Raw genomic sequence first — 71,876 nt, forward strand, 5'->3', positions numbered from 1 at the left:
TTGTAACTTCTTATCTTATACTAAATTGCATTATGCAAAAAAAGAATGTTCTCTGACCTATGTTTGGGAATGAATCTATATTTTGACTGATATTTTAGCATAATTCTAACACATTTGATAAGAAAAATATATAAAGAAAGCAGAAAAACTCAGAAAAAGAGAAGGAATTGAAATTTTGTTTAAATTTGTAGTTATTTTAGCAATTGTGAAATTTTTGCTTAGGAATTAAGTTTTTAATCTTATTTTTGAAGGAATAATTTGAGCAATGATCATATCCATGGAGGTTTGATGACAAGGAAGAGGAAAGAAGCAAATCTGGACTCCAAAAACACAAGAATAAGAAAATACAGACTGGGGGTGATCACTATTGTCAGTGAAAGTGATCACTTCAGAGTTCAAAGAAGAAGTGAAGCCTGGGCGTTACCACTTTTATCATTAAAAGTGATAGTTCCAGAGAGGCAAAATATCAGGAAAACTCTGCGTAACCACTATTGTCATCAAAAGTGATCGTTCCAGAGAGTCTTCAACTTGACGAGTTGCGCGTAGTCACTTTTATCTGTAAGAGTGATAACGCACAACTACTTTGGCTCTGTGTTGTCACTTTTATCAGCAAGAGTGATAGTTCTAGAGAGTTCTCAATATCAGGACGTTGCGCGTGGCCACTATTACTGGGAAAAGTGTTAACGCACAACTATAAACCCTCTGCGTAACTACTATTTCTCATAAAAGTGATGACGTGAAAATCTGGAAAATTCTATAAATACCAGAAACGATCCGGAAAGAGGGGATTCTGTTCATTTTCAGTTTTTTTAGTTAGATTCTTGTTAGAGGAAGTGAGAGAGAGGAGTGGGGATTCGAATCTCATAACTTCACGAAGAGGAATTGGAGTGGAGCAAGCTTCCATGGCGATTCTGATTTTTTTCTTCTCTTCTTCTCTTTCTTTTCTTTTCTCTGCTGCCATGGCTGTGTAATTTGTTCATAGCTAGGGATTGTAGATCTGAAATGAATATGTTGAACTGATTTTGGATCTAAATTTCAAGTTTTGGAATAGATTGAGTGATTGATTCTGCACTTTACGTAGGAATTGAATGGAAATTTGATTAACTAATTTCAGAGGAACTCTTGTCAATGGAAATTGAATTTGTTCTTCAGATCTGAACCAATCACCAAGATTATAGTTTTCTTAGGGATAAGGAACTTTGATCTTGCAATCTTTTGGTTTCTTATACTTAAAGCAATGTTGAATTAAATCAGATCTAAGGAATTAGAATGTTTTAATTGAATGTTAGGTTCACTGAGTTAAGGAATTAACCTCTGAACAATAGAATGTGGAACTGATTGTCTTTCTTTCCAAATGCTTGTTAATTCAGAACTTTATTGATTAAACATTAGAGTTTTGGTGAAGCAATTCCCTAACTATGGTTTCCTTCTCTATTATCACATAATTGTTTGTTCATTGTTCTGTTTTCTGCAAGTTTATTTTACTTTTAATTGTTCTGGTTTGCTGTTATTACATGTTACTACTCTCCTTTCAATTTCGAAAAAGCTTAAATGGTTATAATTCTATGAAGTGATATTTGAAACCTAAATTCCCTGTGGAGACGATATTTGGATCTTAAATTTACTCATTACTTGTTGCAATCCTAGTGCACTTGCTAGTATTAGATTGCGAACAACATTTGCTTCAAAAGAATGGATTGAAAGTTCTTATACTAGCAAAAGTAAGGCTAAGCAAGTCACAAACTTAGTTTTGAGTGATTCTAGGTTTTTGAAATCTATTCAATATTGTTTAAAGTATGTAATTCCTCTTATAAAAGTATTAAGGCTTGTAGATGGTGATTCAAAACCAGTCATGCTATATATTTATGAAGCAATGGATAAAGCTAAAAAGCAAATTGCTAAAAACTTTCAAAATCAAGAGTCAAGGTACAAAAAGGTGTGGAAGATTATTAATATTAGGTGGAATTTACAGCTACATAGGTCTCTCCATGTAGTTGCCTATTATCTCAATTCTAGGTAAATAAAGTCATCATCAATCTCTTAAGATTTTTACACTTTTTAAAAGATTGGGTAACTTAAGTTGGACAAGATTTTCTATTGATCAACTTGAAAAATTTAAGACTGCTAAGGAACTTTTTGGATCGAACATGCCAAAAGATACTAGAGACAAGAAGCAAAATGATAGTTTTAAATTAGTTTTTTCATAACTTAAAGTTTTCAAATTTAAATTTTAAGGCAAATTAACCAATATATTTCTATGACATACATCTTTTTTTTGTTTTAATTGGAATTTGATGGGAAAGTTATGGTGGAGAGTGCAAAGAGCTAACCAAAAATAGCTATGAGAATTTTAAGTATCACATGTAATATTACGAGTTGTAAAACAAACTGAAGTACATTTGACCAAATGCATACCGAGAGAAGAAATTGCTTAGAAAAACAAAGATTAAATGCACTTGTTTTTGTCAAGTACAATCTTCAACTTGATATGAGATAAAAGGCTAGAGAAGAGAAGGGAGAAACTTATGATCCTGTATGTTTGTTTGATATTGAATCAGATGATAAGTGGATTACTGAAAAAGAAAACTTTTGCTTAACAATTGATGCTTCTTGGATAGATATACATAAGTGTCTCACTTTTGATGAAGGAGCTCTAAGCAAGAAGAGGAAGAGAGGTATTTGTTTAATGAAAAAATAATATAATTATAAATTAAAATTTATATATATATATATATATATATATATATATATATATATGTCCAAGAAACTTAAATGCTAGGACCAATAAGAAAGAAAAATCTATAGTTGGAGATGAGAGTCAAATTGAAGAGAATCAAGAGATATTTAGAGATGAAGAATAAGAAGAACAATAAGAGCCTTTGCCATTGAAAAATGAAGATGAACTAAATGATATTGATCTTGGAGACGATGACTAGATTATGTATTTAGAACTTAGACCTTTTAAATATTTTTAGGGTCGAGAACTAGAAATAGTGACTTGCTATTGGTTGCTATTATTTTTTAAAATTTTTTGAAAGTATATATGACTTGATTTATGTAGTCATAGTTTTTTTTTTTTTGTCATTGTAACTATTTTGAAAGTGTATATGAATAATTTATGCAATTACAACTTTTTTTGTGTCATTATAACTAATGTGTCTTGAATCTTTATACTATGTTTCATTTTATTAGTTATACAATGAAGTATTTGATTATAAAATGTCAATATATAGATATATTTAATTTTTTTTTATATTAAAATATTTTTTATTATAATTTTAGTAATGGTTATGATTCAATTCTCGATTTAACTATCATGCTATTAAATATTCAAACACAAAAAAGATTTAATTCTCCTTTTCTTTCCTTTCTCTCTTTTCTTTCCTTCTTCAAACCCTTTTCTTCTCTCCTTCTTCAAACTCTCAGACAAAGCCTTAATCATTTGGTAGAGCGTGGGCAAGTATCCAACTGGCCTGGGTGAGTATAAATGAGATTGCCAAGTTGAAGTCGACCCCAAAACTAATGTCAACCAATGATTCAACGGCATAACGATATCATCATGATCTGCGAAGAATATCGACAACTAAAATTTCAGTGTTGAAGCGCACGTCAAAAGTTCGGTGAGTGAGGAATACCAGAAACATATACTTTATAAATATCACTAAACTTCATTTAATTTAATTTTAGTTGCAAGACTATGAAACAACATACAGAATAAACTCAAGAATCAACAACCAATTCATTGTGGAGAATACTCATGGCTGCACAGCTAAGATTTTCAAACTCCCCCATGCATTTTTTGTACATGGAACAAATCAGCAGTTGATGATCACAACGTGGTAACTATTCTCATTCATAGGCAGGTTTAGTGTCAAAGCTGCTCAAGCAGATGGCAAAGGCTTGGAAGGCAGATAGTGGATAACAGTAATCCACCGTAAATATGTCTTTTCCAATCTTTCCAAACTGCAAGATTACCTTCTCTTGCTCCTCAGAAGAAACATTATGAGATGGATCAACAGAAGCTACAAGTTGAAAGTTCTTAACAGAAGCCACTGAAACACGACCCTTGAAGTTTAGGCACCAGCACTGTAGCTGCTCATGCCATCTGGGAGCCTTGTTTTTCAGTACTAAACTCTCAACTGAGCCTTGGCTCAATACTGGTAGCTCTGAACAGCTATCTGTTATTGGACCTTTTCCTTTAAGAGCCGGAGGGTGAGAAAAAGGTTCATCAAATATTTGAGGGAAAGATGTTGGAGTTGGGGCATTTCCCCCTTCCTGAATAGCTGAGACAGGTATGGAATTCATGATGCAATGCATTCTTCTTGGCCCTCTAGTGCAGGGAACATTCAGCTCATAGGAAACCGTCCCGACAAGATAGTTACATGCTGGAACTCTTGGTGACACCTGCTTAGAATTAAATCTCCTACTAGAATGACAATTAGGTTCAATTGTACCATCATCTGGAGGTTGACTATCGTATATGGTGAACTTGGTACCCAAAAAATTAGACCTGCCAAAAGTGCAACATCAAGTTGCAGGGAAGATGATGAGAGGCAAGGTAAAAATTGATAAGACAAGTAAAGCTTCTATGGCAACATATTTGTTGCTGGCTCGGGAGAAATCATCCGCAGCCAAGGATATGACAATGTTGGTGCCTGTTGCCCTTCTTATCTTCTTGGCAGCTAATAACAGCTTATTACTATCATTCTCCGCTGTACAATTAAAAAAAAAAACAACACGAGCTTCTCAAATATCATATCATGAACTAATTCTATCAAACTTCAGTAAGGTGAATCATCAAACAGATTACAAAGAAAGGAAAACAAAGCAAAATTTGGCTTTGACTGTATCCAAAGGTTTTTAATTAATTTCTATCTCATTTAAACACCTCTTAAATTATAAATATAAATAAGATTTTATGAAAAGCAAAGTGAATTCTGCTCCCCAATATATGAACGTTAAAAATAAAACACAGAGTAGTAGAGTAGTGTAGTACATTTGAGAATGGAGTTATGAAGATGAAGAAATCCAAAGAAATAAATGATGATGCAGACAACTACAATGTAAATGACATTAAAAAGTAACAAAATATTTCAGCATTAAACTTACATGTAACCAGACCAAAGTACAAAAGATATGTAGAAGTGTTTTTGTTCCTCCTGATAAAGCACTGCATTGAAGAATCACGAGGACCTGGCTATTCATACACATAAAAGAAAAAAGAACATAAGAAACATAAAAACCAACAGGGGAAATAAGTGAATGTTCCGACTCATGCATAAATGGTCGTGAATCACGTGTTTCTAAACATATACCAAACTGCATGTTTGGTTCAGCATCTAATATACTACGGACACATGTTTAAGTTCCAGAAACAACTATAAGTTGTGTTGAATACGTGCCTTCAAGGCATAGCAACGTGTAACCAAACACTCGCTAAGAAGATTATGGCTATTGAAAATTTTACTACCTGCTTCAACGAAATAGGAAATGTGATCCTTCCACATTGTTCAGGAGTCTTGACAATCTCTTTTGTAATAGACCTCCATGATTTACACACTGAAGCACAAAAAACAACAACAGCCCTGGCAGGCCAAGATGTCTCACTCCCTTCAACCCTCTGGATTATGTCCAAAAGCAATTCTGCTGGTAGATTTGCCCATTGTCCCTGTTGAATGGGTTCAAATGGAGTTGCATCAATATCTGGAGCCACATGTGACTTTGTCCGACTGAGCCGTTGCTTGCTTTCTGCACTCCTCTTTGACAGACTGCCTATTCCATTTGTGATCTCCTTCAATTCACGCACTATGCTTCTCAACGACATGTTCCGACAGCTTACCAATCTTCCTCGCAACACAAAACTGCACCAATCCAACTGAAAATAAAATACTTCGACATTCCATTTTGGTTGTGGGGAAACATACTTCAATGTGTTTTACATAGCTTTCTGATACTAACAAGAATACTAAGACAATACTAACAAAGAAGATAAGGCATTTGAAAGAACTTACAAAGAACGTATTTAGAACTGTGAAAATAATGTACAACCTTTGTATAAGCTCCTTTTAGCTTAGGGTCTCGCTAAGAGCACTATTAAAAGTAAAAAGAAAAAAAAATTGTCACAAATCACATTGAGATGCATATAAATTTACAAGAAAAAAATGCATTAATAATAATTTTTAATAACTTTTTTATTTTAAATTCTTTAACACGTGTCCTTAACATTTTTCGTTAACTTATTTTAATAAATTTTACAACAAAAAACAGTGAAAATAAGCCTTTTTACTTAATTCCAGCAAACTTCAAAGTCAATCTTATTATATATGAATAAATTCTCATGTGATTAGCTGATTTAATAATCGCTAGATTAAGCTGTTAATCCGATTGCACCTCAAATATACAATAATTTAATTCCTCGTAACAAATATACATGGCTCTATATTCAATTTTCAAAGCGTCAACAAGACAACAACTAGAAACAAACGAACCTCAAAATTAACAAAAATTTATGAATATCATCAAGGTTTTGTGCTTACCATTGACAAGGTAACACATACAAAAATATTGCACTAAATCATAATAATAATTCGAAAATTTACGGGGAGAAGCTATTTTTATGCACCCACAAAAAAAAAAAGAATAAAATTAAACAAAGCAGAACCATGGACCTAACAAGAAAAACAAGAAATTGAGGTGAAGAACGAGGAGATCAATCGAACCGAAAATTGCTAATTATGGGAGAAAGAGTGTGAGTGGGAATAGAAGGAAGCTTCTAGAACACGGATCCAAGATCAGAGAAAGACTCTGACTTTGTGGACACAGTAAAAGGGATAGAGTAATAGTAGTAAGAGTATCGGTAGTACCCATCGCTTACTCCTCCGCCTCAACCATCACCCAATACCGCCACCAACGGCTCCAAAGTAAGGCAACGGAATCGTGTCGTTCGAATCGGATCCACCCTATTTTTTTCACCCCGGTTTCCTATTTTTTTAATTTCTTTTTTAATTAATTTGTGCAAAAAGTGAACTATGATTATTGAATGGACTCTAGTGGAATAATGCTGTTCGCAAACTAAAATATATGAAAAAAAGAGAGAGAGAGAGACAAAGAAAACATTATGAAAAAAAGAGTAAATTATGTAATTAAAAAAGTTAAATTTAAAAAATATTAAAAAGTTAAGTTAAGTTATAAATTTATTTCATGCTTTCTTTACTTTATTTTTTACATGTAAAAATGTTACAATTTAATTCTAGATGAGTAAATATTATCCTATTAATCTTTGTCTTTTCACAAGTGTATTGATAATTTTAGATGAAAGAAACTAAAATATAAAAAAAATACTCACATATAAAATAAAGTATAAATTTTTAATTTATAAATAAATATCAAGTATAAAAATGAAATATGTACTCTAATCAGAAAATAAATAAGAAAAAAAATTTAGTGCACTAAAATTTTAAAAAGTTAAAAGTTATATCTTAAAATATATTTATCTAAAAACTCTTATACTAATATTTATTCATTTATTTAAAGGTATATATTTTTTTAATAATCAACAAGGCTAAAAGCCTAAAACAAACCTGAAAAAGGAAAACAAACCTAACATATAATATCTTAAAAAAATAAATTCTCATATCATTCTCTTTAAGAAAAAATTGAAGTTGTTGAAGGGATTCTCCAACAGAATTTCACCTGTAGACATATGAAAAGCCTAATTAGTAAGGAAATTCATAGCAATTAGCTTCATTAAAAACATGATATAAACTAACAATTCTATTGAATTGAATTAAATTTTTAATCTCTCTAATGATAAGATAAAAGTCTAAGAAGGACTTTAGACTTAGTCAAATTAACAGCTAATTTAGAATAAGCTTAATAATAGTACCTTCTAATTTCAGATATTTAACTAATCTTAATATTATAAAAAAAAACTCAAAGGTAAAAATAAAAATAAAAAATAAACAGTGACCAAGTCTTTAAACAAATCCAACACAAAACAATCAACGTTAATTTTTAATCAATCCACCGCATGTACTCCATCTAGTTTGTGAACATATACATCAATATTCATTTTGAACCTTTGAGAAGGGGAATAATGGAAAGAGAAATTGCATAATTAGTAGTAATGTAACTTACATGAATATTCAATTTATATATATATAAAAAAAAAGCTTTTAGATTAAAGAATTTATTATTCATGTTTAACCAAAGAGATCATATGACAACTCGAAATCAAATGTTTCTAATTATTAAAATAGTTTATCATCTAGTTTTTCACATCATAAAATGGTCATTTCGATAAATTCAAATAAAAGAAAGAAGACTAATTATTTTCATAAATTAAAAAATTTTAAATATCAGTTGCAAAAACACAGTCTTTAAGAACATGCATTATTGTTTCAACACCTGTCTCACAAACACTACAATGGTCAGACCATAATAAATCCCTAATATTTTTTTTTTCATTAATTAAGAGTTTACCATGAGTTATTTTTCAAAAAAGTTTTATTTTAAAGAAACCTAATCACTTCGAGACCAAATTAAATAGAGCATAATCTATAGTGTTAGATAAAATTGAATCAATCAAAAACAACATAAGTTAGTTTTAAAGTAAAATTGTCATCAAAAAATAGAAACTTGCAAGCAACGTTAGGACCCTTAAATAGATTAGGGGTAATTAAATTTCCTATTAATATTTTAGATTTAATTGATATAAAAAAGTTAATTTTGTCTCAATCTCAATCATATTTTCTAAAAAGAAAGTCACGTGAAGGTCAATAATAGATTTTAGAATTCTAAAAGTAAGAATATCAAACAGATTGTGAATCCTAAGAATCTAAAAGCCTTTCAAGAAATTTAGTGCTTAGCTCATCCCTAATAGCCTAAAAAAGACCTATTTAAAAAAAATTATACAATATATTAACGTAAGGAAGAACAAACATGATTCTTATATATATATTTGGTTGTCAAAACCTGAATCCAAAGATTATAGGAATTATTTATCAAAGACTATCCCAATTTAACCATATAAGTTAGATTAGTTTGATTAATGTCTCTAAAATCAAGTCCTTCCTATTCTTTTGAAAGACACAACTTGTTTCACGATAATAAGTGACATTTCTTATTAAAGAGGGTGAATCTTAAATAAAATTTCTACAAATTATATTAATCCTCATAGAGTTCCAAGGGAATAATCTAAATTTACATAATATAATTTAAAAATACTCATTACACTAACCTGAGATAGAGTGACTCTACCAACAAAATAAATAGAATTTATTTTTTAATTATAAAGTTTTTTTCCTTCTATTTTTGTCAATTAAGTTTGAAAATAGATTTTTCTTAGATTTTTTGCTAACAATAGGAGTACCTAAATAACAATTCAAATGTTCATACCATTTTATACATAAATGTTGGTTTAGAATATTCTTCTTCTCAAGATATATGTTAGTTGACAAATAGACTAAATATTTTTTCTTTAGAAATCTCTTCTCTTAAAGCATTACAAAATAAATTCATTACTGATTGGATTATTTGAACTTGGTCTATAGAAGCCTCGACCACAAGAATCAAATCATAAGCATAAAATAGATATAAAAAAAAATGTTAGGCTCATCTTTCTCAAACTTAAAAGGTCACCAAACACAATAATTAACTTTAAATTGGATGTGATAAGCTAATATTTTTTAGGAAAAGACAAAAATATATGGAGATTAATGATCTCTTGGACGAATATATCTGACGAACATAAATCTATCTAGCAATTCACCGTTAAAATTTATTTGGAAAGTAGGGAAATAAGCACCCAAAAGCTAAATCAGACTAAGATTTACCAAATTCAACTTTTTATAAAGTTTTTCTAATAAAATTTCATCTAATATCATAAGCTTAGTGAAGATCAAGTTTTAAAATCTCACACTATTTTTTATTTTAAAAGAGTAAACTAATTTCTGCAAAACAACTTAAATTATGTATTCCTTGCATCCTTGGTATAATGCTACACTGATTTCTAGAAATTAGATAGGTAAGATGATTTTTAATCATATTAGCTAATATTTTAATAACAATCTTATGGATAATATTACATAACAAAATAGGTCTAAACTCATATATATTTTTAAGATGTAAACATTTTAGGATTGAAGTTAAAATAGTTTGATTTATTGCTACAATTTTATAAGGATTAAAAATTTATTATTAATAAATTTAAAAATATGAAAATAGAGTAAATCACATTTAGATCTGAGGATATGTAATTTCTCAGACTAAACAAGCAGCTTTAATGTTATTTATAGAAATTATCCTATTAATATTATCAGCTAAAGATTTGTTAAGAATTTTAAAAGAAATTAGGTAGTTGTGAATACCAATTTTTTGTTGCTCTCAAATATTTTTAAAAAATATATTAAAAATAATAAAATTATTTTAACAGAAAAGTAGAAAACATTGAAAAATTAATTTGACTATAGAAAGGGAGATTCTGCATTGTGCATGTTTATACTAACTACTTAGAGTAAGATTTAAGCTTAAGAAGGAAAAAAAACTCAAGAGTATTATTCTTATATGAAATCCTAAAAGTAAAAATGAAGACCAGTATTAATACACAATTAAAAGATTTGAGAAAGGAAAGTAAAATTTTTAGACCAAAATTTTTTGAGAGAATAACAAAAAAAAAATTTAAAAAAAGAAGAAAATAGAAAATAGAGACACACAAAAAGATCAAAACAAGCAAAAAGTAAAAAATAACTTGAGCAACTTGAAGGAAGAATGACACAAAAATTGGAAAGTAAACTCAAAACTAAGTGGTTCATTTTATCTCAATTTCTTAATATTCAAATACAATGAAAAAGGAAAAAGAAATAACAGAAAAAAATAACGACATAGAGGTATGGGATGAAATGGGGAGAAGAATAAACAAGAAAAGAAGAACAGAAGGAAAAAAAGATTAAAAAATAATAAATGAAAAATGAAAGAAAGAAACTTATTGCATAATGACAACCTTTGCCATGGCCACGAACTCCATCTTCGCTGGTGTAAACCTCTTTTTTTTCTTTTAATTTCCTCTCTCTTTCACGTTATCTCTAACGAGTTGTGCACCAAAATTTATCCTTTAAACGCGTTATATTTTGAATGGGAAAAAAAGACACAACTGAATCCCTTTTCAGCTCTAGTATTTTGATGTCCGTGAAGTATTGATTTTACAAGTCGATTTTCGTAGATTCAAATATGCAACCGTGTTTCTGAACTGATTTGACATGCTTCTTCTTTTTAATATTTATTCTAATATGAATATTGGTTCAACACACCGAACCACACACTCCTAGTTCACCTTATGTCTTATATATTTTAATTTAACTGTAGCAAAGAAAAATATTCATTATAGGAATGTAATATTAAAACCTTTTCATTTCCTGTTGAGCTTGCATTTTATATTTTCAATCTGGAGAACTTTCATTTTCTTCAAACAATAATAATAATAATAATAATCATAATAATATAATAATAACAGAAGTAGTATTAAAGACAAAAAATTATCACTATATTTTCATTGTATTTTATTCATTTAATTATGCTGTTGTCTTTATAATTTTTTTTAGTGACACAATTTGGTTTAAATTTATTGTTTCTTTATTTTATATCTAATAAGTTATATTCCCTTTTAAATTTCTATAAAATAATTAAAACATGAAATAATTTATAATGCTAATAAATAATTTTTTTTATTGACATACATTATAAATAATTGAGACATTTGTATCCACGTTACTTTAAGTCTTTTGCAATATTAGTATACTCAAAAAGTTAATTCTTATTTTTAAAATTAATTGATTAAATTTTATTTTAATTAATTACATTTTATTCTTTAAAATTAAATCATGTTTTATTTTTAATTAATTAAATATTTATTTTATTAAAGTATATATTTTTCTTTTAAATATTAATCTTATAATTTATAAAAATTAATTTATTTATTAATTTAATTAAAAACCTTCTCATCAAAATTATCATATTAATGCAAGCATTATTGTATAGTATCTCTACTTTAACATGCTTTAAATTGTTAAAACCTTTGTGTATTACGTTTTTTATTGAAGATTTTGTTCGAAAGACTAAAATTCCATTAAATATTACAAAGTATAAATCTTTTGAAAAAAAAAATGAGTGAAGTTAGAGTGCTAACCTCCGATAAACTTACTTAAGATCTGAATGGAATAGACGTTTAAACTTGAATTTGGAAGAAGTTTAGGATTCGAGAGAGTTTTTTCTAGAAAGAGAATGTGAGAGAACTGAGAAAAATGAGAGGGAATGTTGTTTGATTCTAAATAAAGGTTTCTAGAATGAAAGTTTCTTAAATATCACTCAAAACTTATGTGTTCTCACTTGAGTGAGGTCGATTCTCGCCTGAGCGAGAAAAATCAGATAATAGTTTTACCCACTTTTTTAATATTATTGCCTAAGTGAGAGATATTCTCACTTGAGCAATAGATATTCTTGCCTAAATGAGAATGAGTCCATATAATTCTCTATTTTTTCTACAAGTTTGCCTAAACAAGCTCCATTTCGCCTGAGCGAGAAGACAATTGGAACGATATTATCATTTTTCACTTGAGCAAGACTCAACTCACTTGAATAAGAACGCTCCAGAATGTCTGGTTCAAAAAAATAAATCTTACTTGAGTAAGATATATTTCACTTGAAGGAAAAATTCTACACTAAATTTCATCTTTTTTTAAAAAAATAAAGGTAATAAAAATTTAGAACGTCACAAAAGATCTTTTAAGGCACTATTGAAAAAAAAAAATTGCATATCACTTGTAATATAGGAAAAAAAGTCAAGACAAATTCAAACGAATTTTAAATAATGTCATTAAAAATACATTATGATTAATCAAAATTTTAAAATATTAATTTTTAATAACGTGATGTGATCTATGCAATTGACTTCATTTAATAGGATAATATTAATTGTTATTATACATAATTTAAATTTTTACAAAAATAAAAGAAAACAAATAATCAAAATTATGTAAACAACAATCAATATATATATATATATATATATATATATATATCGGTAAGTTAATTTGATTTGAAATTAATAACAAAAGTAAAAACAACAATCAAAGTTGTTTTTTTAAAAAAAACTTTAAAAATAAAAATAAACATGTTCTTAATTTTTACTTTTCATTTTTATTATTTTATAATTTATATTCTTTATTAATTCATACCATGTTATTGACCGAAACTTTATATTAAATTTATTTTATGATTCATAATTTATATAGTTTAATATAAATTATTTTTTAATTTACAAGTCAGTTTTAATCATATCTTAATATTATTATTTTTTTAAAAATAATATTTTTTAAACATATGTTATTTTTATTAAATAAACTGATACGATACTATATTTTTATGTGTAATTAAAACGAGAATGACTAAGATTATTCAAAATTTTGAATTTTTAAAAAAATAAAATCATATTTTTGGCAAATAAAATTCCTATATATATATGTAATCTTACGTGTAAAATAATAATCAAAAGCATGAAATAAAATATATATTTTAAATATATAAATTGATTATTATTATTGTTATTATTATATATATATATATATATATATATAATTTTATAATAATAAGATATTTTACAAAAAAATTAACTCCAGCGCAGGTAAATAAGAGGGAAAAAAAACGATAAAAATTATAAATAATTAAATAAAAGTAAAAATAAACTAAAATCACAATCTCTGTTTAAAATTTGTCGTAAAAATGAAAAAGAACCAAGAAAATCCTTCCGATAGACTGGGAAACGACAATGCAGGGTCTGTAGAAAGAAAGAGAGGAATAAGCTGATCTGGGCGGCGCGCGTTTCTGGTTCGGAGTCTGCCACAACACTCAAACTTCACCCACCCCACAAAACACAAAACTCAAAACTCAAAACTCCCAATTACAACCTTCAACTTAAACACAACATTGTTTAGTTTGAATAAATCAATGGCTTCTTCTGTTTCTGCTCTCTTGCCTTCTGTTCGATTCCAACTCACTAAAACCACCCTCCTTCCTCCACTCTCTTTCTGTCAACGTCAGTCTCTGTAACACTGCATCTTTTATTATTGTTATTATTTTGTTGCTGAGTTTTGGTGTTGTTTGAAGGAAGCAAATGCGAAATGAACAGAAGGACTTTTGCGGTTAAAGGAATCGTTGCTTCAGGAGTTTCGGTCGTTGCTTCTACTATGACCGCAGAAGCAGAACCATCTTCGCAAGGTTAGTCAATGCTTCCTCACATTCGAGTCTGTGGTTTATGTTGAATTTTGGTTTATGCTTACGTGCACAGAGAAGGAGTTTCAAAGATTACCGTACAAACCAGAAGGGTACAATTATTGGACGTGGAGGGGTCATAAAATTCACTACGTAGTGCAAGGAGAAGGCTCTCCCATTGTGCTTATTCATGGTTTTGGGGCCTCTGCATTCCACTGGAGGTTTCTTTTCTTTTCTTTTCTTTTTTGGTTCCTTGATTTTATTTAGTTTTGGTCCTTATGCTTTAAAACTTTGGTTTGGTCGTGGTTGGCATATTGCTACTGGTCAGGACCAAAACCTAAATGGGATCAAAGTATATGCACAAAAAACCAAACATTTAAAGTACATGGACCGAAATAAAAATTGAGGTAAACTATGGGGAGCAAAATTGTACCCTCTCTTTTTTTGGTGTATTTCTAGTTTCATTGTTTTATTGCTTAAATTTGCCAAATAAAAAACGAGTAAATCCCAAATTAGTCCCTAAAATTGTTAGGGTCAAGTGTTTTTGTCATTGAGAATTTAAAATGTCTTAGATAGTTCCTGAGATTGTCTTTTGTCTATCAATTTAATCTTTGATGCCATTTGCCTTTAGGAAACAGTAATAGAATGTTGATTATGTGTATGATTGATCAAGTGGCAAAAACAGTGGTATATGGTTTTATTTTATTATGTTTTTCCTTTATTTTAGTCTCGGAGATTCTTAAAATCTTTCATCTCTTCGTCCATCTTTTTCTTTATTCTTCTTTAACACTATTATCATCAGAAACTATCGTTGCAAGAAATCAACCTCGCCACCCCATGGGTTCAACCTCCACTCAACTACACCTTCATAGACTTTCATTACCGTGCTCATCTTGCAATCTCAATAGAAATACTTTCCCCTTTATCAACTATATCACCATCATTGTGCATTATCACCAGTCTGTCAAACTTCTATAGTCTAATAACTTCAACACAAATCATCACTTCTAGTCATTGAGGCCATCTCTTCAATGCTAATTCGATTTTGGTTATTCTAAACTAATTTTCTATTGCATTGTGTTTTGGTGTCCATATAAAATTATTCATATGTTGGTACCCTTATTTTAAAGAACGTGGGTTTTTTACATTTTTTAGTTCAAAATTGAATCTTTCTCATCACTAATGATAGAGAGACTCCCTATTTGGTTGTGTGAATGTTGATTAGATCTTGTTTGAAGAGAAGAGAAAGAAAAAGAATAACGATGTAGTTTTGTTCTCACCAAGACATAATCAAAGATGTTGGAGAGGAAAAAGGATGAAAGTTAGTGGTGCATGGATGACTGGAGGCAATGGGTAGTGCTAAGGAGGATTGAAGAAGAAGAGAAATAAGTAAATGAAAGATTTTAAGAATATGTGAGACCAAAATGAAGAAAAGAAATATACTGAATAAAATATTAGTATTTTTATACCTCTAAATTAGTCTTTGAAATTGTTATGGTCAGACGTTTTTGTTTCTGAGAATTTAAAATGTTTTCAATGGTCTCTAAGATTGCTCTCTGTCCATCAAAATAGTTCTTGAAGCCATCATACACAATGTCATTTTTGCAGCATAAGCATTTATATATGTCACATAACGTGACATTTTAACATTCTATTGCAGTCTTCTAATAGTGGATAGCCTTAAGGACTAAATTGATGGGCAAAAGGTAATTTTAGGACTATCGAAAGTATTTTAAATTCTTAGAGACTAAAATGCTTAACCTTAACCTTCTTAGGGAACAATTTAGGAGTTTACTCAATATAAAAATCTGAAGAGCTGAAAAATTAAATAAGTGTGCCCATTTTTATGAGCTGTTTAGATTAGCTGTTTTTATTTTATCCTCATAAAAACTGTGCCGATATAACATGTAATGTGTTAACAAATATTGTGTAATACTGCCACAAAATGTTAATGGTACTATAGCTCCTTCTTGTAAGATAAGAAAGCTTGAGTGGTTCTGTTATGTCTTTTCGTTGTATGCAATTTTGATTTGAATTCAATGCTTCTTAGTGGCTTCAATTGTCAGTCTGATAAGTTCTTTTTTATTGGTGGAGTTAATCTTATATCTATATTTACATGTGTCCAGGTACAACATCCCAGAACTGGCTAAGAAACACAAGGTCTATGCCCTAGACTTGCTTGGATTTGGGTGGAGTGACAAAGCACTTATCGAGTATGATGCCATGGTGTGGAGGGATCAAGTAGTGGACTTCTTGAAGGAAATAGTAAAAGAACCAGCAGTTTTGGTTGGAAATAGGTAAGAACTAAATTACCTGGATTCACATCAAGGTATTAGGCTGAAATGTCAGACTCTTCTTCATTCCAAAAGTTTTAGTGATTGTTTTTCATGTGTGATTTTCCCCTAATTCTAAGAATGTACTCTCTTGTGTCTCTCATATTCTAGTTTAGTGCCTCTCTTTCAAGGCATGTACTAGTAATTATGTTATTTTCCCTTAGGAACACATATTTCATTAACTGAAAAAATGTCTACAAAATTATCATAACTCCTAAAAGTTATGATTAAAATTATTAAATAAGTACTATACATAATTTAGATAATATGTTTCAAGCTGTTTTGTTGTCTCTCTGAATTTTATGATTTGATATGATTCATGATTCACAATTCAAAAATTTGCTTGATGATTCAATATTTGAATTATGATTCGACAACCTTGGAATTGTCATTTTTAGAGTTTAGGGTTGTGCAATATAAAATAAAAATATGATATCTCAATCATGAAAATTTTTCAGCCTTGGAGGATTTACTGCTTTGGTTGCAGCAACTGGGTTGCCTGAGCTTGTCAATGGTGTTGCACTACTAAATTCAGCTGGACAATTTGGTGATGCGAAAAAGGAAAGTAAAACTTCTGAAGAAACACCTCTACAAAAGTTTCTCCTAAAACCTTTGAGGGAAGTTTTCCAGCGCGTAGTTCTTGGATTTTTATTTTGGCAGGCAAAGCAACCCGCTCGGATTGTATCAGTCCTAAAAAGTGTATGTAACTTGCTATCTTCAACTCATAAAAGCATATTTTTATTACCGTAGGAGTAGGATATTTTATATTAAGAATCATATTCTTGGAGGCTTGTCTTTGGTGGGGCTGCTTATTCCCTTTCTGCAAATTGGTTCTACTTTTTATTTTCGTACTAGTTGGTTTGCCCATCAAATACTGTTCTATGGCAATATGTTTGAATTAGTTTGGCAATACAGGTGTATATAAACTCTTCCAATGTGGATGACTATCTTGTAGAATCTATAACAAGACCAGCTCAAGACCCCAACGCCGGAGAAGTTTATTACAGGTACATGAATTGCCCTTCCTAATCAAACTTTTATGTGCTATGAATTTCTATTTTGGCTTCCATCCTGGTATATATGGGTTAGAAGCATGCTTTCCCATGCTAACCTATAGAAAATATGTTGGTAAACAAAGGGGATGCCGTGCTCTAATCCAACAAATCAGTCTTCATTGTGGTTTTACCCAATGTTGTCTACAGGTTAATGACACGCTTCATGATGAATCAGAGCAAGTACACTCTAGATTCTGTCTTGAGTGAACTTTCTTGCCCATTGCTGTTGCTCTGGGGTGACCTTGACCCTTGGGTTGGTCCAGCCAAAGCCAATCGAATCAAAGAGTTCTATCCAAAAACAACTCTTGTAAATTTGCAGGCTGGGCATTGTCCACATGACGAGATACCAGAGCTTGTGAACAAGGCTTTATTGGATTGGTTGACCATGATCACTCCTGAAGTGTCTCTCCAAACTGTTGAACATATATGATTTTGTAAAGCCAATCGAAAACAAATTCTTCATTAAGTTTTGAGTTTCAAGAAGTTGGTAGTAGTTATCACTTATCAGCACACATTGTGTTCAAAAAACCAGGTAAAGGATACTCAAGATAGAGGAAAATGACAAGAAGAATAGACTGATCACTGTTCTGTTCTGCATACTTGTACATCTTTTATACACAAATCTTTCTTTTCGTTAATCAACCAAGTTATATTGTTCGCACTCTGAATTTTCTCCTTCAGACAATTGGCACTTGTAAGTGTATCTGGCTGTTTTCCAATCACCTCACTTCGTGCTATTACTATCTTTCATATTTCTCTAATTTTTTCCATGCATATTTACATTCTAGTGTGATTTTCCCTTTAGGTGTAACCAAATGTTGAGCTTGTGAACTGAAAAAAAACTTCTCAAGTGCAAGAACTTTCTTTGTCATAGCTTAAATACTATGATGCTTCTGGTAAACATGGATTTTACAGAATTCAACTCAACTTTGGAAAGTGTGATGATCTGTCGATGTATCGGGGTTAACCATTGCAGGATCTAAGAAGCATTGTGCAAAATATGACCAAGAAAATAAAGCAAAAAAAAAAAAAAAAACCTTAAACATTAGTCAATTGAGTAACGAGGAATTATACTCTCATCAGCATAGCTAATGTGTGTAACAAGGACGTTGATATCCAACAATGTAGTTTGTTCTATCATGAAGCCAAACAGCGGGAAAGATTAACATAGGAATTGGTGGGGCTAGTTAAGAACACCATGGATGGGGAGGGAACATTGGAGATAAGAGCAGCAATGATGATGTAAAATTGATTAGATTAGTTCTTAATTTAATGTACAACATCATTTTAACGTTCACATGTCATTTAATAATAAAAATTAATATTATTTAACCATTAGTTAACATAAAAGAGCTAATTTGATTAATAATTATGTGAGAGACTAATGAGATAATTTAAATAAATAAAAGACAAATATGCAAGATTGTGCCCATGTGAAGTATTAATTTATAGATTTACTCTTATTTTAAATAGTCCAATTAGCTGCTAGTTTAGTTAGTTGAGTTATATATCCAAATAGAATGCTAAACATTTATATTATCTTCTTTTATAACTATCTTCTCTTAGTCAACATAAAATACAAGTTTTCATTAATTGCCTCTTTCTTCTCAATCAATTCTTCCCTAAACCATACACTATTAGTATCATCTCTTAGAGTTTTATATATATTTTTTCTCAATTGTTATTACTTAATGTTTTTAATAAAATGGTGACAATGCATTTTGAAAATATATTCTCATTCGAACTACTTAAACTCCTTATCTTATTTGATTGTTAATACAAAACAGTTCTCATGTTTTTACATTTGATTTTCATAAATATAAATGTTAACGTATTGTATTAAAATAATAATTAATTTATAGTTAATTTTCTCCTCTCGACTATCTTAAAAACCTAAATAAATAATTTTTCAGGTAGATTAAAAATTCATATTTATTTAAAAGTAATAAGCTTTACATTTTAAAATATAAAAAAATTATACTCAATTTCAAACATTTGAATCTTCCTGTAATGTAATTTTATAAAAAATAGATAATTAATTAATCAAAATTGATAAAAAAAATAATTATATTATAAATTTATATTATATTCTAAAATTACCTATAACGTTAAATAATTAAATGAATGACTCATATATTAAATAAATGAATATATCCATTTATATAAGTAATAATTAAATATCACAAATTTTATAATAAATAATTGTATAAAAATAATTTAACAATTAATATATTTACAAATAAATCTTTGTTATTTATAATTTCTTAAAAGTAAGTATTTTCTATGGTAGTCCAAAATTTGAAAAGGTTTTTAAACCTTCTTTGTTAGTCCAATAATGCAATGACACGTGTCTTTTAATAATACATGCTATTATTGAATTATTAGACTAATAATATTAAACTTATTTACATATAAAGACTTCTTGAATCAACCCATGTGTTGAATGTGAACCAATCACATGACTATAGCTACCTTTCCAGTAAAATCCTATTAATATAAAGCTGACATGAAAGAGGAATTAGCTTTAGTTCTTCTTAAGCACTATACATAAGAGACTACTTCGATTAAACAAAAGGAAGTAGGCTTCAATCTTCCGTAATGTCCATGCTAACAAAAAGTTTCTACAACGGGATTAAGGATTAAGTTTTACCCTAAATTGAAAAGATAACAAGGATAATTATCTATCATAATTAATTTAATTTAATTATTATATATACTATAATTATTTTAAAAACAAAAAAAAATATTTTTTTAATAACGCAGTGTTAGTAAACAGTTAGCTTATAAATTCGAAAAACTGGAAGTAATATCACAAAAACAATAAATAATTAAAAATTTTCCATTGCCGGGAATCGAACCCGGGTCTCCTGGGTGAAAGCCAGACATCCTAACCGCTGGACGACAATGGAGTTAATGGTCATAAATTAAATAACTATTTATTATAGGATGCCACTTGCACGTTTTTATTTTATATTTTTATATATAAATAAAGTTATTTTTGAGAATCCATGAAAGTGGTATTCCACTCACGAACGGTCATGGTTGACCAAGAGATTTCATTATTCACAGTAGATTTTAATGTTAAATGGCCCCAATATTCAATCATTTTATATCTACATGCTATAATATTATGTAAAATGCTAGTCAAGTCATCATAGTCTCTCTCCGTCAATAATGTCCTTCAAATGTTCCCCGACACAGTTTAAGATGTTTTTGCTTTGCCATGAACAAGTAAAGTGAAACCCAACTTCAACTCACAATTCACAAAGTCAAGATGCATTAAAACGGAAGCCAATATCTTCAGTAAAGTTAAAGCTGCCAATTAAACTTGTATTATTTATATACCATTTTTTTATGGACAATGTCACAGTTCCATGGAGACAGTTTATTTCCTTTTTAAAAAGACCAAAGAGATTGCTCATTAACATAAAAATTTTATAGACATTGCGTTTCATAAATTTATATATCATTTTAGATTTTACCTTTTCGAAATTTTACTAAAAAATTTCGTTATTAATAATATAAAATGTCAATGCTAATAAATCACTAATATTAACTCTAAAGATTTGTACTATATATTATACTAATAAATTACTAGTTCTATTAATAAAAATATTTATATTATTAATACATCAAATATTGGTATAATGTATTATTTACTATTATAAATCTTGAAACTCTATTGATTTTTTTTTTTTAACATTTCAACACACCTGCACGCATGGGCATGTATATGTATGCTGTAATCATGATATTGTCCAATAAAAAGCAGTGTAATTTATTCTAGGATATAATTTTATATTTTATCTCTTTTTCTGGGAATACAATTCATCCTTAAAACAGGTGAAAGATCTCATAATTTGATTAGGAGGGGTACAAAAATAGATTAGACCTAACGTGGCATAATCGATTAGTAGAACACTTCCATAAAAATAGTGGAAGATTATTTTATACGTATAGGATTATAACTATAAGTACAATAGATAGGGCAACGATTAATATATGCACTATTAAACCAATTAAGTGGGAGCGTGATGCCTCTACAAATACGAGCTTTGGTAGACGTGACTCAAAATAAAGTAGAAGACATATGGGCCCCCCTAAACTCCTTCCTTTCTTTGAATTTGATAATTGGCGTCACCCTTCAAGTGGACCTTTCTATTCTCTACCATTTCTTCATTTCAAATCATCTTAAACAGTAACACTGCTTTAAAGAATAATCCTTAGAGCTAAATGACAGAATCACCCTTGGCACAAAAAGCTCCCTCCAATGTGATTGGTCACCAATAAAAAAGCAATGCTTCCGTTTTATTAGATTTGAATCTTACCTTTTTCTTTATTTTCCTTTTCTTTTCTTCTTAATTTGAATTGTTTTCTAGTTAGCAGATAGAAGAATTCTGTGGATCTTAGGACCTGAAATCACTATAAAATTCAGTTTAAGGTAAAAACCATTTTATACTTATTATTTGCATATATGCAGTTAAAATATTTTCAAATAGAATATATGTTCATTTTATTTTTTTAAATTATAAGTATTGATAACATGAAGTTTTTTACTTTACAAAATATTTATTTTAATTTTTTAATATTGGACCGTTTTATTTTTTTATTTTTATATAAAAACTAAAATAAATATTATTTTTGTGAAGTCAAGATTAAAATAATATTTTTAAAGTACGAGAATAATGTAATTGAACTTATAATTAAGAGATTAAAGTAAAAAAAAATTATTTTAAATGTATTTGATAAAATAAAAAAATGACGAAAGAGGGTTAGGTAAACAACGTCGTCTTCCCATATGGGTGTTAAATGTTGATGCCCTGATGAGCTAAACGGAGGCAAACACGAAAGTGACGAAAAGATTAAAAGAAAACACCTCAATGTTCTTTGTCTGGTCATTCCACGGAAAGAGAATGTTGAATAACTAAATTATATTCATAATTTAAGATTCCCAAGACTACTTTCGTTTCTTAGTGTCATGTGGACTGTCGTTGTCCCTTTCAAACATACGCTCAAACACAGATTGTTACAGTGTACTGATAAATATCACCATTATTTAGTTAATTTTATTTTTACATTTTCTTATTTTATATGAAATATGAATTTGAGTAATGACTTTTTAAATTGATGAAAAATAAGTTAATGTAGACATAGATAATAATAAAAACCTTACATGAATATTATTAAGTTTAATGTTGAAAAAAGTAACTTCATGAAACCAAAGAAACAAGTCCTTTTCTGTTCAATTCTTGCATTCAATTCATGATTGATGTTTTTTAACCAAAATTAAAATCTGTATAAGCATGGTGCCACAAATAAAATGAGAACATTTCTTTTTTCAAAAAAGAAAAAAACTAAAAGATGTGTCAACAACTAACAGCTGTCACCAAAAGATGTTGGATGGATTATTATTATTCATTCAATAACAAATAATAATCTAATTTAAGCTATTTATTCAACAGTTCTAGCTGTTGATGAATTCAATTGATTTGAATTTTAGCAAGTAAAGTTAAACTTAATCTCTAACACCCCCCAAGGTCCCTTCAAGCCAACATTAAGCCGAAAGCAACAATTTCAGCGAGTGGCCCCTCTAATTCTTGTCCACTCAGCCATGGCTACAGCTTTTGACATCTATTTAAGACCGTCGTTGGCCATAAGTTTGATTATGAAATTTCCTATCACAATCAGAACCTTCTCAAGGTGATACTTTAGTATGGATATGCCTATTAATTTCGTGAGAACTGTGCGAACCAATTGTTTTCAATATACTCTTTGGAATCATTGAATGAAATTTATTAAAAAAATATAGATAAAAATGTTTAAATTCAAAATAATATTTATATACTTTTTGATAAATTCTAAAAGAATATTTTTAGCTGTTCCCAGCACACTCTACCCTTTCAATTCTCTCTCCCACTGAAAATAAAAGGTTCGTAACGAGATTGTTTCATTTCTAGAGTACTATGGTAATGATCATAATAATTTTATTTTTCATATGATGTAATAAACATAATCTTCGTTCACAGATCATGGCGCGTGTGCATATTAGATGTACATAGAACATTTTATATAATTATTTAAACTTGTTACTCAAGTGTTATTGAATATAAGGATACTTGTTCTCAGACACATTTTCTTGTATTATATTGGCTGGGCGTGACTTCCGGGATTTTAAAGTGGCATTTCGGATAATGATTGGCAGAAAGTGTGGGTTTATCATGATATCTATACGTACTGGCTCAATTATATGGGTCACAACTGTTTTGACAAGATTGTGAATTAAAGCTTCAACATGATCATGCTGTTATTTCTACTACTTGCTGCTGAAGCATTCCATGTATTGCCAAAAGCTTGATGAAAACAAGATGAATCAAATATTGGATTATTAATTCATTTGTTGTATATGATCATATTCATCTTTTTGCTGTAATAATGTAAATTTCATTTATGAAAAGAATTTTAAATATTGATATCATCAGTCATGTTTTTTAATCAATTATTCAATAAAAGATGTTTTAAATTTCTTTAATTAATATTTAATTTGTTTACTCAACGGTGAACATGATGAGATATTTGTAAAACAATAGTAAAAAAATATTGTATTTAATTAAATAATATTTTATTAATCACAATTTATATTTTTATTATAAAAATAATCTTCAACAATTAAATTAATAATCTTAAAAAATATTGCATTTTATCCTTTTTTATTCTCATTTCCTAAATCGCTTCTCCCTCCTCCATTCCATATCATAGGGTTTACTGTCAGTCTTTCATTAGAGTTAAAAAAAAAAAAAAAAAACTTTACATCCCATCTAAATTCTATAATACATGTGAGTATTACTGATCTTTTAAATTAAATATGTTTACACATAAAATATTATCTTTATATACTATAGCTGAGGTAAGAGGGTTAATCCACTATAAGTAAAAAAAAATTATTAAAAAATTACATTAATTATATTAAAGTTATGAAAGTAATAATTATATTTATTATTATGATTTCACTTATTTAAATATTTTAAAATTATGTGTAACATGAGAAATTATATTTTTTATTGCTCATTTTTTTATATGTAATTGATTATTTTTTTTTTGCCAAATTTTTTATTCATCTTAATGAAATTCTTTTCTGCTTATTTTTCCTATTCATTGGGATGGTATATATATATAGCATATTAAAAATAAATTTAAACATATTAAAACTTAATATATTAATTCATCTAACAATTTATTTTAAAAAATATTCTTCAATTAATCCAATAAATCTTAGCAAATATTTAAAATAGTCTTTAATTGGAGCAACTTAAACCTGCATGGATCAGCTGACGTCGAACTTGCATGAGTAATGAGCTTTATAGATAGGGATGGCAATGGGTAAAGTACCCGATGGGCACCCGCAAAATTTACCCACAATGGGTAGGGTATTTACCCGCTATACGGGTACGGGTATGGGTGTGGGTAAAAACTCGCAAATTTTAATGGGGATGGGTGTGGGTATGGGTATCTAAGTACCCACCCCGCCCCATACCCGCATATATATATATGCTTAAACTTTATTCTATAATTATGAATTGAATTTTTGTATTATTATATTACTTATGTGAAGTTATATAAGATTAATATAAAAATATATTTAATAATAAAGTAAACCAAAAAATTTATTTTGGTTTATATTTTTAATAAAAAAATTTATTTACTATTTTATATCATTTAATTAGGCTAACACAATTTAATTATTACATAGTTAATATGAGATTGACTTTTTTTAAAATATTATTTATATATGACACACATAAAATATTTTTTACACAAATATTTTTATTAATAAAATTATATTGATGATTAAATCATAAAGTGAATGATAAATAATAAATATATTATAAATTTTACAATCACCTACTATTACCGTAAACTTATTATTTATTAATAATATTTAAATTTTATTTTTATATTTTAATTTAAAATAATATTTTTTTATGCAACATATGTATTACAAGCACAACTATAATCTATTGAATCTAAATAATATTATTCTTACTATTTATTCACATTCAAAGAAGTTTTTGAAAAGATATAAATATAAAAAAATTATTGTTAATTTTTATTTGTTAATTTTTTTAAGATAAAAAAGTATAATTTTTTTTAATATACACGTATATTTCTTTATTATAAAATTTTATTGTAACTATTTATCTTTTATTCAAATTTTTTTAAAAATTAAATATATTATAAATATTTAATTCACTAAAATAATTTTTTAAAAATTTATATTTTTGATAAAATACTTTCGTATAGTATATGAGTTAAAAAATACTAGTATTAATATATATATATATATATATATTATATTTATTATTTTAATTAAATCTATTATTTTTCTTACACTTTCAAATTCAAAAGTTAAAAAAAATATTTTATGTATCAACTTTCTATCGTTAGTATTGAACTTCTCTACTCTAACTCTATTCACATTCTCAATGTCTGTCTCACTAAAACTTAATAACTATAAAATGTTATTCATTAGAGTTAGTTTTTAATGCCGTCACAAGAGGTTACTAAGTGATCCCACACGAAGGGACAACCATTGTACGGATCTATTTCGTTGTCGTTCTGACATTACCAATCAATCAAATCTCACACAAGATAGGATTATCACTGAAAAATAACTTGTGTGTTTAGTTTTGCTTATTGTTTCTAAGAATTTTAGTCTAGAAAATTATTATATTAAGATACATTTAACATTTATGATCTTTGAATATTTATTTTTTATCTATATTTGTACCTTGTTCGACAACTACATATTGAATTTTTGTATTATTATGCTACTTATGTGAAATTATATAAACATATTTTTCTTTATAAACATTTTTTTCTCAAACAAGCGCGGGTAATGGGTACAAGACGGGTATGCAGGTACCCAGAGGGTACGGGTACGGGGATTAATGTTCATACCCACGCAGGTATGGGTCCGGGTACGGGTATTTTTTTAAAACGCGGGTATGGAGATGGGTACTGTAGTACCCTACCCATTGCCATCCCTATTTATAGAGCCATATTAAGAAATTTAAATTTATTCGAACCTTTAAATTTAATATTTGATCCGTTTTCTTTTGCTATATTTGATTATTTCGTTAGACTGAACTATGTATTTTGCAGTGTATATATAATAATGATAATGATGAGGGTGTAGTTAGTATTTTTTTTCCTACGTAACACATATATTTTTGCTTTGATGGATTTATTGGTATTTTATTTTAAAACATATAATTTTTTAAATAAATTTATAATTTTAATAAATAATACTTCAAATAAAAATAACAATAACATAAAAATAATAATAAACACTCTCCGTCTTTAATTGAGGGGGGGGGGGGGGTAATAGGTAAATTGAATCCGAAATTGAAATGGGTATGTAAGTTATTTTTATGTTAGCCTTTTATTGATTGTTCCATTGCAATGTGATTTTGTGTATCCATACTAACAGGCTTTTAAAGAAATTTATGACATCGGCTGATTTATGTCATTGACTCTATTTGTAAGAAAAAAATTAATTATTATTACAGAAAATATTAATAAATGCTAACATATTTTTATCTTGATTTCTAATTAAATTTACTGTAATTTCCAATATAAGTAATTAATTAATTAATTTATTAACTAATATTTTCAGAACATCAGTTAGTAATATCTAGTTGTATACTTGTATGTAATTACAGCTTTATAGAGGTAGTTGTAGAAATAATACCCCGAGAATTAGGGGGCGGGGGAGGGGGAGGGGCATAGGTCCAGTTTATAATTTTGCATAAGTTTAATTTATGATTTTGGTTTACTGTGGGACTGCACTTTGGCATATTAGTGTTGTATATTAATGTATATACAACATTTTGGTGTATATTAATTTGCATTAAGTGTATATTGGTGCTGCATGTGTGCTGCATTTGGGTGCAACGTGGGAGCACTACATATTGGTGCTACATACTTTTTATTTGATTTGATTTTTATTTTTGTGTGTGTATTGATGTTGCATTTGTCATATTTTGGGACAAGAGTTTTATGTATATTGGTGTTGCATATAGACTGCAATTTTTTTGTGCATTTTGATGTACTTTGGAGTTGCATTTTGATGCATATTGTTTTAGCTTTCCATTTGGGTGCAATTTGGGACTTCATTAGGTGCGTATTGGTGCTACATATGTGCTGCGTATTAATGTTGCCTATACATAGCATTTTTGGGCTCATTGGTGCTCCTATGGGATGCATTTTGGGTGCATTTTTGAACTGCATATTAGTGCTTTTAAATATGTATTACAATTTCGGAATTCACAAACCTTGGTGTTGTATATGTACTACATATATAGTAACATAGAGGCATTTTTGGTGCTACATTTGGGTACATTTTAAGACTGCTTAGAGGTTGTTCGCATTGGTGCTGCGGGTTTGATACTGTTGAAGGAGCCGATTTTGCTTGGTAGCTTCATTGCAAATACAAGACTCGTGAATGAAAAGGCTCAAAATCCCATTTTTAGCTATTTACCGTTTGTTTTAACGGAAAAGATAATTTTTCTAACATTAACCAAACATCGAGAGTTTAGTATTAGTGAAAGTTCTTTGAAAGAGTTATATTTTGGAATGTATATCTCATACGAAAGTAAGTTGGAATCTTCATTCATTTTTCTCTTCTTAGCTGTGAACATCACACTCCTAATTTTACCCTTGGCTTTTACTTTACCTCTGAGGTTATCAAATTCTAATGAAATTAAATTTACAATATACCTAAAGGGTCACTTATATACTAATTAATTCTTAAGCAGCACCAACGATCGATGATCAAAGAAAGACTAATCAAATAATGAATCCTCTTGCTTAAATCGCCATGCAGTACCATATTAATAGATAAATTAAACCCAATGGGGCCTAGAACATAGCGAATTAGCGATTCAGTAGGTAAGGATAAAAAAAGAAATCAGGAAAAACGTTTCCCCTTTATCGCTTTTTTTTTAAATACTACCTCGGGAGAGCCATCTTCGTTCTCGGATATGTTCAGGAAATGCAGATAATTTGTGTCGTGTAAAAGCACCCTTCACAAAAAATTTACCAATGAATTGTGGATATATAACAGTTTATTTTATTATGAAGTTTGAAAAATATTAAAAATGGCGAAAGTACTTTCAGCAAAATTGGTGGTCAATGTGTTTATTTCAAAATAGATGATTTTTTTTTTTAATTTAAAAATCAAATTCATCACCTTATTGTACATTCTATAAATTTTAGGAAATTCAATATATTTTTAAAATATAAATAATTTGTGCTATATATCATTGCACTGACAAACTTTCAACTCAAGTTAGATATAACAAATCTCACTCCTACGTTGTATCAGTGCGTCACCTTTGTCTCGTCATTAACAATAAAATGACACGGTCTCTGTTCTGTTTTGTAGCAAAGACAAAAGGTCCCTCAGATTCCCACCAAAATATGCCTTGTTTACTTATTTGGATCTAATTTTCAATCTTCGACAATCATTTTTGTTAATAAATTAAAATGTATTTAAGAACTTCATAATAACAAGGCAATTTCTATGAAATAAAAATTTAAAATTAATTTAATATATTTAAAAAAAATGTGGATAGTTGATATCCAGTTGTTCAAATTATTTTATTAACCGAGTGAAATGACACCCGAATGTCATAATGGAATTGGATGGTTAAGATTTCAAAATCATTTCTGTTATAAACTGATGTACATCGCTTTAAACAAAAGTGACTGAAATAACATTTGATATAAAAGAAAAAAAAACATTATTCTTCTATTGAATTAATTAAAAAATAATACATTTCTTTAGGACGTTGGAAGGAGTTGCACGCGTTAAAGTAGTAAGCATGTCTCCATCTAGTGAACATTACTCGTAACAACTCTACTTCTTTCCCGCGTTATTACCGGCAACACCTTTCATTTCCTGATTTAATTATTCAATTGGATTAATCAATCACTTTATTTATATTTTTGTAGCTAAAGAAAAGGGGAAAAAAAATCCCTGCGGATGCAACACCGCATTACTTTTTCATTTTAAAAATAAAAGTCGATTGGGAAAAACAAAAACTGCAAGCCCTGTTTGGTCATTTCACGTCAACACCTTTTCTCAATTTCAATTTCATCACTCCATTTTTCTTCTTTTGTCGTCCTCCTCTGACGCCGAACAGCGCTGCACTCACTCAGAGCCAAAACGAGCAAGAGAGAGAAAATTAATGAGAACGGAGGTAAACAGAGTGAGAGTGTAGAGAGAGAGAGGAACCCTAGGAGCTAACATTTTCATGGAAAGCGTGGCGCATTCTCGGCAACCAAACAAGGTTCCCGTTACGGTTTCCAAGAAAATCACCACCGGCAGCGGGAATGGCGGTTTCTCGGGGAAAACTCTATACGACGACGTTTACGGTGGTGCGCCGAAGTTTGCCTCCGGCAACTCCCTCTCGCCACGTTTCGAAGACTACGGCGAGATTTTCGCGAGCTTCCACGCGCCGCGTGCCTCCTCCATTCCGGTGTTGGATCTTCCGGCGGTAGACGGCGGCGAGGTCTTCTTCAACTTTCAAAACGCTGGTTTCGACTACGCAGAGGTTTTCGGAGGCTTGGACAGCCTTGATTTTTGGCTTTCGTACGAGGACTTGTTTCGCCACGGTGTCTCTGAAGAAGAAGAAGAAGAAGAAGAAGAAGCATGGTATGAATGTGATCGTGGTCTTAATGTTTACCGTTTGCTTTTGAGTGTTTGATGAAATGCATGATCCAGTTTGTGTATCGGATTTGGTTTTGTTTAAGGCGTTGTGGAAACTCAAGTGTTGTTTAACGTAGCTATGGATAATGAGTTGATGCTATTCAGTATTTGCCTATGATTTTAGTTTTCGTCGATGAGGTTGAGGATTTTCGGCCAATGGTAATCAAGTGAGGCTTTTATAAGAAGAAAAAGGAACTATGGTTCTGTTTCTTCTTTTGTCATAGGAGCCAGAGTTATGGCTTCAATTCAATGACTTGTTTCCCTTAGAAAAGTTCTTTTACAGAAAATGGAAGATGGTAAATTTTGTTTTTTTTTTAAGGTTTTGATCTTACTCCGTTCACCCCACCCCTCTCTAAAACAGGGATGGTAATTATGGTTTTATCGATTAACTACTGAATTCTTTGTATTTTTAGATATATGTTTGATGGACTCACGGTATCTGCCAAATGCATTTTGTCCGCTTTACAGTATTTCTATGTGTATTAGTTGAAGTTTTTTTATGCATCTTTTTAATACTTTTATTGAGCTTTGTCTTCAGTTTATCTTGGACACTTTAATTCTATGTAGATTGTCCCTGTCTTCTATCTTTTTTCACATTCAGGATTTACTTTAGTTACTGAGAATGGAATATGATAATATTACAATGTGTTCTTTCATCATTGGTAGGACTCCAGTGGAAACTGATTCATTGTCCGGTGACGTGGACCATTTTGGAGATAATCAAGACCTGTTAAATGGAGATCATTTCCGGTCTGTTGATGAAAGTACAGAGTTCAACATTTCTTATCATAAGGTCAATGGTACCAGCAATGAAAATGTGTCAAAGGGAAAGAATCATATAAGTCAGCTGCATGTTGTTCCGGGTTTCACACATGTATTTGATGAAAGCGCACACTTTCATAGGACTGATCCTTCCTTACAGGTTGTTGATGACGTTGACCTTGATATGGAATTTAATGCAAGCCAGGCAAAGAGAAACCATCTGAGAAAAACTATGTCACATCTGAGTAATTTTACTTCAGGTGAACAGGTTCTTGATAGTGATCTTGATCTGCATGATGTATGCAGCAGAAATGGTTCTCGTTCCAGTGAGATGTTTGTAACTGTGTCTGACATTAGTCTCAGAACTCTACCCTCTCAGGTGCCACCCCCTTCTCGGCTACCACCTGTGTTAGATGCAAAAAAGGGGCACACTAGTGGATTTTATTCAAACAATGAGTGGGTTGATCCTGAAGAGACTCTAGCTGACAGTTCACTACCTTTCTTTGATGTGAAGGTTGATATGAATTCTTCCTCTGCTGTTATGAAAGAAGTTATGCATAGACCTGAAGCAAAACTTAGGAGTGCCAAAGAATTGAATGAGAGAAAGAAGAGGGTTTCAGAAAACAATGTAAAATTTAATGAAGCAACGATGAGTGTGAATTTAAATAGATTTAATAGTTTGAATGATGGGGAAATGCTGACAACTTCTGATCAGAGAACTGGCAAAATGAAAATTTCTGTCACAGATGAAAGGCACAAAGCTAGGAAGGCTGCTCCAGAAACTCAGGAATTGTTAGAGAGGGAAAAACTTCTTAACATGTCTGAGGAGAAGCATATCAAGGAATCCAGGTCATCTGAAGAATCAGATAGAAGTACTGAAGTTGGTACGTGGAAAGGAGCGAATGAATTTTTTGAATTGGTGGGAACAGAAGAATCTGGAAAGGTAATTCAGCCCATAAACCGTAGTCATTCTAAGAGTTTGGTACATGATACCAGAATACACGAGTGTGACAAGAAAGAAAGAGAAGCAGCTAGTATGCAAGAAGAATACAAAAAGGTTAAAGCAAATGTAGAAGGTTATCAGCTGGAGGAACGCAAGAAGAAATCTAAACCAGGAAATGGGGCTTACGAACAGGGAAAAAACATTAGGAGGTCTAAATCATCTAATGAGGAATGCAGGCAGAGGGAGCATGTGAAGAATAATGAAATGACTGAAACCTTTGAGCTACAAAAGAGAGAGAAGACTAGGATGGTCCAGCCACATGGAAAAACTGAAATGAAAGAAACTAAAGCTGATCAATCAAGAAGCTTAAAAGAGATATCTGATACCCAACACAAGGAACTTAAACGAATGGAAGGTGAAAAATCAAAAGAGGTGGATAGACAAAAGCTAAGTGAAGTTCAATGGAGCATGAAGCATATGGAAAATGAGAAGAAACTAAGAGAGCTTGAAGAGCAACAACTGAGTACGAAAATGCTCAAGCAGTCTCAGAAAATGAAAGAAAATGGAAATTTTCAAAGAGAAGCTTTTGTTCCTGGAGCCGCAGAGGGTGAGCAAAGGGTGAAAGATTCTGTGAAGCTGGAAACATTTGAAAAATCAAATGAAATCACCTTTGAACAAGGTAAAGAAAAGACATTTGAAAATGAAGAAATTGAGGAAAGCGTCAAAGCTTATTTTAAAATGGAAGAAAGTGATGAAGGCTCAAAGCATACTCTTGAGCAGGTAGAGAATGAAAAGGGACACGAAGAAGTCTTTAAACTGGAAATGAATGAGGAAAAAACTCAAGTGGCTTTTGAACTGGGGGAAAATGAGGCATGTGAAAGGGATCAGTATAAAGAGATATTTAGAGAGTTTTGTGATGGTTATAGAAAACAAAATAGATTAGAAGGCGTGGGTGATACCATAGGGGTTCAGAAAGTTCTGGAACAAGCTCTTGAGCTAGAAATGAATAGTGGAAATAAGGCTCAGAGGAAGAAAGGAATTGAGAGCCCATCAGAGCAAGCATTTGACAGGGAAGGAAGTGTGAATATATCAAATGAGGATAGTCACTCCAAGCAACCTGAGAGGATACTCAAAGATACTGATAAGAATGAAAAAGATAAGGGATTGGACAAAGCTTTGGAACAAATTGAAAGTAGTGGAGAAGGGATAAACGTGAATTTTGCTAAAGAAACCAATGAGACATGGAAAACAGAGAATGGTGAAAATCTTCTGGCAGCTCATTCATCCTCCATTTATGAAGAAAATATTGGAAAACCTCAGGTATGTAAAGAAACCATTGCTGATCTAGAAATTGAAAAGACAGGAACTGAGTGCAAAGTTGGTGAAAAGAAATTGGAAGATATATGGGTGGAAAATCTAATGGATAATGGGGATAAAAGAGCTTCTGAAATGGCCCAAGGAGAAGTAAAGCATTCAGGAACACATTCAAGAAAGGTGGTTTACACTGCATCAAATGCTAGTGAGCTTAGTTTTAGTAGTGAGCAGACATGCACTGAGAAAACTAAGACAGTCCCTCGAATGGGCTGTGATCATCAAACTCAAGAGAGGAAAATTTCTCAGGAATTGGGTGAGAAAGGAAACACAAAACATGTGAATGTTGCACTAAACCCCGAAGAAATCAGGGACCAAATGTCATCAAGCCAAGCAAACCTCTGTGGTGATTACAGAAAGAACACAGTAGTCAACGAACCTGCTACAGTACAAGAAGCGGTAAATATCCAGAAAACTTTTCAAAGGGCTCATGTAGCACATTCCACCAAAAGCAAAGAGAAAATTCTCAATGAAACTTATGCCTCAGTAGAGAAAGATGCTGAAAGGATAAGAAGAGAAAAAGAGTTGGAAAAAGATCGTCTAAGAAAGATAGAAGAGGAGATGGAGAGAGAAAAGGAAAGATTGAAAGACAGAATGGCTGTTGACAGAGCATTGCTGGAGGCTGAGAGGGAAAGAGAAAAAGATAGGATGGGTGTTGATAAAGCATCTTTTGAGACTCGTGATAGAGCGTATGCTGAAGCTCGTGAAAGAGCAGAAAGGGCTGCATTTGAGAGAGCAACTGCAGAAGCTCGACAAAGAGCAATGGCTGAAGCTAGAGAAAGACTTGAAAAGGCATGTGCTGAGGCCAAGGACAAAACATATGGTGATAAGGCAGCTGCAGAAGCCAGATTGAAAGCAGAGCGTATTGCTGTAGAAAGAGCAACTGCAGAGGCTCGAGAGCGCGCAATGGAAAAAGTAAAGATTGAGAGGGCTGCATTTGAGTCCAGAGATCGATTAGAGAGATCTGTATCTGACAAATTTAGCGTTTCTTTTAGAAATGATGGAAGACAGGGCTCTTCATCCTCAGTAAGTATCCCTCTTAAATCTGCAAGTGAGAAATTCTGTAAATGCATACTGAATTTCTAATTTCTAATAACTATATGACAGGATATGCTGGATTCACATTTTCAGAGCTCCTCTACTCATTCCAAATATCCATATTCCTCCATTTATGGTGGTATGTGACGTGTGACACCCATGCAGTATTTTAGTATAAACTAACAATCAACATTTTACTGCAACCACTTGATATAATGCTAAACAGTTATTGTCCTTTGCTTGAAGCTTCCTCTTTTTCTGAAAGATCAGAACAAGAAGGTGAATCAGCTCAAAGGTGTAGAGCTAGACTGGAGAGATATCGCCGAACAGCTGAGCGTGTGGTAACATCTTCAACCTTGTTTTGTTAATCATACATAAATTTGTACAATTATACTTATAAAGTAATAATCTTGACCGTACATGAAAATGTCAGGCAAAAGCTTTGGAAGAAAAGAATGTGCGTGACCTTGTTGCTCAGAAGGAGCAAGCTGAGAGAAACGTAAGCTTATATTCTAACAGTTGTTCTCTATAGGTTCTGAAGTGTTGTTTTCACATTTTATTGATTACTCCAGTCTTATGCTCTTTCCAGAGATTAGCGGAGACCCTGGATACTGAAGTCAAGAGGTGGTCAAGTGGAAAAGAAGGAAATTTGCGGGCATTACTTTCAACCTTGCAATATGTAGGTTTTTATATTCTAAAATAAGTCATATGTTTCTCTTGTCTCCTTTTAATCCAAACTTATTTTTATTAACACTATCAGGGGATGACATTTCAAGAACTGGTAAACAAGTCTCAAATAAATGAATTAAATTGGTGGCTTAATCTTGATTCTTGATGTTCTTAAATCTTAACGGGATCCTCTTCCCTTTTCCTCCCGAGTACATTGTACATTGCTGATCCCGATTAACAATCTATATGTAGTTTCTTACCTAATTTTTCCACCTTGTCAGATCCTTGGGCCTGATAATGGATGGCAACCAATACCACTCACTGAGGTCATTACTTCTGCTGCTGTTAAAAAGGCTTATAGGAAGGCCACCCTTTGTGTCCATCCTGACAAATTACAGCAACGGGGAGCAAGTATTCAACACAAGTACATATGTGAAAAAGTCTTTGATCTCCTAAAGGTATGTCAAGCATGCCATCTTTCACCTAGTTTATTTATTTATTTGAACCATGTGCATAGGAGATTTGGAATATATAAGTCTTGCCATAGCAAACCATAATGTATATTTGCATATGAAAGTTTGAGCTTGGTGATGGTGGCGGTATTCGGCACCTCGTACCGAAACTACTACCTCGAGCTTGAATGTTGATAAACATTCCCTCTTCGGGTCCTTGTTTCTTGCTTCTTACTTAACAAGTTGGTCTCAATGCCCTCCTCATTCTGATGATAAAACGTTAAAGTTGGATAGAGCATCTGAGACAACATTAATTGACTATTATGATCTGTCTCTCATTTTGGCTTTTCGTTCTTTTCTGTTGCTTTTTTTTTTCAGGAAGCTTGGAACAAATTCAATTCAGAAGAGCGATAGCACACCCTGTTCTGTTCTTTTTCTTGTTCCTTTACAAATTCCCTTCCCCAGCGATGTGGGATCCCGAGTTCGGATATACCTCGGTTATTATTTTATTACAGTACACGTTCTGTAATATTATTCCCTAAATATTTATATGTAAGAAATATTCATCCCACATAAAGCAAGAAAAAAAAAGAAAGTTCAAGAGGTAAATGTTGGATTTTTTTTTTTATGCATTTCTAAAGTTTTAATGAAAGTTAATTTTGCTTTAATTAATTGATTCTTATTTTATAATTTATTTTATTATTGTTAATATAAGATTTTGAGGGGATTTAGACTATTTTAATGGGATATTTTTGACTTGGTAAAAATTCTATCCAGTATAACAAATCACTACTCCCTTTCTTGCTCCATCTTTGCTTTCCTTATGCTCTCTTTCTCAACTTCCTTTGTTTGGTGATTTAGATTACAATTCTTTTATTTATTTATTTTGTCAGTTCATGAATCTAAGTTTATTTTATTCTTTGTATTTTTAGATATAAATTTAATATAATATTTTATATTTAATAAAAATTTAGCAATTTCAATACTTAAAATTAAGTTTAAAAATTGATTAATTCAACAAAATAGCAATTTTTTTTACCGTTTTGTTTTCATCCCTACCAACATTTTAATCCAGCAAATTGAGTGGTCAAATTTGTGCGATACCAAAAACAAAAACATACAAAGTAGTCAAGAATGGGTCCAGAGTCGCAGTGGCAGGGAGATTGAGAACAATATATATATATATATATATATATGAGACAAAAAAAAATTTAAATTTAAAAATTTTTACATTTCATTTGAGTCTTTTATTTAACTTTATAATTTATTACTTCACTTGTCACACTAGATTTAAGTTAAATAAAAAATTTAAATTGATTGTAAGAATTTTTAGACTTATATTAATGTAAAAAGATTATATATATATATATATATATATATATATATATTATATTATATTTTTTTTAGATGACTTCTTATTGGCGTTCACACCAAAGACTGAACACGTTTCACTGTTGATTTTAAAAAAATGAGATACAAATATTATTAGGTGAATTTGACAACAAGAATCACCCGAGGCGGTTTAATTTAATAAAAAAACAAATTTAAAAAGAGTGAGACAAAAAATTAAAATTCAAACCTACTCCTGAGACTGAAATCTGCCCAAAAACTGTTTTACTTTTTTTTTAATTTATATATTTTTAAATAAGTAATATATTAACTATATTTTAATTTAAATAATATATAAAAATAAATAAAGAATAAAATATTAAAATAAAGGATTGAAGAATTAAATTATATCTTCAGTAAAACGCGTAATTTAAATTTGTTTTCTAGTTATTGTTATAGTTTAAATTATTTAACTATTATAATAAATATAAAAAATAAGAGTGTAAAAATAAAGAAGGAAACTGATACCGTAAGTCAGCTGAAGCTGTTGTGAAAAGTTCATATTTAATTTGTCAAACATAGGAGGGAGAATTTCATACTTGTTTGTTGAAAAATTAATAATGTGCCACTTTGCCTTCACAAAAGAGCCTACCTCTTCCCTAAACTCACATGGAAGGACTTTTCACTGATCAATTCGATCTCAACTGGTCATCATAAGGATCTTACAAAAGAAGAAAACAATTACAAAATTAAACAATTTACTTAAAATATATAAACAAGTACTAATTTTTCAGAATAATGTTTGGATTCATAAATATTCAAAATCAACATTTATTTAACAAATTTTTTTATTACTCTTTTTGTTACATTATATCGGCTATCTTTCTATCATTTTTCTCTCTTATTGTCCAATATATAAATTCCAAGATCGAGTGTCTATTGTACATTTTCCATTTCAGAATTTCACACAAAGTTGAAGTTAGAAATAAGATTAATTCATAATCTTTTTTTCTATTAATTGTCTCATTCAAACTTAGCTTGTCTACTCAGCAATTTATTTGATTGCTTCAAAGTATCTACGGTGTGTGCAAACAATACAAATTCAAAAGGCGGACACTGTTGGGGGTAGGGGGCAGTTTGACTGAGAAAATCAAGATTGGCATACCGAAAAAAAACAAAAAAACAAAAAATGTCATCTTCAAAGGGAGAAGAGAGAAATATTTTTTGCACTTTCCTGGTAGTGGATAATAGCACAAAACTGGAAATATTTTTGGATATAATAGCAAGGACGGCAGAAAAGTCAACATAAATTGCACGACAAATGCTGCTTTCAAATCACAGAACTGTAGAAAACATTCAAAACATGTTAAATTAATGAATAGAAAAACGTGAAGGACCAAACTATTAGCTAACCAAACTTGACTTCAGATGCATATATAAAGCCATTCATTATGTTTTGCTTCTTCAAGTTAGCAATCTCAAAACTGCAATTCCCACCAAGCCTTTTGCTCTCACCTCCCGACACTGTGAGTACATCAACAAAATCTTGTCTTTCACACAAGAATTAACCATGTTTAGATCCATGAGTACTAGAAGAGGCCCTGCGCGGTATGAAAGATTAGGTAAAGAATCTGCTACCACTGCGCTTTTGAATGAGGGGTTCAAGAGGAGCACAAGTTTGCCTTCTCGTGCATTCAACTCTTCAAGAAAAATGGGCCTAGGCTCAACCTTTGTGGAGATTAATCTACAAAGAAACCCCACGAAGAAGGGTAATAATGACAAGAAGAGTCATCCACTACTCAGCTTCTTAGATCTTCGTAGGAAAAAGAAAACAACAGCTAGGCCTGAATTTGCAAGGTATCTTGAGTATCTCAAGGAAGGAGGCATGTGGGATTTGAATTCCAATAAACCTGTGATCTATTACAAATGATATATTGCTAGGTAGACTGGTTCGCGTTTGAATACAGAAAACATGTTAGTTTTTCCTGTAAGAATTGTGAATTTTATTCTCATGTGAAATCACTTTGAGAATTATCAATGTAGAGTAATGTGTACTTATGTTATTATTAATAATTCATTTGAATCGATTGCAAACATGGTGGAATAAAACAATTTTATTAATTAAGTTCCTAGAGATTTATCTAAGCAACGTTAAATCTGCTTGGCCGATAATAGTAGTATTTGTTAATGAATTTTTTTTAAAAAAATAACAGCTTCAACCTTTTTATTCTATTTCGGATCAATTACAGCATATTTAATACTGAAATGTTGAATGAACAACAATTTTTAACCAGTGTAAAAGGAAAAAATGTATGGTGTCTCCACTTTTTTTTTATATTTAATGTAATAAGGGTTAAAAAATGTAATGTAATATGGAAAGAGGAAAAAATATAAACAAATGTAAAAGAAAATGTAAATATATAATATAAGGGTTAAAAAAGTTACTCAAATAATAAAATCCTATTTGATATCGTTAGGTGTAACTAATTATAGGCGTAGATTTACAATTAAAATTGACAAATACTAACCAGTGTTCTAAAAGTATTGATTGAGAAAGTTAAAGTGAAAACATTTTGTTAAAAAAATATAATAAATTTATTTTTATTTTATAATTTTAATGTAATTTAACATAATATTTAATAAAAATTTATCATTTTTTTTGCTATTTGACGGGACTTACAAATCCTAAACACAAAACAAACTAGATAAAAAAATAAAAAAGAAGAAGAGGAAGCTTTGTAAAAATAACAAAAAAGTATTATAACTCTATCACCTAATATAATAATATAATTAGCACACTGGTGAGCTTATCTAAAAATGTGACTAAATTTAACAAATTAAATATTTCTAAAAAGATTCATAATTTCTTTAATAACAAGATATAATGGATGATGATTATTTTTTATATTTAAAAATAACTAAAGAGATAACTTTTTTTATAATTAAACTCAATCCAAATTAAATGGATATTTCTAGAGATGACCAGTTTAATACTCCAAGCAATTCTCTAAAGCTCTATTGCAAGTAGAGAGCAAAAATGAAAGGAACAGTAATAATTAACTATGAAATCACCTTTGTGATTATAAATCAAACCCTCACAGCTAGTTGTTGTCAAAGTCTGAAGGACAAAACCATCAATGTTAAAGTTTAAACTACTTCTCTAAGAAATGTGTCAATTGATTTGACATAAGAGTTTCAACAAAACATCATCATTTTTCAAATTACTCTTGTCATAAGAATGCAGATAATCAAACTCAAACGATCATATTTAACACGACATCATTACTTAAAGGAAAACTTTAGAAGATAATACAATTCTTTTTTTTTTTTTTAACAGGTTATAAGTAACAATAGCAAATAGAGAGTGCCAAAAAAGATGCACAGGAAAGTTATGGACAAACAAATTAAAGAGAAGCCAATTAGATAAACTCATGCTAAAGAAAGAGAACCATTTATCAAGGAAAAGGAGCTTATTTCAAATTTGGTTAACTCACCAACAGTTCTTAAGGACATGAATCACAAATTTCGGGACCTCATTACATCTAGCACATAAGGAAAATTAGTCATTTTAAGATTAAATTTCTCCTTCATTAGTTAAAAGTCTATTGGAAGCAACTTTCTATAGAAAAACATTAAACCTAGGAGGACCTTCCAATCACAAATTAAATTAAATATCTAATTATTGCTATTCTTATTCTAATTTACATTAGAGAGTAGATTATAAGCTAAATTGATTGAAAAAAAGACCATTATTAATAAATTTCTTAAAAACTTGATCCTAATTGCTAGAGTATAGATGAATCAATTAGAGCAATTGAATTAGTGTTAGAGGAAATTTGTCTTGTTTTCTACCAATTTCAACTACCATGATGGGAGTAGAGGCCCATAGGATCCTCCAAATTATTCCCATTAATGGGATGAAAAGCAAAAATAGATAATTTTTAAAAATCATGAATCACAGTTGTCTTATCAAAACCTAATAGTGATACCATTTTCCAAAATCTAGTTTAGTCCTAGGTAAAAATAATCCTAAACAGCCACCATACATTTCTATAAAGACAAAAAATATTGGTTGTTGTAAATTTCAGAAGATTTTTTTAAGACAAATTTATATTTATTACAAATTATTTGGGACTAAAGATCATTAGAGGAGCTTATAAGCCTCCAACAGAGTTTTATTACGAAAGTTTTATTGAGTAGATGAATGTCTCTAAACATCAAACTTTCTTCACTCTTAGATTTACAAATATTTTTAAAAAATTTATTATTTTTAATTATTAATTAATGCTCTAAGAATATTAATAAATAAGACTCTTAAAGTTATATTGAAAATACTTGTATATTTATAAAACTGTGTTAATAATAATAATAAAAAGAAAAATAATATTAGTCTTAAAAATTTAAATTTTTAAGAGTGTAAACAATTAATAATGATAACATTTTATTAGAAAAAATATATATAACATTATTACACTTTTATAACTTTATTAAAATAAACGTATTTTTTTAAGAAATTATTATTTTTTTATACTTAAACTAAACTTCAAGACTAAGATTAACAAAATAATAATAATAATAATAATCACTATTCAATCTGTTGACCATGTTTAATTTTCTGAACTCATGACCGGCTATTACCCAGGGAGTATAAGTTTCTCAAGGCCTTCGCCGTCACTCCCAAAAAATGTCATCAACAACATTATTAATTTGTTTACTGGTCAGCCACCATCGTTATTTTGGTCAATTAAGAATATGATTCATTATGTTACACTTGTCCCCTTCACTATTCAATCACATTTTGGTTAGACCCATTGCTTATATTCAAACTTATTTTTAAGTTTGAAAGGAATTTGACAATAAAATTAATTAGTTTAAATTGAGACATTTAATAAATAAAATATTGATTAAATTTCAAAATATAGAAGAATGATTAATTTCAATTTTTTTTAAATGACACAAAGTTGTAAGAATATGTGACTTTGTTTTTTTTTTTTCACCTTTAAAAGTTTTTGTTGAAATTATGAACAGAATATGTTCATGTCTCAAAATGTTACGGGAAAATGAGGTAGTGAATCTATAGTGTTAACTTTGGCTTAAAATATGCCATTTCTATCATATCGTATACCCAAATGCAAGTGAAATGTTTCATCTAAGTCTGATGTAGTCTCAATGCAAGGACAAAATACCCTTTGTAATTTTTATGCCCTTCAATGAATACGAATCAACAAAAATCAAAGTAAAATGGCTAAGAAAACCCCCAAAAAAAATAAAATGAATCCAACAGAAACATTATTAACAATTATCAATGCTTGTCCACTTGTAATGCCTCTAAATAGGATTTCAACGTGTTATGATTTTTTGCAATAAATAATATTTTAACATGAAGAGGAAACTTTGAAATCATATTAGGATTTCAAAGGTTACATTTGTTGATATATATATAAACAAAGCATTTGCATCAATACTTTTTCTTATTCATAGAAAATGTTAAATTCTACGTTTGTATTTCTTTTTTATTCTTACTTTTATTCTTCCTATTATCATCTTATTTAATCACTGGTGTTTTCTTTTTCTTGTATAGTTGTATTTTGACTTTTCTTATAAAACTATAATCCAAACTAATTAAATCAACTAATTTTATAACTATCATTTTTTTTTTATTTTGCAAAATTTCCAGTAGAAAGTTTAGTCCAGATTTATAAAGTGTAAGAAGAAAAGAAGCATAAAAATTCACTCTTCGCAAGTCCTCTAAATCTAATGTAATTTTTTAGGCCCGTAAACCCTTGGGCTAGTCTGTAGTAGCATCATGAAGTTGTTGGATATAGTGTTTACTCTCTTTGTAGTTTTTTTATTTAATTTTTAAAAAATATAACTGTATATGTCAGGTATTTTGCTTTAAAAGATAAGTAATACATACTGAAGGATTGAAAGAAATTTCACTCAAAAGATGCAAAATTCAAGATAAATATAATTCTAAAAATTTAATAAAAATTGATTATCAAATGTTTTTTTTTCTTTCATAAACAACACATAAAAATCCTAAAATTATCATATTAAAATATCTTTTCATTCTGATATGTTATAAATGATTGAGAAAGGTATCATTACTTTTAAAAAACTTATCTCTTAAATTTATAATTATTATTATACATTGATTATTGACATATAATTAAAATGTTTTTATACTATATAATAAAATATTATTTTAAAATAATTTTATTATATATAAATATTTATAAAAATATAATTTTTTTAATAATCAAATTATATATATATATATATATATTAAATAAAATACTTTTACATTGCACAGTTACTTGAATTAGTATAAACAAAGTAAAGAACAAAATGAAAGGTCAACTAAGTAGTTTATGAACAATGCACAAGTTAAAGTTCAAACGGCACTTTATTGACTTAACGATAATGATATTCAAATTGCAAACGACGACAAGTTATTGCAACGTGTTGTTGGACCAATTGAAGGAAAAAATCAAAGCAAGACTTGCCTTAAAGAAAAAAGAAGAGCACCTGCAACTGTGCCACCTCTCCCCTATGATTGTTGTTTATTTCGGAAGGCACCTAATTTGTATATTTTGATCCTCATAAAATAAAAAAACCAATTCAAAAGAGGTATTCATACTTGTCTAAAAGTCAATAATATGCTTCTCCAAAATATTATTCTATTTATTGCATGACGCACGCATCCCGAATGGAATGGGCCAGGCCCATCCACGAGAAGTTCGTCCTCGTGGCGCAATAAATAAATAAATTTTAACTAAGAATAGAAAATGGATCTCAGAAGGAGTAAAAAAAAAAAAGAAAAAAAAGTGGAAGAGTGAAAAGAGGAACAGGGGAGGGGAGGGGAGGGGAGGGTAGGGAAAAAGGTGGAAGGTGTGTAGAAGGATGAAATTGATTCCACAGGTGTGGGAAGTGTGTCGCTAACAGACAACATTATAGAGAAATAAACATACTTCCAAAAAATATGCAGCCTCGCACGCCTCTCTTTGCAGGCGCTGCCTCCTTCTTTCTCACCACTTAGTCCTTTTCTCTTCACCCTATCCCTCCCGCTTCTTCTTCTTCTTCTTCTTCATCACGCAAGGTTTGCTTCTTCTTCTTCTCCTTCTTTTAATTTTAACCTTTCTCATTTTTCTCCTTTGTTTTCCTTTCTGATTCCTGATTTCGTAGGAAGAAATTGTCATGCCAATTTCAATTTCGCTTTAGCGATTTCGATTCCATTCCATTTTAGGTTTCGGCTAAATCTTTCATTCCTTGTGAGTTTTTTTTTTTTTTTTTTTTTTTTGTAATATAATTATTACTTGTGTAAAGCAGTTTGGTTTCGTTTCTTCTTTTCTTATGCGAATGGAAGATATAATTTCGATTTGGTGAATCTTTTCCATGTTTACTAGAAATGAGATAAGGTTGGGCTTATATTAGGTTAGGGATTTTTGCGATTGTTTGATTTTTTTTGCCTGCTGAATTTTCTTCTCTTTATGTATTTGTCCTATCGATTGTTAATTTCTATCTGTTTAGATTTAGATTGGTGATATGCATGATTGGAAACTGCTTTCAATTAGCTTGACCTGGTTTTCATTCATGTGATCGTTCAAGTTTTAACATATATGTATAATTTTGATATGATTTTATACAGCCATGCCGACCTTTTCTGCCATAGCCTTTGATAGGTTGATAGAGCCTGGAGCTTCCAAGCCTGCACCTCATAGATCTGTTCCGGCTTCGATGCCTGTCCCAAGGAAGCTTGAGAGGAGAAGTAGTGAACCAACCCCAAAAAAGAAGGCCCCTCCTCCTCGTCCTCAGTTAAAGCCAGCACTCTATGCCACTCCTGAGGTGACGCCACTTCCGGATTCACCCTCTTCATTTCCTCCTTCACCTTACATCATCAATCACAAACGCCGTGGACCCCGCCTACAGAAGAGTTTCTCTGAGGTCAATGTGCAGGACAAGCAGAAGGGTCTTGAAGATGAAAATGCTAATAGTAAAAGCAATAATGATGATGTGGTTCCCAGTTCAGCTGGTGATCTCCAGGCCTCCTATACAAACATTGAACCTGTTAAGGAGGAGCAGGAGAATAGCGGACATGATACCAACCACAGTAGCAATGGTGGTGACCTTGGGTTCGGACATAGGGAAAGTGAAATTAGTAGCATTTCTAATGGATCACACGTGGATAAAGTAGTGGCATTGAATTTGGAAAGAGATGGTGAGAGTGAAGACTTTTTTGATCCGCATGATTCAATGAGTTTAGCAAGTTACACAGATGGTGAGGATAATACAGGTACAGAACGTGCTGTGAAACTCAGTGCTCCTGGTGGGGAGTTTTTTGATGCTTGGGAAGGTAAATTGATCTAGGTTCATTGCTGACTATTTCTTTGCAGTTGAGGGTATGCATGTAGACAATTACACCATAGGATGCACTCCCCTATAGAGTTTGAAATTGGGTACAATGCGTAGGAACCATTTTGCATTTCATTTATTATTTTAATTTTGCTAACGTTTTCTTAATGCCATTGCACTTGGGGATTACTGCAGTGATAAAAGGAATATCCTGATTCTCCATTGATTTATCAGTTTTAGCGCATATTTCATGTTTTTTTTGGACATGGCAAAGAGAGGATTGGTAGATGTCTTGGAAATATTTCACATCATAGATTTTCTTACTTGGCTCCTTTTTTCCTGTAGAACTCTCTTCTGAAGGTGGGACTCAAAATTCTCAATGTGATGTCGAAGCTGAATTGTGTGAAATAAGGTTAAGTCTATTGATGGAGATAGAGAAGCGGAAGCAAGTTGAAGAATCCCTTACCAGCATGCAAAGCCAGTGGGAGAGAATTAGGCAAGGATTATATCTTTTGGGGATTGTTTTGCCTGCCGATCTTATTGATATTGCTGAGAGTGGGCAGCAGATTTCTGATCCTGTTGAAGATATATGTCAGCAAGTTTGCATTGCTAGGTTCATATCAAACAGCATTGGGAGAGGAACTGCCAGGGCAGAAGTGGAGACAGAGATGGAAGCTCAATTAGAATCAAAGAATTTTGAGATTGCTCGACTATTGGAACGTCTTCACTGTTATGAGACCATGAACAGGGAAATGTCTCAGAGGAACCAGGAAGCAGTAGGTGAGATTTATGTCATATTTTGGCCTGCAATTGTATTGATATCATCGCATTTATCCTTCTTAGACCTTTATCTGTATATCTATGTCTTAATGTTTGATAAATATGTGTTGCTACTAGTTAGTATTGGTTTGATTTGTCATTTTATTTTTCTTCATAACACATTTCCCACTTTCCATTTAAAATGAGACAATATTTTTGTTCGGCAAAGAGTTGAATAAACTCTGGGTCTTGGCACAGTATCTGCTTTTTATCATTGATTGTGAATATGGTATGATAGCTTTATTGATTGGGTATCAAAATTGAATGTCCATATGTGGGGCCATATGTTTGATAATGTAAACAAGAAGTAAGATGCTGAGCTGTTTGGTGGCTTAAAATCCATTATGGGATCGCTGTACAGTGTATACCCCAACCCTCCAAAACAAGAGAATTACTGGAGGAAAAAGAAAAGAAATAAAAACGATTATTATTATTGTAAAATGAAGACCAGTTGAATATTTGTGATAATACACTATGAGCTCATAGCCTAGGCTTGTGTGCAGTGGCATTACAATAGTAGATCAAATGACAGCCATATAACTACAGTCACTAATCTTTAGTGTTTTGTTTTGCTAGATTTCTACTTAGGGTGTGTTTTGAGTAAACAACTTAACTAAGCACTTATTTAATAAGAGCTTATTTGTAAGCTTTACTGTGAAGTAACTGAAAAAAGCAAAAAGAAAAACACTTATTTGATTAGTTTTTCAATTAAGCTTATTGAAATATGTTAAAGAAAAGGTCATAAGCCACTTTTATAAATTCAAATAAACCTTGTAAAACAATTTCCCAATGTGCCGTAATGCTACAAATGATGTATGACATGCGTTGAAGTCCCACATCTACTATAATACTATAGATATGGCTAAATAAGAGCTTATAAAAGCTAAAACAATCCTCATCTTATGAACTATCTTTTGGGGTTGAGTTAGCTTTAAGTCCAAATTCAACATGTATTACTATTACTAGTGCTTTACATTGCTAAATTTTCTTTTAAGCCTTAATTTCTGTTTTATTTTCCTAGGGATTCAGCTTTCCATATTTCTATAACTTCTACATATTTGGTGTGCGTAAATGGTTATTTACTTCCTAAATTGGGGGGGGGGGGGGTGGTGGTTTACCATTCATGCCTTCCCATGCATAAATGTTTGCACTAGAACATGCAAGCACAGTGGCTTATTTACCAGCAACTGGGGAAATGCATGCTTTTGCATGGGAACCTTGTTTTCAGATTAAATGTATCCCCTTGTATTTTTGGCTTGCTTCATCTGTTTCATTTGTTATTTGCTATGTTGTTTAGAGATGGCACGGCGGGAGAGACAGAGAAGGAGTAGGAGGCAGAGATGGATTTGGGGCTCTATTACTACTGCCATTGTACTTGGTGGTACAGCTGCAATAGCATGGTCTTATCTCCCTGTAAGTAAAGGATCGACTTCTGCAGACCATGATCTGGTTCCAGATACTGATGATGCAACCAACTGATACACCAACTATACCATCAACACCAACTTGATTGCCGAGTGATGGTAGGAGAGGAGAATAAAAATTTTACGTGCTACTACTGTGTGGCAAACAGATCTCTTACTTGATCAATTACAATTTTCCGGCATTCTGAGTAATGTGCATAGTATATTGGGCCTTTCACTGGAATCTAGCTAGTAAGGTGAAGGGTTTTAGTCTGAGTTGAAATAATACCGCATAGTTTCCTATGGATTCTGTGAGCAAAGTATTTGTTTCACCTTATACTTTTCACAGAGCACATTTACAATACATTCTTTATGCTTGTTTCTCCAAGCATTTTATACCACTGAAGAAATTTGACACTTGGTGTTGCTGAACGTGCATGATCTATTATTAGAATTCTCCTTTCCAATCTGAGTGTTTCTGTAGTGTTTCATCAGTTGTGTTTCATGAACAAACGTATCGTAGTAATCTGCTAAGCGACTATTTTTGTCCAAGATGGATGGAGTTTTTTTTTTTCGTTAGCGCTTGAAATAAGATATGGCAGATTGTAATACTTCTATAAACTAGTGGTGATCCCGTTGCTAAAGAAGGCTGTTGATACAGCTATACATTTGTTAAGTGATAGGAAATTCACATTTTTTTTATCAATTTAATATTCTTTTTGGTGCTTTTAGACTTTATATATATGGCCATCCTAGTGATGCAACTCTCGATTGGGTAAGATGAAGATGTATTTAAATTTGAAATGAAATGAACTTAAATAATTTGATTTAAATTAATGATAAATATATTCTTACTGTTTTGCTTTACTTAAATTATCTTCTATCACATTTTTAAATAATTATTTTTTGAAATGAAAAAAAGGTGATTTGTTTATTTATTTATTTACAATTGATGTGTGAAGTTTGAATATCTGAAAACGTACCCGAGCTAATGATGGCGAGGAAATAAAAACAAAGAAATTACACACTTTCCTATTCCTCTCATATCATTAATTAAATAAATTTAAATAATTGCATTATCCCGTATTTTTTTTATTATTTTTAAAAAACTAATATTTTCAAACAAATTCTCTTCGGCCTTCGACTATGGCCTATGTTCTTGACGTGGGTGAAAGGCTTCGAAATTGGTTAATGCGATGGGGTGGGCGGCTTGTGGTAGGGGAACAGATACCAGAAATCATCATCCAAAGGTGGTTTTGAAGGCTATAAAACAGAGTCAGCAGGTTCTTCGTTGTTGGTTCTGTTTCGTTTTGGGGAGGAATGAGAGTGTTGATGTTGGGTCTGTTTGAAAACTGGCAGGAAAGAAGAGAGAATGTGGAGTGTAAGGGCGTCAGAAAAGCTTCAATCTTTTTTATGAGTAAACCATCAATTTGATGTGTATTTTTTTAAAAGTCATCAAAATAATCTTAGTAAAACGTCATTTTAATTTTTAACGTATTCAATTATTAATCATTTTAGTTTCTATAATTTCAAAAATTTATTAAAATAATACATAATTTAAAGAATGTTATTTTAGTCTTTAACTTGTACAATTATCAGTCATTTTTGATTCAATGTATAGAATTATCAATTATTGAATAAATTATTAATTTGGTCTCTATTATTTTTAGAATTTGTCAAAATAGTTTTTAAACTAAATAAAGCATTATTTTAGTTTTCAGCATATGCAATTGTCATTTATTTTAGTTCTTATAATTTCAAGAATTCATCAAAATAATTTATAGACTTAATTATGTTTTTAGTCCTCATAAAATTAGTACAGATAATTTCTTATAAAAGTTTTTGTTAGGATTTAGTACTTAAAAAGTCAAGAAGTTAAAATTTTGTTCATGTCATCAACTCTTCTCTGTTAAATATTGAATTGACAGATAGAAAATTTGTTCAACATTGTCACGTAATATATCATATTATTTATTTTATAATATTTTATCAATTAAAATAGATATTTATAAAAAAGTTTCTAAACATATTTATCATATTTGCAGAAAGATTCATCTTCTCCACATCACCTTCTCCGTTGTCCACCTCACACTCGCTCTGATCTCATCTTTTTCTCTAACTCCAACCTTCACTCCTTCCATTTCTTCCCATCCCACATCCTCGTTCTTATCTCATTTAGCAACAATTCTACTTTAGTGGGCTGCTTCAAAGCATTTAGCATGGCCTTCTTTTGTATATAAAGTTAGTACTATGAGAAAGTTTGGATAGTTTGGACAAAACTCACTTTATGCTACATCCTTTTTTGTGTGCATTTTGATACAGATTTTTCATGAATTGTATACATTAACCCAACACCCGCAACCCCCTCACCCCACCTGCAACACCTGCACCTGCACCCCCTTCCCTTTACACCACCCAGCCCCAACCCCAATCTACACTTCACCCTTTTCCCTTTACCCCACCCAACCCCAACCCCTTCCCCTTCTCCTTTCCCCTCTCCCTCATCCCACCCATTTCAAATATGTATTTTATGATTGTGTTATATTTTATTAAGTTCTCTAAAGATAGTTACAAATATCTACTTTATGATTGAATAAAATTTTGATCAAATTTTACTTTGTTATTGGAAATAGGTAAGGTATCAATGTGTGTTGAGTTTCAAACTCCACCAACAGGTTGTGCCCTTGAGAGTGAAGGGATTATAAAGTGCGAAGAGGTATTTGCATGATGAGGTTGGGAGTGAGTTTGGGTCTATTGGTAAGAATGAAGGTTGTAGGTGAGAGTGAATGTTGAGTGAGGGTGTGGGGGGGGGGGATGGGGAGGGAGTAAGGGTGAGAGTGACATGGTGGAGGTAGAGGTTGGGGTGAAGGGAGGTGGGGTTGCTGTGGCCAAAGAGGTGTCGAAGGAGGAAGAAAAAAACTTTCTTTTTTTGCAAATATGTAAAATGTGCTTAAGGATTTTTTTTAAAATATTTATTTTAAATAATAAAATATTATAAAATAAAATGACGTGACACGTGTTAGTTCTAAGTTGGTTTTCGTCTTTCAATACTTAACTAAAAAAAGTTAACGACAAATGACTAAATCTTAATTTTTTACTTTTTAAGGATTAAATTTTAACAAAAAATTTTATAAAAACTTATCACAAAATGTGCTAACTTTACAAGAACCAAAAACATAATTAAACCTAATTTATAATCTAAAAAAAATGTTATTTAGTCTTTAACATATATAATCACCAATTATTTGAGTCATTAATGTTTACAATTATCAATCATTTTAGTTTTTATCATCACTTAAACATTAGTTATTCTGATAAACAAGCTAATTTAACATGTTAAGTGTTAATTAATGATATCACTTGTCATTTAAAGATAGGATGATAGAATGACATGTTTTAAAGTTTATTTTCTTGAAATTTGTTAATTTGGTTTCTAAACAATTTTTAGACTACAAATTTTATGATTTAGATTCTTTCTCGTTTAGGTGAAAACTATATATTCAGTTACATTTTCGTTTAAGAAAAAATGAATATATTTAAATAAAAATATAAAAAACAACAAAAAAAAATTTATATAAAATTTGTTTAAGTAAATTCTATAGAACCTTGGTGAAAGGGAGGAGCGTAAGAGGGGAAAGGAGGCTAGGTGAATGTGTGAGAGCAGCAAGAGGAGAGCTTGGTGGAGGTGGGTGTGGGTGTGGGGGAAAAGCAAGGGTGGGTACAGGGGTTGGGTGTGGGAGTTGCGGATGCGAGAAAGAGAGGTACAGGAGAAAAAGTTGGGTATTGGGTATGAACGAAGAGGGAGATTGGAGAGGGGGAGGGGGAGCAGAAGGGTGGAGATGAGGACATAAGCTTCATTTAAAAGAATTTTATGTAATTTTTTTTATTATTTTTTATATTTTGGCTTAAGCTATGTTTGGATTCCATGTTAAAGAGAGAAAAGAAGAAGAAAAAAGAGGTTAGTGGAGTTTAACTAAGTTAATTAATTAGGAGTCAAAAGATTTTTCTAAACTATCAAAATCTTCTAACTTTAATTTTTTGAGTTTTTTTATTTTAGAATTTGTTCTCTATGCTAATGCTCTTTTTCCATTATGATTCTAATTTTTTTTTTCAAAATATGTTACTTTTTAAAGTAAGAATTTTTTTAAAAAAATTATAAAAAAATAAAGATATTAATTTAAAAATATTATTTTTTAGAGATAGGAAAATATTTAATTTTTTGAAAAAATAAAAAAATATAAATAAAAGATAATAATATTATTTAATTGATTAAATCATCGTTACTCTACCGTTACAATAATGGGCATTCAAATAAACGAAGAGTTTAACCATCATTTTTCCTCTATTCTCTTTTGCTCTTTTCTTCTATAAACTTATTTATCTTTCTTCCAAACATAATCTAAACGAAAATGAAATTGAACATAAATTTCATACTATAATAGGAGAGAATTTATATCTCAAATTTTATAAGAATTAAATAACTGATTAAATATTTTTTATGTCACCATTAAATGCTATATATCATATTTCATAACACTTGATATATTAAGTCATATTATTTATTAGAATAATTAATATTTAAATGACAATAAAGATAAATGATTTACAAGTAAATTATCAATTTATTCTAAGTTTTAATAAAATAGCTACTTCCTAAACTAAGTAAAGTATTATTTTAATTTCTATTGTAAACAATTGTAAATTATTTTAATCGCTATAGTTTCCAGAATTTATCAAAATGACACATAATTTAAACAAAATATTATTTTAATTTTTAATATATTTAATTATCAATTATTTTAATCTTCCGTATATATAAATATAAATAATTTATTTTCAAGTGACAGATAAAATTTTATTTATTTTGAAAACAAGTTCCGACGTCAGAATAACGTCAATTAAAAAAAAAATCAGCTGAGGGAAACTACTTGAGATGATGTGAGGGGAGAAATTATTTGAAATCTTAAAATCAAGTTTCACACACAAAAGCGCATTACAAAAAATTAAAAAAGGTGCAAAACTAAGGCTGAAGTGACAAGAAACATTTTATACAAAAAAAATGTTTGAAAATATTAATTTTAATATTAAAATAACATTCTCGTTTTTCTATGAAAAGAAAAGACATTAAAAGAGCAAAAATTTATTTAATCAAAACGGACTAATAAATTTAGACTGTATTGTTTCTATTAGAATAAAGAGGAGCGCTAACATTTCTATCTACATAAAACAACATTTAGGTACCGATTTTTTAAAAAAAATCTTAAATGGCAATGAAAATACTCATACTCTTACATTCTAATTGTTGGCATTCCTAACCTATGAAGCTTTACAAAACATGAAGAATTAGGAAGTGATGGGTGAATATGTAGTTTTGAACCACCCCAGAGGATCTTAATTTTCTATACAAAAAACTAAAAGTCATTAGTGCATTTCTTATTTTTCATTTTCTTCTCCATTTTTTATTCATTGTTTATTACATTCTTTTCCTTTTAAACATTCGAATCATTGCCGAAAAATCTTCTACATACTCACTTTGGCATGTTATTTACATTAGTCATTTATAAGATAATTCACCTTATTTTTAAACCACCCACAATGCAAGCATTTTAATTAGTCAATCAATAATTATAATATTTTAAAAGTTTACTTTGTCACCATTTATAGGCTTTTTCACCAACACATTTGAAAATACTTGACTTTGACTTTCATCTTCCACTGGTCACAACGACGTCGTTAAAAAGATATTTGGAATTAATAATTTATCCCATGACTTGGATAAAATAAAAAGGAGTGAAGCGGAACAGAGGCACTGGCAATGGAGAAGCTAGCTTCTTCAACTGCAACTGTTCCCACACGACAATTCCTCTTTCAACTTCAACACTCTCTCTTTCCCGTTCCCACCTTCACAACCCCAAAACCCTTCCACCGAAACCGAACGGAATTGCTGTCACAGCTTTGTTTCAGTAGCAGGCACCGTCGCTTTCAAGCATTCGCCAACAAACAGGACCAACTATGGCTGTGCGAAGAACCACAAGAATTAGAAGAAGAAGAAGAAGAAGAAGAAGAAGATTCATATCTGGACGATGACGATGACGCGTCTTTCTTGTCCCTCAGCGACAAGCCCGACAGGAACATTGCCTTGCTCGACGATTACGAGACCGAGGAGCTCGACCTTGATTGTGGCCCCGACCACCGAAGTGGTTTGTCTCCTTTCTCTTCGCCCTAAACTTGTTTCCTAGGATTTGTTTGTTGCTTTGATTTATTTATTTTTTTTCAAATGAGAATGTTTAGTGCTTGTTTGGTAAATTTATTTTTAAGAAATAATCTCTTTTATTTTGTAGAAAGAGCTTTCTAAGAATAAGCTATTATTTTTCTTAAAATCAGTGATTCCAAATGTGCATTTACGTGTGTTTTAATAAGTATCTTAATCTAGTACTTATTAATAAGTTTTTGTTGGAACAAACTTTTATCACAAAAGAACTTATGATATAATTTTGATCACAGAAGAGTTTATTGAATAAGCTTTTATTGAGCATTCAGTCCTTGTTAAGATCCATACAAGAAGTACAGGAGCCTAGTGTGGGGTTTATAGAGTTTATTTTGATAAGTTAAACCCAGACGTTTATTAAAATAAACTTAAAAAAGCTTTTAGGATTCTTAAATCATCTCCTTAAGTTCTTGTAAACTCTCCAAACGCTTCCTTAGAGTTTGTGCCTGCTTTTTGCATTTCTATTTTTTCAAATTTTGATGTGGCCCAAAATGTGATGCAGGATATGTGGCATTACTTGGGAAGCCAAACGTTGGGAAGAGTACACTGGCTAACCAAATGATTGGCCAAAAGTTGTCAATAGTTACAGATAAACCTCAAACTACGAGGCATCGAATTCTATGTATATGTTCTGGCTCCGATTATCAGGTTTTAATTTTAGTGGTAGCTAATATTTTCAGCTTGTTATAGGCATCTCATCTTGGGAACTTTAATGTGTGATGCTAGTTTTCTTGGATATTATCCTAGCTTTGAATTAACTAACAAGGTATTTTGATTGAAAACGCTGTGCTGTAATTAAATGTAGTTAAATAGTGCTCTTTAACTTTCTACATATTCATAAGTTCAAATATTGTGCTCTAGGTAAGAGTCTGTTTGATTGTTATAATTCATCAGTCATTTTTCATGTGTAATTTTTATATTAAAGTTGCATCGTTAGAAGATGTACAATATAGCATTTATATTTTTCCATTTCTCTGACCTGCCGATCTCTTGCAGATGATACTTTATGACACACCTGGCGTTCTACAGAAGGAAATGCACAAGTTAGACTCAATGATGATGAAAAATGTTCGCAGTGCTGCAGTGAATGCTGACTGTGTTTTGGTCCTTGTTGACGCACGTAAAGCACCTGAAAAAGTATGGTTCTTAGTTCTTACTTCATATAAAATGTTTTTTTTCTCTTCTTTTCCAAATTGCTTTCTATCTCTAGATTGATGAGGTGTTGGAAGAAGGCATAGGAGACCTCAAAGATAAACCTCCCACTCTATTGATTCTGAACAAGAAGGACCTTGTTAAACCTGGTGAAGTTGCAAAGAAACTTGAGGTTGGAACAAAGTAATTAGTATTTATTAGCATGTATGAGTTAATTAACTGATTTTGGCTTGACTTTTCCAGTGTTTTATGCTCTAATTATTTCAAATTCCTTGCAGTGGTATGAGAAATTTACTGATGTTGACGAGGTTATACCAGTTAGTGCCAAATATGGTCATGGGGTTGAAGATGTCAAGGACTGGATAATGTCAAAGCTTCCCTATGGACCAGCTTATTATCCGAAGGCATGTCAAATATCAGAATTTTGTTTCCCTCATTCAATTGTCCTTTTTTCATCATCACTGTTTCATTTCACTTTTAGAGATCAAAACAGGAGCCCATTTGAGAACAAAAGAACCATTTTCTGCTATTCCACACCTGACAACGAAAATAGTAAATGTATTTGATTATAGAGTTTACATTTAATCCAAAGTAAAAACTGGCTAGTTAACTTGGGTTTACGTTTAGGTTCTCATTGATGCAAACCAAGCTGTATATAAATGTACTCAACGGTCAAACTACCCAAATTGATTACTTGATTTATAAATTGTACCAGTTAATTTTGCTTGTTGAATATAGACGACATAAACAATAAATAATAAAGTGAAATGTGCATAGAGATCCAACATGAGGAGTCAGATTATTGTTTTTGCACCTTAGCACGTGTCTTGATTTTTTATTTTTTTATTTTTATATCAAATCCAGCAATCCCACTGTAATTAGCATGTCAATATGCTATACTGTTGACCACCTATAGGCATAGAGTGGCATGCAATTCTGGATTCGTAGCAGGTGACATAGGTAGTGGGGTATGGAGAAGGCTGTTAGTGCTTGCTGGCAATCAGTGTATAGTTAATTACACCTGTATTATGACTGTAGTAGTCCATGTACTGTAAGAACTGGAGAAAGAAAACATTTTAGATATGAGACATGTTATATAATGCCTTTCTGCTTCACTATACCTCCAATGGCACAAATAGTGTGTGCAGATACCAACCCATTGGTATTGCTTCAATTCTGCGAATAGTGTGTGGAATTACCTATTGCTCTGTATATGGATTTTGCTACGAACTGGTGTAGTATAGTGCAGATCCCCTTTGGTATCATACTATCACTATAGCATGCTATTATAACTGTGGATACAATAAGAACCTGACGATATCCCTTGTCATTTCTTCTAAAATACTTGTTTCTTCCCTGTAGCTGCTTCCATAATGTTGTTCCTGAATTCACAGGATATTGTCAGTGAGCATCCAGAAAGGTTTTTTGTGTCAGAAATTGTTAGAGAAAAGATTTTTATGCAGTATCGAAATGAAATTCCATATGCATGTCAGGTAATTGTTGAGTTCATTTTTTATATGTGAAATAGCCGCCTTCCCCTCCCAAATTGAAGGAGTGGCTAACTTCTTTTTGTAGAAATATTTGCATAGATTTTCTTATTTTCTATTCCTTCAGGTAAATGTGGTAAACTATAAAGCTCGGCTGAATGCAAAAGATTACATACAAGTAGAGATTTTGGTTGAGAAAAACTCTCAGAAGATTATCCTCATTGGAAGAGTATGTCACTTATCTCAGAATTCAGTGGATCATGTGAAATTATGGAATTTATTTGAACAGGTCATAGTGTCGTGGCAATACATCCAATGCTATTACTGCTATTCTGATATGGTGTTAGTCTTGAGCTTACTCAATTTAACATTGAATTTGACAATATTTTTGCAAAAAAGATTTTTTATACACATCTCAACATTGACCCTGCACGACTTGCAACCAAAAGAAATTGCAGATTCCTGATATTTTGTCCATCTTTAATTCTCACCACGTATATGTTATGCTCAACTACTTCAGGAAGGAAAGGCTTTGAAACTGCTTGCAACAGCTGCTCGCCTTGATGTTGAAGATTTTTTACAGAAGAAAGTTTATCTCGAGGTGCCAGTTTACATAATATTTTTATTCTGTATCTATGCTATTCATTTTGAATCTAGACCTGCATACTTCACTGTTTAATAATATGGTAGTATACATTTTGGTTCTAGACTTAGAAAGTATTTACTCAATACTGGTGTCTGATCAGATTGAAGTGAAGGTTAAAGAAAATTGGAGACAAGACGAAGGGCTTCTTAAGCACTATGGTTATGGGGGTCAGATACGTGTTCTATAATGTGAAGATGGAGAACAAAATCACTTGTGTAACATCTATTATAAGTGTAAGTTAAGATCCCTTGCCATAGCTGCCATCAAAACATAAACTAAAAATTATTTTGGTTTGGCAGACACTAACCCCCTTCCTTTCCTTGTAGGCATGTCCAATGATCCCCTATTTGGTAAATGTTAATTAAAAATACGTTGAATGGAAAATTTAAGATATGGAAGCAATTTTGACATTAGCTTTTCTTTCCTTTCTCACATCATATTTACATTATTTTTTGCTTTTGGTAAAACAGTTGGTACGGGAGTAAATCAGTAACGTTACTTGTACTTAAACTTATTACGACCTATTTCAATCATAATACTTATACGAAAAGACAATTACCAATTGGAGGATGGCCTAAAACATGAAATATATCATCGTCAACCAACACCATAAAGAAAGAGAATGAAACCCTGAATTTATTCTGGTGAGTAGGGAACTTCTGATTTGGGCATTGATGCAACCTTTCACTGTTATCTGACTAATGGTAACTGAAAATAGTTCAAGAGATTCCAAATTCACTCCTTATCCATCTATATTTGGTTGCTTCACTCCCTGTAAACATCTACAGCAGCCAAGATTTTCCTTGTTATTGGTTGATGCATATTCTGATTGCATTAACACCCGTCTATCTGGAATGATTAATGTATGCTTTCATTATACAAAAGCATTTTGAATATTTGCTTTCAGCATGAAATATCTACTGCCCTCAAGAGTTTTAATTATTAAAAATGAAATAAATTGTGGATTTTCTTTTTAATATAGTGACGTGATTTTCTTATTTTATAATGCGTGTCATGACATTTATATTAAGTTAAGCCAATATTTATATTTAATTATCCCATAAGAAATTATTAATTTCCTAAAATATTCAATGTATACTTAAATTATTTTAATCAATAATAAGTATAATAAAATATTTACAAATCATCATTAAAGTAATATTTTAGGAATTAAATTAAATTTTAAGATTTCTCAAAATTAAGGATTTTAAAAATTTATATTTTATATTCCTATCACTAATAAAGTATTTTTAATTATTTGGAAATAAAAGCGAGAGAAAACAACCTAATTGAATAGACGAACTAATACGTTGGAGTTGGCACAGCAGTGCCAGTGGTTAAGACTCATTTGATATCTAGACCTTTGTAAACATTCAATCTTGAATAGCTAAAATAATAAAATACATTAGACATTACAACATGCGAAAGTCACGAATACGATGTGCCGGTGTGGGCACAGACACATTTACGACGGTTATAATATTGCATATAAAATAATATAATATAAATAATAAATTATAAATAGTGAATAAAAAATAGTGAGACTTAACTAGTAGTAAAATACGTGTTACAAAGTATATTAAAAATTGTGTTACTAGCATATTATTATTGATATTATAAGCACAAGCATGAATTATTAATAATACAATGCAATGTCATAATTGATTTTATCATTGTGATCTAGATGGATTAATATAAAAATTTTAAAAATAGTAAAATGTAAAAATGAATATTTAAGAAGTCATTTAAGTTTTCCTGTTTTTTCATTGAGATTAGAGAATGTTGAAGTTTTCTAGACACAGAATTCAAGCTTTGGTCATCGAATACATGTCTTGCTAGCTTTCATCACTTAGCTATACTATAAGGACATAATCCTTAGTGTTTGAAAGAGTAACATCGGTGATCATAACACAGTTACTATTTTGAGGTAGCCTTACTTCCTTCAACACATGTTGATCAAATTTAATTTATCTCTAAGCCAATGTAGAATCACATTTGAAAGAAAACCTACGCAAATTCTCGCAGACCCCAAAATAACGATGATTCTAACCCATAACGAGGATACGAAGGCATGTTGCATAAAGGCATTCCAAATCCAATACCACAAGAAAGAGCAAATGGACCCCATAAAAGCTCCCACAACCACTTGGCTCACTGTGTGAAGTTTCTGTGACACCCGAAGGTATGTCTGGAAACATAGAATAAGCCTTCGTTTATTTAAATTAATTTTAAATTATTGAATATAATTACAATGTAATTAAGATTTTTATAGAATTAATAAATTAAACGAAGACTAAGTCTAAGAAAATAAATCTTACTTATATTTGTCATGCCAATCAACTTTGAAAATTGAAGTATATTTTAGTGTTTATAAAAATGATAATATTTTTTTGTACTTTAAATATCATTTTCTTATTAGTTTTAATCTACATAAAATTTAATTTTTTAAAAATTATTATTATTATTTAATGATGTATTTACCATGTCAGAGGGACAGATCCAAAAAATATTTAAAAGAGATTAAGAGTAAACAAACTTTAATGTGTGTAATTATATTAGTAAATCATAAAATTACGTAAATTTATATTTTTTAAAAAAGTTTACATGCATACCTTTCTTTTTCAAAAAAAGTGAAAAGGGTCAGAGCCCACACTTGTTCCTCTCGGAATCCGTCAAGGCCAATGAGCATAAAAAAAAAAACTCACCAATTCAAGACAAAAGAAAGGTTAACCAATTTTACTATTTTGGAAGTGTTATATACTTACAATATAAGAACCAAATGCCAAGACCAGTCCGCCACTGCTAATGGAAATTTCATTTATCCCAAGCCATTCAACACCTGCACCATCTTAAGAGAAACAAATGATGTCATATCTTCAATATAATAATGAAAATCCAAGAACTGGGGAGAAGACATATAATTCTAATTGAAAAAAAATAAAAATAGTTTGCCTACGTTTTAACCTTCTAGATGAATGTTGTAGTAACCAACTTTTTAACTCTTACCACTGAAAAGGAAACTGAGATAATGGAATTATACAAAAACGTAAAAGCTAATCAATAATCAAGTTCACCCCACCAAATTCAAACGAATGATAGCTTTAATTGTTAACCATATAAGATTAAGATATTATTAGGATATGGTACAGAATCTATTAAAAAATTCAAGAGCAATATGCTCATATCAGTTCAATTCACCAGAATTTTATCTCAAACTTTTGAGGTATCCGAATGAGGAACATACATCACAAAAGGAAAGCAGAATCCGAACGTGGAAACTTTTAGTTCTTATCACATAATACTGAATAGAGCACATGTGGACAGAGATACACTTGTCAAAGTCATATACATAGGACCATTTTTGTCTTTAAAATTGAATATAAATAAAATAAAGTGGGATGAATTACTTGACAAAATAATGAACATGGCAATGAAGAAGATGGATTGTGCATGAGAAGAGGGCATGCCAGGGTCAGATTTCAGGTTTGAAGAAGGTCGTTTCTTGTTCAATATTATTTTGAGCGAAATAGAAAGCATTCCATTTAACATAGACCCTGCTGCAAACCATAAGGCTTCTGCATCATGCCTCCAAAATATTAAAACACCAAAAAGGGCAGATACTATCCACTTGCTCTGTAAACAACACCATCATTAGTTCTTAAAAAGCCAATTAATTACACCTTAAAGATAGAGTATGCAAGACTAAGAATCTTAAACTCAGTTTTCTGGCTGAAAAAGGTTTCTTTTATGACATACTTGTGTATATAAAGTTATAGCTAAATGATGGCACTTGGAAGCAAACAAAAGATCATGGAGGGAATGATCACTTACCCAGACACATTTGTTTTGAAATTATTCTAAGAAGGAAAATGAGGTCTTGTCAGACCCTCAGCATTATCTAAATGACATCTACGCAAAATTGAGTGTACTATGGAAGTCAGATATATGTACTTGATTCAAACATATCAGCAGTAAAAGAAAGAGCAGCAGCAAGGAACTCGATAATCCTGAAATGGTACTAGAAATGAAATAGGCTCTTATATCAAGATTGCTTATATCTTTATATTCTGCCAAAGTAATCCAACATTTGAGCGTGCCAATACATTAGGGTTAAATGTTACACTTGTTTAAATGAGTTTGTTCATCTCACTTGAATTGGCTCCTTATGCGTTGAATTCTGAATAATTTAACCCAATCTAATTCACTTTTGTAGTGAGTTAAGAAAAAATTAATTTAGTCAACCCATTAACTCGGTGGGTTGGCTCATAAAAGAATAAAAATAAAATTGAAACTTTAAATAATTATAAGAAATAAGTCATGTACAAATTTAATGTTAATATTTAGTAGTTACTATAAATAAGTAGGATTAATCAATCATTAAACAACAAACTTAACACTAAAAATAATTTTAAGAAATAAGAAGGTAGGTTAAACTCAATTTTTCTGAGCTCAATATTTTAACACTTAACCTACCGATGCGCCAAGTTAAATTGAGTAAATTCAGAGGTCTAAATCCATTTTAACAGCCCCACTAAATGAGATTATATATCATATTAAAAAAGGTCTGTCAAATGTATTTCGGATGTTAATCAATAAATCTAAATCAAAGCAAACCACAAAAATTAATAACCAATTTAATAAAAATTAAACAAATAAAAGATTGTAAAAATTAGAATTCTTTTAGTGGATTGAATTTCAAGAAAATTGATTCAATCCAAACCGAATATTTATAAAGTTAGTATCTCACTCGTAATTTTAAGACTATATATTAATAAAATTATAATATATAACTATTACTAATGATTTTTTATAAATTTATATTATATTATTATTTTTTAGAAATAAATTTTATTATTTTCATGACTACGTAAGTATATTTTTTAGAATAATTTAAATTTTTTTTGTATATCATATTTTTATATAAATTTTATATTAAAAAATTATTTAAAAATAGCATAAAAGAAATAATAAATAATTTATTTATTATTTTTTAACTAAATTAAAGGTAAATTATAAAAATCGAATTATCCAAACCAAACTAAATCACTTGTGAACCTGTCAAGCTCAACAAACATAGAGCGAGTGTAAATTTAAATTTTTTAAAAATAAATAATAATAATTTGAATATAATAAAATTAGATCTTACAACACAATAACATTAAATATAAAAGATAATATTTAATGTTAGAAACCGTTCAATATAAAAAAAATATTACAAAACACTTTGAAACAGATTCCATTATATTAATGAATAATTATTAATATTTTTTTTATTTGTATGAAATACAAACTATTGCTCTTTTAATGAGACTCGTATTTCAAATACTACAAATTTTATACTAACAGAAGGTTGTAGAAATGATATTTAATGCGGTGTAGTTTTTTCACTCTCTTAGAATTTTACTTACACTATTTTTCCTCTCTCAAGCTCTCGTACTTCTGAAGCCAAAAAAAAGTTTATTTATTTATAAGCAATGTATTCTCCTTTGCTTCCGAAGCCTCTATTTACAGAGGTAAAAAGGTGTTTCAATGACTTGTAAAAGATTTTGACCCTTATGATTGTGCGTAGTAAGATGTTAACGCTTGATAGTGTATGATTGTAGCTAGCCAAGTTCTAAAATTATTGTTCTTGAATGGTGAACAGTGCTAATTTGTTAAGCATTTTTTGGCGTATTTCGTGGAGAACTTTATTATGAAAAAATGTATATGGAGACGAGTTATCCACAGAGTTCCTGAGAGTAGTGCATTATTTTGTTTCAATCAGGACAATGAATATCTATGCTCCACTTTTGTTAGTAGCTTAGTTTGCGATTAGCACAATGGACTAATGAAAATAATCCGGAATCAAAACAGTAACGCCAGAAACAGAACTAACAATGATAATTAACCTACCAGTCGATTAAGAGTTGAAAGCTTTGACCGAAACTTGGAAGACCCATCAATGAAAGGTTGCTGTTCAAGCACTCCAACGTGTTCATCACAGTTTCCATCTCTGAAATCATAAGTTCTTATGAATCCATTCATTGAGTTTGCCACCGCAAAAGACTGATCTCCAAATATGAACTTTAGCAAAGGTGACTCTTATTGCTCATATGGGAGGATATTTGCAACGTATGTGCATGAAATCAAGTAAGCCATTTCCAATGTGCTATTTATTTAAGAATCTACTGTGTGGATGGGAGACGGTTATGGTTATGTACTTAATTATTTTGACAAAATTAATACTTTAATTTTATTTTCTGTTTTACTTTTGTTTTTCTATATTTAATTTCATTTTAGCTCTCTCTTCTTTTATTTTAATTTATTCATTATTGTTCAGTTATGGAATTTAGTAATAGTTAAATATCGTCATGATTAAAACAATTCTTTTACATTGTTTTCTATTTTCATTTTTCAGACAAGACAGCCAATGGTGTGAGTGGCATGTTAATTGATAATTTTTGTCGTGTGGGATGAATACCAAAATGATCACACAATTTGGTCCTAAAAATTTCTCTGCTTGCGTCTTTCCATACGTGTTTGATTTAATTTAGCTTTTTTAAATTCAAATTTAATTCAAATTTAAGCAATGCTAGTATTTTGACAGGTTCTATTAAAATTAACTTTCCTTGTACTTGTCTTGTTAAATTTATCCAAAAGCTTAAATAGAAAATGCAAAAAATTTAATTACAGTATCATAAGTATTTTTTGTGTTATTTTTTTCCAGTAACTCACGCAATAAAATTATTAAAAATCAGCATAAACTATGAGAGTAGAACTCTAATTTTAATTAGAAAATAATAGCCAAGTATGTGACGAGCAACATTCTAAAATAACATTACATATAGATCATATATTCTTCTATCTTATTTGATTTTTTTTTTTTCGCTAACTTTTGTGGGTGATTGAATTATTTCTCAATCTAAACTACAATAAAATTTAAGTGAAAATAATATAAAAATAAAAGTATGTCAAGGTCATTATATGATCCTTAAAATTCTGACTCTAAAGCTAAATAGAAATTTTTGAAAAGTGTATAATATGCTACCTAAGGACATTCGTGGAGAAGGAAAGAACGGTTATTTGTACAATTTTCTTCTCATTCCATTTGGACAAACTTTGATATCATTTTAAGAAATTTGTATCTAATTCATTCTCAAAAGTTGGCTTATAAAAAAAAATTATCTTAATTCTTATAAAGATTATTATATCTATATTTCTAGCCAATTGTAATTTTTTTCAACAATATATATAATATATATCATCAAAAATTATTTTTGTTAATTTTAATTTAAATTATCATCAACTTTATTTATTAAGCACAAAAGGAAAAAACACGATATATACTTTGTCGAAACTATAAAGTACTTTATAAAAAAATATTATAAAAACTTTCTAAACAGTGTAATTTTAAAAAGTTCTCTCCAAATTCACGACTACTATCGTCACACAACTATCTAATTAAAGAAATACTAAGTAAGATTATATTACAAGTGGCATGCTCATAAACAAGTTCAAAACATAATTCAACGATCAAAGTTTTATAATATTATTACAGTACGAGCTCACAAATAACAACTACAACTATAGTAAAACAAAATTCATGTCCAAGGAGTCTATGGTTGGATCCAATTCGGGCCCTCTTTCTTCATCAAAGAAATCAGAAGCTTCACCAACATTGCTCTTAATCTCATTTTAGTTTTATTTTCCATGATATCATTTTGTTCATTATCATCATCCAAATTTAGTTAATCTATAAGAACATTGTTTTAGATATAAGTTAGTAATTAACATCTTTTGTTTGTAAACATTAAACAACGAATTAGAGTGATAATGCGACCAAAAAATAGCAATATCATCTCTCTCTTTTTCGTCGTGATACCAATCCATCTAAAGCTGGGTGTTCAACCAAAGCTTCATGGTCAATTTCTTTTTTGCTTTCGGCCCAGGACCAAACTCTTTATTTCTGTTCCAACGTTCAAACACTTGACTTACTTTTAAGGCTTTAGGCTATTAGGTGTGGCTCAGCTCCACATCCTTAGCAGCCCATTTGAGTTGTAAAGTTCTAGATATTAACGGGCTTCAAAGCTTGTGCCTATGGGCTACAAAGCTCACAAATATTCTTGAAACTTTGTCGTAGTGTAGCAATGAAGCCGAGGAACATGCTTGGTTTGTCCGAGTAATATGAGCTATAAAAGAGAGAATGATGCTCATGACCCTTCCTTACCCTTACCACACCTCCACAGGGAACAAGAGGATAAGTTTCGGAACAAAAGCAGCAAATAGAATATGCTTCAAATATGATCTATGAGTTTGAGTGGCAAATGGTCAATATCATCCTTTTGCAGAGGCCATTTAGACCGCACAATTATTCCAATAGAGAACAAAGAAAGAAAATGAAATGTCTAGTGTAGTGAGAGTGTACTTGAGATAAATGTTTTAACACCGCAAAGTATCTTCTAACAACATTTGCCAATATTCTCCTTTTGCCCCATAAGCACTTTCCATGCAAGAAAGTCACATCTATTTGAAAAAAGAAGCTTCTGCTTTGAAGACAAAATCCCTTTTCAAGATCATTGTGCTAAAGTTTCACATAGTTTTTCTTTTGTTTTTTGTTTCACTAATGTGATAACCACGAAACAGTTCAACATATCCTTCGCCTAAGATTTCGGTGAAGCTATTTTCCACCATCAATAAAGTTGCGGTTTCACCCTCTTGATCATCCTCTTATCGTGTCAAATCTTTTTAAGTAACAGTCATTATCATGAGAGTATGTAACTTTTTGTTTATTTATAATAATATATAGATAGATACATACATAGAGACAGATATTGTGGGGACGAGTGAAACCCGCGTACTAGTCTTTTCAATGTGATTTTTTCTTTATAAGAACCTTTATGCATCAAAATTGATTTCTGTTCATCCCATTTTATTTTTTTTTGTTTGGAACTTGATTTTAAGAAAGAAAGGAACAAGAGAGAAAATATTTAATTAATCGTAACTTTTGTTTGAGAATATTAAAAGTATAACAGAAGGTTTGAGAGTTTTATAAATCTTACAAAAAATTTTAGAATTTTTATTTTTTTAGATCTTTTAAATTAATATTTTATTTTTTGTTAGTCGTTCTTTTTATTCCTTTCTTGTTTTTTTAAACCTCTTTTTTTTCTTTAAACTTCAGGAGTATTTTAAAATTCATGAATAGCGTTTCTTTTTCGAGAAAACTAAACAAGCTCTTGGTCATGTATGCCAGCCTACAACAATTACATATAACACTTAAGTATTTCCATTTAAATTGCACATGTGGATGTTTTAAATTTATCCATCGAATCAATTAATTAATTTTATTTGTTGTTATTAATTTTTCATTTATTTTATTTAAATATTTATCAAATTTTTATATTTTTAACCTTTCAAATATTAATTTTAAAATATTTTTTTGTTATTTTCTAAATTCTTCAATAATAACAATTAAAAGTGCATAATTTTTTAAAATTAGAAAATTTTTATTATGTATATTAATCTTAAATGTAGAAAAAAAAGTATATAAAATTCATTAGTTTTTACTATTTTTAAATTATGTTTTCATTTAATATTTGATATTATATTTGAATTAACCAATCGTGATTCTATGTAACACATGAATTAGATCTTGCCATATTGTTTGGTGAAAATTAGTTTGTGTTTATTTTCAAAAAATAGTTTAGGAAGTAAAAATATCTACCTTTGAGAGCTTTATGATCCAGAGTCGCTTCTAAAACTTAAGGGTATGTTTGATAAATATTATAAAATAAGAAATAATTAGATATAAAAGTTTGATTAAAGATAAATTTTTATCTTATCTTACGTTTTATATAAGAAAAATATAGTAAAATAGAAAATATTATGTCATTCTATGTGATGTTTGAAATAAATAAAATTATTAGAATAAATATAACTTATATTTAAAAAAATAAAATTATTATTTTACCTAAATTAATATAATTTTTGAAAGCAATTTAATATTTAAGTTTTTAATTTTTCAATAAAAATATATATTACAAATTTAAAAATATTTTTGTGTGTATATATATATATATATAATATTAAAATGTTGACAATAAATTATAATGGTTCTCTTAATTTTTCCAATTAAAAATGTATTTTTTTTGGTAAGAAATTATAATTAAAACAAATAAATTATAAAAAATTAAAAGTATTTTTATAAAATGAGTAAGATATTTTTTATGATTTTTAAAAAATACTTTTCTTAAAATATTTTTTAACAATTAATTTTTAAAAAAAATATAAAATACAAATAAAAAATATTATAATAAAATAGGACGATAAATTATCATATTATTATGATGTTCAACAAACATCAGAAATAAAATATAATAAACTAAATTAACCTGTTTTATCATGTATGCTAAGCACCAAATGAACCCTAAACATCAGATATCAGCCGCGAATCAAACATGCAGTAATTTTAGTCTATTCATCTATTCAACAGAGTATGGTCGTTCAAGTTGATCAATCTCGTTAGAAGAAAAGGTTGATGAATATATATCTTATGATTTATGTTCCAAATTCTCATCCAGCTAAAATTTATATTTAAAGGGCTATTCTATTTGAACAATTTTAAAAATTATGCACAACACCATTTAATTTAGACAATATTTTCGTGTCAAAGGTTAAAAAAATGTTCCCAAAACATATCACAAACAACAATTACTAAAATGTGAGTGTTTTTAAATTGAAATTGTTGAAAATTTCTTGTTAACAGTTGTAAAATCATTTCTAAAATATAGAATAGGTAAAAAATTTAACACGTGTATTGTAAAAAGATTATTCTTAGAATATATAATAAATAACATTTTTTTAACAGTTCATAATTCTTTTGTGAATGATTGTAAAATTTTGTCTAATACATGCATGGAATAGACAACAATTTATCTATTTATCTGTTGTTGACAATTTTGTATTTTATTATAAAACTATTCTTAAAACATAGAGTAAACAATAAATTTTTAACTATTGGTATTTTTTTGTTGATGATTATAAAATTACTTATAAAATATAGATAGACAATTTTTTTAATGTATGAACAATATTCTTGTCAACCATTATAAATTTATTTCTAAAGTATCTAATTGATAAATTTTTTAAATGTAATAAGCAACCCTCCTTAAAGATGTTAAATTAGTGAGAAAATTTATATTTTTAACATACAATGGTTAAAATTAATACAAAATCCTAATATACAACAATTTTCATCCATAATATTTTATTTGTATAATAATTAGTAAAAAAAGTCTATATATTTTTTATGAAATTTAAAAATGATTATATAATTATTGCATAAATACATATTATAAACAGTAAAAAATTCTTATAATGAAAAAGAAAAAAAAACTCTATACATAATTATTAAATATTTTCTTCAATCTTATTTATAAAAAATAATTACCAACATCTTTTTAACCTGAATTATTGCCTGTTAAAGAGGTCAATGGCATCAGATAGTATAGTTGACAAATCGTCCCCTACACTTTCAAGAAGGATTTTTAATTTTTTATAATAATTTTTCACTGTTGCTATGAGCTAAAGTATTGCAATAAAGTGATTAATCATCATAAACTTTATTAAAAAAATCATGACGATTTTAGGGTATTGTTAACTTAGCCTGTGTGTGTGATTCAACACTAACCCTCCTCTCAATAATCCTTAATCCCACCCTCGCAACCAGAGAAAAAAAAAACCACCAAAGTAATTCTCATACTTCAAATGTTTGACACTAATTTATCAAGATACTTTGTTTTTAATAAATAAATTAAAACTGAATTGCTTGCATGCATGTTGCTGGTGCATGTGTCCATTTGAGAGCACTGTGTTCCAATCTTTGACCCAAAGCTGAAAGCGAGCGAAGCAAGTTAGATGTATAATTGGATGAATGTGGTATCATGTACTGAAAATTATTATAGAATTAAGAAGCAGGTAGAATTGTAACTTGCTACTCTAACGAGTCACAGTATACCCAGGACGATCGACCCTAACCTGGGGAAGTGAGGTAGTGACACGGTTAGTACGCTAAGCCCTATCAGAGTGCAGTGCAAATTGGCAGAGGCAACATGCGTGTCGCTTGGTGTTCTCAGAGCACATGCTCGATATGCTACGTACGTTGTTATTATGAACAATTATAACTTCACACCTACTTTTTCAATCTAAATGTAGTGTGACCGAGGGAGCAAAGAATTAAAAAATATGATTGCTAATACAATAAAATAAGAAAACGAAGTATAAATCTGTAAAAGATAAATATCAAAAGTATACAAGTTGTATTATTAATTATTTACCGCAGTTACGTAATTTAAATTGATAAAGAAAATATTATGTATAATATTTTATATTATTATTTTATTTTTTATGTAAAAATATAATATAATTAAATGTAAAAAATCTAAAAATATCTCATATAATATTACAAACAATATTTTCCTATTTACAAAATAAGACAGAGACTCGTGGTCACAGTCACAGCGGACCAAACACGTACACATCATTCATCCATCACCAAAAACAATGCAACCAGCTAGTGATAAGAAAAAACGACCAGGTCTAGTTCTACTCCTCGTGTCTTTTTGACCAATTTAAAGCACTTTTTATAAAACTATTTATAGGTTTTAAGCTTTTCTTGGGAAAATAATTTAAATATGAGAAATGAAAATTAAAATTATAGAAATATGAACTTTTTTAAAAAATTACCTGAATATGGAGTCCTAACAAGAACTAAAATTATATTTTTAAGGACCCTGTTAACACGACATTGAGCTTGGTCAGTGTGATGGATCGCCTGGAAAGTTTGGCGACCTTTGAATCAGTAATAACACTCTGTAATAAGTTAAATTCTATTGATCAATATTAGAGCTCTTGAAATTCGCCGTTAGCAACCTTTTGACGAGGAAAAAGGGTTTGATTCTTCACCGTACTAGGCCACATAAACATAAGAATTTCTGGGTTGATATGGAAAATTGCCATTGCTTTTTGATCAAGAATCTCTACCATTTTCACATTTGAAGACATGCAAGCGAGGCTGGATCCCTAAAAATTATTGGTGACCTTTGAAGCTATAAATAGGACTTCCTAGTTCAACAGAAAGCCATGCGCGTGGAGGAAGCAAGAGAGAGAGAGTTCTAAGTTAGAAGAAGAAGAAGGGTTAAAAAATTAAAAAAAAAACTATGAAAATAATAAAATCTGAGTGAAAAATTAATTTTAAATTATAATAGAAAATTAGATTAAAAATGGTTAGAAACTCTATGAATTCGAGGAAGCATATCTTAAAAAATATTTTCAATTTAAATGTAAGTTTTTTTTATTTTATATTATAAGTTTTTTTGTTAATTTTCATTTTGATAAAAAAAATAAATTACATTTATCTAAATCTTTTAGTAATTTTAATGAAGTAAAATATAAAACAAAATATTTATAATGTCTTATTTAGCATTGATTGAAAATGTGTAACATGATTAAGAAATTGAAAAAAAAATAAACATGTAATTTAATATAAGTAGAAATTTTTATTATTATTAATTTGGTTGATTAATTTGTTAAATTTATTAATTAGTGTTTTTGACATTTACTAACATATTATTAAAATTTTATAACTTAAAAAATGTAAATGTATTTGGTTTGTTATAAATAGTTAGTAAATATAATAAATTAAAATATATTTATGTTAATGTAATAATTTATGTAATATTTGTAATTATTGTTTATGAACTTGATAAATATTTTGTGAAATAAATTTTTGTTATGATTAATAATATTTTTTAATTTTTTATAATAAATAATAGACTTAAATATGTTTTAAATACTTCTAAATATAATTTATTTTAAATTACTATTTATTAAATTTTTTTTCATTTTAATGTCTAACTATTTTTTTTTAATTTTACACTTAACGTTAATTTATGTCAGTTAAATAGTGATGTAGCTCACAATTTATCATATTATCTTTAATATCTCTTTTTTACTTTCTCTTAAGTTTCCATTTCACGAATACATATTAGTATTTTATTTTTTATAAAAAAATTAAGATTCAACCTAATTCATAAATTTTGCACGCTTGAACCTTAATTAATTTATTTATTTTTTTTGTAAAAATGAGAATGTCACTAACTCGCTAATTGATAAATACGATATCCAGTGAATATTCTGTTTAAAAATATTTGAAATATTAGATTCACATTAGATTAAATGAATGTTGATAAGTAAAAATTATTAATATCGTTAAAAAAAAAATTAATTTTGATTCAAGTTGGTGAATGCAACTCTATCTCCAATTTGAATATGGTTATTGTGAAGATACAAATGGTGTTGAGCATGAAGGGGTCACTATTAGAATCATTTGTGTTGACATTTATGCCTTCGCTATTAGGATCAACGTGTCAGACATTTATGTTTCTATTTTTCAAGAAAATACATCCATTTGTCTTCTAATTTATTTTTTTTTAAAAGTCTTTGATTGTAAAGTTGAATTATATAAGTTACAGTTCATTGGATTTAGTCAATGATAACATAGTTTAGAGTTTTTTTTTATAGTTATTAAAGAATAGTATTTCTTCATTAGATTCACACAATTGTTTAGCACTGTTCACTTAATGACATTATATCACTTATCCTTACGGTGAAAGACGTTAAAGACTAAATTATTTGACCACTAAAACTCGTAAGTATCATGGAAGATATTTTACAATCTAAGGAACTAAAACGTAAAACTCTAATAATCTTATAAACTAATTTATAAATTTA

General features: G+C 29.8%; 6 protein-coding genes, 1 non-coding gene and 1 pseudogene across 11 annotated transcripts; 5 read left to right on the forward strand and 3 right to left on the reverse strand.

Annotated features, from left to right (window-relative positions):
- Positions 1 to 3,692: 3,692 nt before the first annotated feature.
- Positions 3,693 to 6,961, reverse strand: LOC113857930 (annotated as a pseudogene).
- Positions 6,962 to 13,798: 6,837 nt separating this feature from the next.
- Positions 13,799 to 18,503, forward strand: LOC113857506 (pheophytinase, chloroplastic). Of its 3 annotated transcripts, none has more exons than XM_027489481.1 (7): positions 13,799 to 14,086; positions 14,158 to 14,268; positions 14,339 to 14,483; positions 16,389 to 16,559; positions 17,054 to 17,294; positions 17,511 to 17,602; positions 17,798 to 18,503. In XM_027489481.1, exons 1-7 carry the CDS (start codon positions 13,999 to 14,001, stop codon positions 18,078 to 18,080), a joined length of 1,131 nt encoding a protein of 376 aa, XP_027345282.1. In that variant the 5' UTR covers positions 13,799 to 13,998; the 3' UTR covers positions 18,081 to 18,503. The 3 variants fall into 3 exon arrangements, with proteins under 3 accessions (XP_027345282.1, XP_027345283.1, XP_027345284.1); XM_027489482.1 differs by having other exon boundaries at positions 13,812 to 14,086; positions 14,375 to 14,483; positions 17,798 to 18,384; XM_027489483.1 differs by having other exon boundaries at positions 13,819 to 14,086; positions 14,162 to 14,268; positions 17,798 to 18,407.
- A 1,984-nt stretch (positions 18,504 to 20,487) lies between these two features.
- TRNAE-UUC lies at positions 20,488 to 20,559 on the reverse strand. The gene has a single exon. It is a non-coding gene; the product is annotated as a tRNA-Glu (tRNA).
- A 9,277-nt stretch (positions 20,560 to 29,836) lies between these two features.
- Positions 29,837 to 36,187, forward strand: LOC113857791 (auxilin-like protein 1). The gene is made up of 9 exons (XM_027489991.1): positions 29,837 to 30,365; positions 31,086 to 34,101; positions 34,249 to 34,521; positions 34,603 to 34,672; positions 34,780 to 34,874; positions 34,967 to 35,032; positions 35,123 to 35,212; positions 35,484 to 35,660; positions 36,033 to 36,187. The coding sequence occupies exons 1-9, from the start codon at positions 29,965 to 29,967 to the stop codon at positions 36,066 to 36,068; spliced, it is 4,224 nt and encodes a 1,407-aa protein (XP_027345792.1). The 5' UTR covers positions 29,837 to 29,964; the 3' UTR covers positions 36,069 to 36,187.
- A 2,342-nt stretch (positions 36,188 to 38,529) lies between these two features.
- On the forward strand, positions 38,530 to 38,913 carry LOC113859293. Its single transcript, XM_027492101.1, has one exon. It carries the CDS (start codon positions 38,554 to 38,556, stop codon positions 38,911 to 38,913), a length of 360 nt encoding a protein of 119 aa, XP_027347902.1. The 5' UTR covers positions 38,530 to 38,553.
- Positions 38,914 to 43,774: 4,861 nt separating this feature from the next.
- LOC113858308 lies at positions 43,775 to 48,382 on the forward strand. Of its 3 annotated transcripts, none has more exons than XM_027490880.1 (4): positions 43,775 to 44,082; positions 44,632 to 45,336; positions 45,681 to 46,115; positions 47,452 to 48,382. In XM_027490880.1, the coding sequence occupies exons 2-4, from the start codon at positions 44,634 to 44,636 to the stop codon at positions 47,631 to 47,633; spliced, it is 1,320 nt and encodes a 439-aa protein (XP_027346681.1). In that variant the 5' UTR covers positions 43,775 to 44,082; positions 44,632 to 44,633; the 3' UTR covers positions 47,634 to 48,382. The 3 variants fall into 3 exon arrangements, with proteins under 3 accessions (XP_027346681.1, XP_027346683.1, XP_027346682.1); XM_027490882.1 differs by having other exon boundaries at positions 43,862 to 44,082; positions 44,632 to 45,276; positions 47,452 to 48,257; XM_027490881.1 differs by lacking the exon at positions 43,775 to 44,082 and having other exon boundaries at positions 44,287 to 45,336; positions 47,452 to 47,987.
- A 4,951-nt stretch (positions 48,383 to 53,333) lies between these two features.
- Positions 53,334 to 57,309, forward strand: LOC113858238 (GTPase ERA-like, chloroplastic). The gene is made up of 9 exons (XM_027490769.1): positions 53,334 to 53,757; positions 54,328 to 54,473; positions 54,822 to 54,962; positions 55,036 to 55,149; positions 55,256 to 55,381; positions 56,372 to 56,470; positions 56,592 to 56,693; positions 56,985 to 57,065; positions 57,211 to 57,309. The coding sequence occupies exons 1-9, from the start codon at positions 53,373 to 53,375 to the stop codon at positions 57,295 to 57,297; spliced, it is 1,281 nt and encodes a 426-aa protein (XP_027346570.1). The 5' UTR covers positions 53,334 to 53,372; the 3' UTR covers positions 57,298 to 57,309.
- A 1,743-nt stretch (positions 57,310 to 59,052) lies between these two features.
- On the reverse strand, positions 59,053 to 70,130 carry LOC113859356 (lipid phosphate phosphatase epsilon 1, chloroplastic). Its single transcript, XM_027492155.1, has 5 exons — positions 70,017 to 70,130; positions 63,003 to 63,155; positions 60,518 to 60,743; positions 59,876 to 59,949; positions 59,053 to 59,298 (listed from the first exon to the last, which is right to left on the reverse strand). The coding sequence occupies exons 1-5, from the start codon at positions 70,128 to 70,130 to the stop codon at positions 59,053 to 59,055; spliced, it is 813 nt and encodes a 270-aa protein (XP_027347956.1).
- Positions 70,131 to 71,876: the final 1,746 nt, after the last annotated feature.

Source organism: Abrus precatorius, unplaced genomic scaffold, assembly GCF_003935025.1.
Source record: "Abrus precatorius isolate BTA unplaced genomic scaffold, Abrus_2018 Scaffold2, whole genome shotgun sequence".
NCBI lineage: Eukaryota > Viridiplantae > Streptophyta > Magnoliopsida > Fabales > Fabaceae > Abrus > Abrus precatorius.

Excerpts from the sequence above, each read along its gene's own strand:
- LOC113857506 (XM_027489481.1), top strand. The coding sequence starts at position 13,999 with ATGGCTTCTTCTGTTTCTGCTCTCTTGCCTTCTGTTCGATTCCAACTC. Across the intron at positions 14,269-14,338 it reads AGCAGAACCATCTTCGCAAG|AGAAGGAGTTTCAAAGATTA; the intron begins GTTAGTCAATGC and ends TTACGTGCACAG. Across the intron at positions 17,603-17,797 it reads GCCGGAGAAGTTTATTACAG|GTTAATGACACGCTTCATGA; the intron begins GTACATGAATTG and ends TGTTGTCTACAG.
- LOC113857791 (XM_027489991.1), top strand. The coding sequence starts at position 29,965 with ATGGAAAGCGTGGCGCATTCTCGGCAACCAAACAAGGTTCCCGTTACG. Across the intron at positions 30,366-31,085 it reads GAAGAAGAAGAAGAAGCATG|GACTCCAGTGGAAACTGATT; the intron begins GTATGAATGTGA and ends CATCATTGGTAG. Across the intron at positions 35,213-35,483 it reads TACTTTCAACCTTGCAATAT|ATCCTTGGGCCTGATAATGG; the intron begins GTAGGTTTTTAT and ends CCACCTTGTCAG.
- LOC113859293 (XM_027492101.1), top strand. The coding sequence starts at position 38,554 with ATGTTTAGATCCATGAGTACTAGAAGAGGCCCTGCGCGGTATGAAAGA.
- LOC113858308 (XM_027490880.1), top strand. The coding sequence starts at position 44,634 with ATGCCGACCTTTTCTGCCATAGCCTTTGATAGGTTGATAGAGCCTGGA. Across the intron at positions 45,337-45,680 it reads GTTTTTTGATGCTTGGGAAG|AACTCTCTTCTGAAGGTGGG; the intron begins GTAAATTGATCT and ends TTTTTCCTGTAG. Across the intron at positions 46,116-47,451 it reads GAGGAACCAGGAAGCAGTAG|AGATGGCACGGCGGGAGAGA; the intron begins GTGAGATTTATG and ends TATGTTGTTTAG.
- LOC113858238 (XM_027490769.1), top strand. The coding sequence starts at position 53,373 with ATGGAGAAGCTAGCTTCTTCAACTGCAACTGTTCCCACACGACAATTC. Across the intron at positions 55,150-55,255 it reads AAGTTGCAAAGAAACTTGAG|TGGTATGAGAAATTTACTGA; the intron begins GTTGGAACAAAG and ends AATTCCTTGCAG. Across the intron at positions 55,382-56,371 it reads GACCAGCTTATTATCCGAAG|GATATTGTCAGTGAGCATCC; the intron begins GCATGTCAAATA and ends CTGAATTCACAG.
- LOC113859356 (XM_027492155.1), bottom strand. The coding sequence starts at position 70,130 with ATGGTAGAGATTCTTGATCAAAAAGCAATGGCAATTTTCCATATCAAC. Across the intron at positions 59,950-60,517 it reads CATGTTCATTATTTTGTCAA|GTGTTGAATGGCTTGGGATA; the intron begins GTAATTCATCCC and ends AAGATGGTGCAG. Across the intron at positions 59,299-59,875 it reads TGGCATTTGGTTCTTATATT|ACATACCTTCGGGTGTCACA; the intron begins GTAAGTATATAA and ends CTATGTTTCCAG.